The following is a 72089-nucleotide window of genomic DNA, read 5'->3' as shown; positions in this document are numbered from 1 at the left end:
CTTCCTCTTCCCAAGTAATACAAAATTCGATCAATTGAAAAAAAAAAAATTAGATGTATATTTTGCTTGTTGTAAATTAGATGTACCAGTGAGGATTTCACATTACTCGTATTCAACGTTTTCAAACTTTGGCCACCAATTTTAAAGTGTTAATAATTAAGATTTTAACTTAACATGCGCAATTATTTTGTAAATCTAATTGCTACTCCGCAGATAATTTATTATATATTTTTCTTTTAAAAAAATAAAGATAATTTAATACTCCGCTTCATATTCTCTTTGTTTAAATTTAATGTACCTATTTATATCTATTATGGTCACCCCTTATCTGCACATTAATATACTTTATTATTTATATCTTTTAATCGACTCTCTAGCTCTCTTTTACTTTATCCATTTATTTAGTAAAGTTAAGTTACTTACCAATTATCTTACTCAACTTGTCATACTTTATGTAATTTTTTCTTACAATCACTAACCTATCTTAAAAATAAGAGCCTACAAATCCTACAAGTACAATATTATGGACAACAAGGGCAATAAAAGACGAGGAAGTACAAAAAAACATTTGTTAACACATTGTTTGCTAACTTCAATAACAAGCAAAACAAACTGGCGATTGATCACAAAATTAAGGAGATTACTTCAGATTAAATGCATTTAGATAATTATCTGGAATAATATAATTGATGACATGCTGCTAGTAACGTAAACAAGAAACTAATGTAACAAAATAGTCGAATGAACACTCCATCCGTAAGTGACGTATATAAGGAAATATATAATAATCGAAATTTATACTCCGTAATTATTTGCAAATGTGGCAACATTTTCTTATTTCCACATATTCTGCTACATCATGTTTATCCAAAAAAACATTATTAGTTCGCTTGTTATGTTAGATTTTTCAATGCAATAACGTAAGAAGTTCCAATATATGAAAAAGAAAGATGTTGAAACTATGTATTGAATACTTTCCATATTATGCAATAATAATTGCATAATTTTTTTAATGTCAAAATTTTAAAATTTTTACCATATTTTTTGACAACTATATAAAAGAAAGTATGGTCAACTGAGATTTTGGTAGGAGCATGTATTTTTTTTTTTTTTAAAAAAAAAAATTTAAAAAATCAGCTTATTATACTCTATACTACGTATGATTTTAGCTATGTAAAATTACAATTATGTGTGGTGAAAGTAGCGCATTTGATGAGGCTATGAAAATACATATGGTGTAATTAATTTAGTAAAGTAAGAAGTATCTAAAAAAAACTGAAAAATGTTTCGTATATGCTTCCTCCATTTTTTTTTTCAATTGAAAGGCCCCTCCCACCTATGATTGACGAGTTATTTGACAGAAAAAGTAAGACAGAGTTTGGTTTTTTGGGGGTAATAGTGGAAAAAGTTTATAGATAAGTGACTCTTATTGTCACTGTACAACATTGAATTTTGCACTATTCATATATTTTACTTTAAATTCACTAGTTTTGATGGTTAGGTCAAAGTAAGAAAACACGGTAATAAACAATATAATTTTATTACATTCAATCATCTTAATTAATTTGTACTTACATAATTTATATATATCGTTGTTAAAGAAATTATTTGAAGTAAAAGTTTGAAAAGATGGTCACTAGCTATTAAAAGATCGATAATTCTTAAATTAAAACATCTTTTATGAGATTAGTTTACACAATAATTGGTTTACGCAGTTTATACATATTTTCTTGATATTTTTGTAAAGTTGACTAAGATAAAGAGAGAAACGGAGTATTTGTGATTGATTATCAGATTATAACTAGTTATTATTATAGATATTTTCTTAAATGCACGCAGCATATAACTTGGTGTGTAAGTATAGCGGAAGGCTTTTCAATGGCTACAATAAAATTGTAGTCATTGTAATTGGTTTTAATCTTGATCCTTTAATTTTTATGGATCAATCTTGTCCATTTATCCAAATTTCTTTTTTTTTTTTTTTTTATATTTAAAAAAAAAAAAAAAAATCTGCTTTCATATATACTTATGCATAAAAAAGCGGTTTCCTTAGGATGCTAGTCGCCATACCTGCAAAAACCAAACCAATTCAAAAATAAGAAATGTTCAGCAGATCATAGTATCATACATGTGTTATGTGCAATGTGTTTGCATGTGGTGTTGTGTGATTAGAGTATTAGATCATCCTGGCAAAAACAGAGAAATGTACTCCGTAAAAGCAATTGAAACTTTGAAAGCAGTGCGATAGGTTTTTTAATTTGCAAGTTACAAATCTTACAATAATCATCTTAAAATATAGATAAACAAATTATATATTGTAGATAAGCTATTTCATAAAAAAAAAAAAAAAAATCGATCCATCTTAAATAGATGTTTTAGTGTTAAAGTGGAGAATTTACTGATTTTATATGTTTTTTTTTTATATCTTAAAAGTCAACTACATGAACGGATAAGATGAGTCTTGGTAATTGAAGGGTTGAGATTTACTTAATTATAATGGCCACCATTTTATTGTAGCTATTGCAAAACTGTCCAAGTATAGCATTTTATATATTAATCGTATATGATTGTATAGCTGAATATTTTATAGTTCAATGATAAATATAGTCGGAGATATTTTAATTTAAGGCAAATAAAAGGGGAAGGTTCGATTAAATGTAACAGAAAGTTTAGATTAGAATGAAAATTTAGGAAACTTAACGCCGGCTAGACTTAGGAAACCAATCAATAATATTTAGGAAACTTATCAATATAATGTCGGCTACACTAAATTAAATGGACATATTCTTAAATACAGTAGATATTTTTTTCCTCTATATATATACATATAATTCTATTATTACATCATTTAATCGATCTCATATTTCCTAAACCCACAAACTTCTCTAAAATTTCTCCCACCACTTCAACAATGACCGTAGTTCCGTTTCATGTTTCTTGGATACCGAAACCACAAGATGAATTCAACTTCCAAATTGACAACTCGAATACTCCTTTCACTCATCCATGGCTGCCTAAATATGGATCCCAACCCATTCACCTGGCTACGCGTTACAATCCCCTTGACTTCGCTTTTTGTCCTCCCTTACCATCACAAATTACTAAGCCTATTTCGATTGAAACTACCCCTTTTAAACTAGTCGAGAATGTAGCCGATTTGGATTACTTGGCGACCAAGCTATTTGAGGTTCAAGAATTTGCCGTGGACTTAGAGCATAATTCCTACCGTTCTTTTCAAGGTATTACTTGTCTTATGCAAATTTCAACTCGTGATGAGGATTTTGTTGTTGATACCCTTAAACTTCGAGATGAAATTGGAAGTTACCTAAGAAAAGTTTTTCAAGATACATTTAAGAGGAAAATCATGCATGGTGCATGTAATGATATTAAGTGGCTTCAAAGAGATTTTAACATTTACGTGTGCAATTTATTCGATACAATGCAAGCCTCTAGGGTAATGGGTTTAGAAAGAAACTCTCTTGAATTCCTTTTGAAGAAGTATTGTGGTATAACGGCTAACAAAGAATATCAAACATCAGATTGGAGAATTCGACCTCTTCCTCGTGACATGATCAAGTACGCAAGAGAAGACACCCATTATCTACTTTACATTCATGATGTAATGAAGACTATGATATTATCTAAGTACGGTCAAGATTCCTTGGCCGACGTTTGTAGGTTAAGTCATGATATTAGTGTTCGATTGTATGATAAAGAAGTGTTCGATAAGAACGTTTCGTGCTTGTATTTGTACGGATTATCGGAAGCGAAATTGAATGGTAAACAACTTGCAGTCGCATATGCTTTGTATGAGTGGCGTGATAATGTTGCAAGGAAAGAAGATGAGACTACTGGCTATGTTTTGCCTAATAAGGTACTTTTAGAAGTTGCTCAGAAAATGCCTAAAAATGAGGAAGATTTGATGAGAATTGTGAAACACAAACATGACTTTATGGATTTTGATTTTATTGTTAAGTTGATTGGAGTTGCCGTTGATGTTGAAGCTTGCACTCCTAAGTTCAAGGATTTGTCTCTACAATTAAGGCAAAGGATACCCATCTCGGAAATTACAAGAAAAGTTCAATTGTCGGGAAGATATGAGAGCCGCCCAAGAAAATTAATCATGTGTTCTGTTCCTAAGTGTTTGCCTATCGTTTTTAGCCCGGTTTATACACATTGTGCTCCTAGGGTTCCAATTTATATGTAAATAAAGATTTAAAGTTGCAATTAGTGGTATTGAATTTTATAGTCTTACGACTTTTGTTTGATGCACATTTTTAAATTCTAATGAAGTGCAATCAAGCTGGTAAAATCATATTATTTTTAGTTTTATTATTGATCTCTTGTTCGAATGAAGTATTATTGGTTGAGTAGTTCGATTAAATTAAACAAGTGATTAGCTAGCCTAAGTTTAAGTTTAACAAATTAATTTCGTCAGAAAAAAACTTTAACTAATAATGACGCCAATTAGTATATACTGTAATAATTTCTGCCCAATTAGAGCATGAGAATTGTACTAAAACGACTCGACGAGTCAATGAGCCAATGACTAAATGACTGAAATCATCAAACCTTCATTATTACACTATGCACACAATTAAAGAATTGAAAAAAATAACTGATCTTATCATTGAGGTACACAATTTATGAGTTAAAATACTACTCCGTACTTAATAGATTTATATCTACTTTTCCTAAACCATAATATAAATTGACATGTCTTCCAAATAAATTTGCAAAAGTAGGATACCATATTAAATTTCCCTTGTTGTATTTATAATTAAAGATGTAGGAGGATGATTTTCGTACCAACCAAAGTAGGATGTGATTTTCATTTAAATCACATAATAGGCCCTATAATTGAATATTGACTAATACAATATTGATTAGAGGTTTGTGTCTTAATTATTGGTAATCGCGTTGGATAAATAAATGGCTCTAACCTTTGAATGATGAACTTTTCAAGTAACATGCTACATGGCCTACCCTTGACATAATGTATTGCTCATTTAGTTGTGTTTGTGCACATACATACCTTGTTTTCGAATTGGTTTGGCATGTATAGTGCTTTGCTTTTACATTACTACATAGCTCAAACACTCTTTGCACCTCTCTTTTTCAACTGATCATATTACCCAATATAATTAGTCAGGAGAGGTCACCCCCTTTGATAGTTTGGGATACATGTAACTTTGTAATTTAAGTGGGCTATGACACTCTTTGGCCAATAATTATTAAAAGACATCGACTATATATATATGAATGAGTATTGTTGGGATGGATTGGCCCATGTAATCTCATATGACATGACAACGTGCCTCATCATAATCAAGAAGATCAATTTACACGGATTAACGATCAAGTGATATGTTATGACAGACGTATACGAAGTCCATGCATGGCCCAATTTACAAGTGTTGTGCCATTTTAATAGGTCCCCTTAACAATTTTCGTTTTCATAATAAATTAGTTATAATTGGGCCGACTCATTGTGTATGTGTTGAGTTCATGTGAAAATTTGAAAATTTCTATTCCACCATTGTGAGACTTTGTTCCTATCATCAAGCTATATTGATTATAGTGGAGTTCTAAACTACATAAACCACCTTCTATTCTACCTATGTGAGAGTGAGACTCATTTTCCATCGTTAAATAGCACACCTATTATGAATACTACTCTAACAACGACATTATGCCAAGTACACGTGAATGACCAGTCCTACATATTCAATGTGGTGTTAATTTTTGGGCCCCTAATGAGATCAAGGACCTACTTATCCAATGCAATCACTAAATTCTCGCAAATAAAGTTGCAAAGACACATAAATCTCTGACCAAATTTAGAAATAACCACAAAGTCCAGAATCTCATTGCAATCATCATCTGATTTTGTGTCTTTACATTTACTCTATATTGACTCTAATAACAAATAGCTTTGGTCAACTTTTGGCAAAGTATAACATCGTATGATAAGAAATGTGTTTTTTTTTTCCTTCTTTTTTTAAATAATAATAATGATGGAGAAGAAATTCCCCTATATATCTTAACATGTTTTTGTTTAGAATTTGTAATGCAAATGAAATCTAACTCTTATTAATGTGTAAGGGGAAAAAAAAAAAAACATTCGTGAAATTTTATTTAATTTTTCTCAATTTGTAAGCTCAAAACATCAGCTTTTAACCCCTACTTATTACTTCACCTCAAAACAATGATATTTCATAAGAGTAATTTAAATAAAATATAAATAATTTAAATTTAACAAAAATAAAATTTAATCAGTAAAAATCAGTAACTTCAAGAACTAATATAATAGTGAATCATTTTATATTTGTTTTAGTTTGATAAATCTAATTTAAGTTTAGCAAATATATGGTGTTGAGCCCATGAGAAAACCCATACGTGACAACTGGTGTGTGAAATATATGTTTGCTAGTTGATGAGTCAGCACGCACTACAACAACTTGAGTGCCACGTCAGCAAGTTTGTTAGAGCTATTAGTTGTTAGTGCTCGAGTTAGTTGAGCTGATGATGTAATAAATGCAGAGTATTATATAAACTCTAGCATATTCTTTTATTACATAATTTTCTGATTTCTGAAAATACTTCTCTCTCATCTTTCTCCTTTCCTCTCTGAAATGTACGAAGCTTGCTCACATATTTCAATGGAGTTTAGATGATTCTTCCTTCTCTATTTCTTAATCTTTTCTGCTTCATAACATGGTATCAGAGCGGGTATTTGGGCAGATTGTTGTGCGAAAAGTGATGATGTTTTGAGCTGCGATTTTTTGTGAGTTTTCTTTCTGAATCTGAAAATTTTGATGTGATTCTTTTTTGGTGCGAATTTGTTCGATTAGTTGCTTGAATATTGCAATTTCTTGAACAAATTTTTGTGATCTGTGAATCTGTTTCATCTGGGTATTTGTTGGAATTTTTTGGTGCGATTTGATTTTGTCTGGGTTAGTTTGATTTCTTGGATTGTTTCGAATTCTTGGAGTTTTCTTTGTTGATTTGAAATGGCTGGTTCAGATAGAGTTGTTGTCTCACATTAGTTGAGTGTATAAGTGAGAGTTTGTATTGGAATATGTATCCCACATATAAGAAATAAGAAAGTTGTGTTCACTTTATAAGGCTAAGAGGCTACTCCTCTCATTGTCATATGGTTTTGAGGTAGAACCTCTTTGATCGTATAAAGTGGACAATTGTGACAGGTGTGACCCAGGTCCGTTTATCATACGGTGAAAGAATATGACCTTGAGAACAATTTATACAACAATAATATGTATAATGTACTCCATATTTAACAATAGCAATCAATGCCTGGTTATATCGAATTTGTGGGAAAAGGCAAAATCGAGAGTTGAAAGTTAATTATCACCCATTTGTGTGACTTGACAAAATTCGAAAATGGAGTTTTTTTGAGAGTTTGTCAAACTTCATAATTTTCCCAACCTTTTGTTTTTACTTCGAAATATTATTATTGAAATTCTATCTCCGCCAAATTGGGACAAATAACAACACATACAAAGTTTGGAACTACTACAAATATCCCAACTGAGTCACGGTATTTCACGTGTCTAACACGAGGGAAATCAAAAGAATTAATCGACAAACAATTTTTGTCCCAAACTGGAGATTATTTATATTAAATTATTTTAGTAAAATGTAACACCATACGAAATAGATACGTGTTACTTCCTAGCTTCTTCTTTTGTGCTCTCGACATTTGCTCTCGACATTTGGTTGGTAGTCTTTGGAATAGGCCTTGCGTCACTTTCAATCTTAAAGGTGTTTTATAAATATCGGTTGCCATTTGGTTGGTTAATTTGGTATTGATGTCATTTTCAAGTGCCAATGTGGTATATACTATAGTACTCTTCTAAAGTCGTTGCTAACTTTTAGATGAATTATCAAGAGATTCTTAGATTTATGGTTATCCAATCAAAGTTACACCGATTATTTTATAATTAAATTAAATTTTGAAATTACAAATAATGATCAATTATATACATATGACTAGACCTGGTTATTGAGCGGGTCTGATCATGATCAGTGCAGGTTAGATTAAAGAGGATATATTTTATAGGGTTAATATCGGGTCGGGTCAATGTGAATCAATAATAGGTCAATAATGGGCAAGCTTATAAAAAAAAAAATAAAATAAGTATTAGACAAAGTCATTATTAAATATATATATATATATATATATATATATATATATATATATATATATATATATATACATATGTTTTTATTTTCAGGTTATCTATTTTCTTTATCTATTAAATTGAAAAATATTTTAGCCCAATACTAACCCTACCCAGTAAGGGCCTTGGATGTCCATTAAAATCCCTTTAAACTTAGCCCTAATTAATCCTATTATCATTGAACTACCCTATCCAATAACTAGGTCTACTCACGAGTCATGAGGGTTCACACAAATTGAAGTTGCACGGGGTATTACGAACGAACCAAATCCCCATCACGGCTAGTTATTAAACTCACTTATGATGTTTGTTCCCTATGAAAAATCATTGTGAAAATCTAAGAGTGGAGCTGAGGATGGTTAGTCAGTTAGTCCCTCCACACACCCCCCCCCCCCGAGTGATGGGGGTTCAATCCTCATCCCCCTCTTGTGATAGGAGCGAGGGGGCTTCTCGTATATCTTACCGTATTAAAAATAATAATATTATAATAAATTGTTGTTATTTATGTTTGATTTTGTGTTTGTTTAGTTTACATGAGTATTAACTTTATTTAGGAAGTTAAAAGAAATTTCACTTTATCCTTTTCAACCTTTTTCATATCAACCAAACAACTACTCATATACAAATAAAGTATGCATTTTTAGGAACTTAACTTTCCTCCCTCTACTTGCTTGCGCCCAAACACGCACTTCAGCTCAAGAGAGGAAATCACTGTCCTTCATCGCTATTAATACCTCTTATTCAACGAGCACATATTAGATTAAACACACAAGAACACATTAAGTAGTTCTTGTCTTATTTGTTAAGATTAAGGTCAATGTGTACGATAGATCATATGTTCAAATCCCTCCTCACCTTCCTTTTAATTTGTATTTCCCTTATGCTCATTTATTTAAAAAAAATTATTGCAATATGTAAGCTAGCACATACTATGTACCTCTCTATTTTTGAAAGTTCTTGACACTTTGGCATATATGTCCAAGTTAGTAAAAACATTGACATGAATTCCCGCCATTATTGCATATTTCAAAACATAGTCATGTGCTATGGCGGGTATCTTGTTAGTTTCATCTCTATATATATTTTTCAACCATCAATTTTTTATACTTTATCACATACGAAATTGAAGATATTAGTTGTTAAATATTAGATTGGAGTCCTAAAGAACTTTTAAGAACGAATATATTATAATGTTGTCTCCAAAAAAAAATGGAGTAGTTTTTATGTCATAATCATATAGATACTTACAACATTCAAAATATTGACTTAATGTTTGTCTACACAAATCTTTATAAATTGTACTACATATTAGTTGTTACAGTTGTTACACTTCTATTTTAAGAAATGTCGCACTATCAATTACTTCGAATTAAATCTTTATTCCCTTTATTACAGAATACACCTTGAAAATATATTTCCCTTGCTGTAAATAAAAGCTGCATTGTCCTAGTAGTATTCACTGCAAAACTTTTTAAAGTTTTAGAAGTCTAATTTTTTTTTTTTAATATGATACATGTAGTTTTTAATCAGTACGTAATTTACTACGTGGTTAGAGTTAACAAAATGATCAAAGTTAGTACAAGAATAATAAAAAATAAATACTACGTAAAAGATTTGCAAGTTTCTAAACAGTGGACTTAGCTATTCAATTTGACTAGGGGTGTTCGTTAACGAGCAAAGCCAAGCCAAGCCGAAACCGAGCCTAGGTAGGCGCAGCTCGAGCTTGAAGCTCGTCAACTCAGGCCCGACTCGAAGCTTAACAAGCCTAGAAAATTTGAGCTCGGCTCGAGCTCAAGACTCTAAAGGTGAGCTCAGCTTGATGCTTAATTAATCAAGGTTTATCAAGCCCAAAAATCTACAAAACCCTAATGGGTGCCCATAACCATTGTTTTAAAAACAATCAAATTTTGCTTTAATATTCGTACCAAAAAAAAAAAAAAAAGTTTTGCTTTAATAACTCCTATATTCTATCCCTTGATGTTGTCTTTCGATATGGGACTATTTCCTTCCTCTTTCTTTTAATGGCGGATCGACATTGTGTTAATTAAGTGAGGTCCCTTGACCCCACTTGAATATCAAAATTGATCAAAGATTTTCTTCTATTAAATTTGGGATTTATCCATTTTTTTTCTAATAACGTGACCATTAAACCTCGATAAAAGCTAATCAAATGAATTTTGAACCCACCTGATAAAAAATATTTGATCCGCCAATACTTTATTTTTTTTGTTGATTCTTCTTCTACATGAACAACAACAAATACCATGAAAAAAATCTCCGACATTTAGCAAGAACGTAATTAGAGTTTTGAAGATTAATTTTAGAGCCTAAGAAGTCCTAAATATTAAAGTTTATGTTAATAATGAATTCATTACCAAAAAATTAATATTATACAAAAAACTCGAGCTTGTTCACGAGCTTTCGAGCCAAGCCTATAATAGATTAGGCTTGGCTCGTTAAGATTTTGAGCTACACCCGAGTTATATTGAGCTTTAATCGAGCCAAATCTCAAGTAAATCATGAGCAAGCTCGGTTTGTTAACCCCCTAAATTGGACTAATTTAATGGCCTAGAATAGAATAACCCATTCACATCAAAGAAACAAACTTCTATATACAAAATGGTAAATTAATGCTCCATAGTAGATACACATGACCATTATATTGAAGGAATTATGTATTCAATAAGTACAATTACTAGATATATCAAGGATCATTATTATGGAGATAATAAGTTCGTTCTTTTGGGTCGTCATTGTTAGGTGCTAGATATGACAAATGATATTTGGGCTAGTTAAATAGTCCAGAGCCCAATAAAATGGATCCTATAAGGTCACACAACAAGGGTATTGGGTTAAATAAGTAAGAGGCCCATTAATGTGCCTCATGAGATCATGACATACCACATGGAGTGTAGGGATAGAGTAGTTTGATTAGGCTTAGAAGTTTGGGCTTGACGTGGACTCTTATTTAGAGATATGATGTATAAATAAGATCCATGCCTAGGGTTGACATAAGTTACAATTAACAATCAGTCAATTGTGAAATAAGGCAACCAATATTCCAAACCCTAATCCATCTCTCTCCTCACATACACGACTCTCTCTCCTCCCCTTCTCGTCCGTACGGCTGGCCACCCTAGGTGGTTCGTGGTGTTGGCTCGTGGTGGTTCGTGGTGTTGGTTTGTGTCTCTCTTCTCCGTTAAAGGTTGATTGAAGCGTTCAATCACGCTAACTAGCATTAGTGGAGGTTTAACTTGTGCCCGTGGACCAAGTAGAGGAATCACGCTTGGGGTTCTTTATCTCCCATTGTTCTTGCTCGATCGCATGTGGAATCACGCTTCAAAGGTATAATTACTTGTTCTTTATGTGTTATGCACTGAGATCTTGGGATTAGATGCTTTATGAATATGATTCATGTTTTTCCGCAATTAGTACCTATAAACTCCTACATATATAAGCATTTTATTCAAGCCTAATCTAACAAATTGTTAGATTGTGACTCAAAATCTAGTTGGGAAGACTTTGAATGCAATTATCTCTCAAACTACAAGTGATTTTTAGGTGATTCAAGTTGAAGGTGATAGCATGGTTCAAGAGCTTTCTAGCGATAGGTCATATACCCAATTCCGATAAGTAACGAGAAAGTTATGACCGTTTTACGAAGACCTGACGAAGTTGGAACGATGCTAATGAAGTGCTCGACATAGCATGTCCGTGCCTGGACGAGTTGGACAATTTTTTGGGTCCGTTTTATGATTAATTGTTTGAGAGATGATTTCCTAAAATTATATCTTTTCTATGACAGATATTTGAGTATACTTGGGGAACAATTTAGCATTTTTATTAAGGTTTTCTTGTGTTATAAAAGGACCCTTTAGTTGATCAATTAAATCATACCTTTTTGAGCCATTAGATTTAGGACTCCTTGTATTATTCTCTCATTCTTTCTCCATTATAATGAAGAAGCTCTCAAATCCCTCATTTGTGTATGTAGGTCTATTTTGACCGAACCACGTAAATCTTTGTGTTCTTTGTTTATCTTCTTTATTGCTTTTATTCTAATTTTTCATTGACTTGTTGCGCATTAATCAAACAAAGTTACACCCTTATTTCCTAACACAAACTATGACAATTTTTTTCCTTGGTCTCTTAATAATGATAAATACTTGTCTTAATAATAATAAGTACTCGGTACAAAATAAAACAAAAGATAAATAAAATATACTAGTGATAAAAATAAAATGACAACTACGCAAATTTATAGGGTTGTCCATTATTCGGATAAAAACCGAAATCCAATCCAATCCAAACCGAATTATCAATTCGGATCGGATCCAAACTTTAAATTGGATCGGATTGAATTTTTTGAAAATTCGAATTTTCGGATCGGATCGGGTCAGATTGACCTTGTTCGGATCCAAAAAATCGAAATAACCGAATTATGAAAGCGTTATTTTACAAAAAAAATATTGTTAATATTAATCATGTTAAACTATGTTTATGATTATAACAATATTAATCATGTAAACCTATGTTTTCAATACTTGTATAAATCATGTACTACTATACTTTCAAGAATTGAATTGTATTATTGCAATTTTATTTTAATAATTGTATTAGACCCAAAAAAATTTGCAACGTATTTTAATTCAGATTTTCGGATTGGATCCAAATAACCGAATTATAATTTAGATTGGATCAGATTGGATTTGGTAAGCAATTCGGAGCAGATTGAATTTGAAAATTAAAAACCAAAATTTATTTCGAATCGGATTAAATTCGGACTAAATTCAAACCGAAAATCGAATAAACCCCCTACAAATTTATGACACAAACCGTATGAATAGCGATAAGACGGGGAAAAAGAATGAGCAATCAATCTATTTCTACGGTGGTCCGGACAAGTGACATTTAGAGAAGTAATCCACTTTTCCTCCTTAGCTAGGTTCATGCACCTGTTCTCGTTTGCGCATCGAGCCACACCTCTAATATCATGACTCACACTATTTAGATAGGCTACCCTATTAGAATAATCCGGATATACTTTCTGTATTCGAATTATTATTGGATAAGATATGGAATAAGAAAAGCGAGACGAAATTAAAAGATCTATTTTCCTTCCTCATTTTATAAATCAAATTGCCTTATAATTGCATATAACGTTTAAATTATTGTTTTGAGTTAACCTATTAAGCATAAATGTTACTTCGCATGATAAAAATTGTTATTAAATAAATACTTGGTATGTAAATAAAAGTATCACCATATCAACTCTTTTTTTTTTTTTTTTTTTTTTTTTTTTTTTTTTTTTTATTTTGAAGAATCATATCAACTTTTTAATAAGTTTTATAAATTATAATCATTTAATTGTGTATATATTACTAAGTAATAGTCATACAAATGCATTGGAAATTACATATGTTAAATTTGACTATATAAATTATTTTGAAATATAATGATTCTTATATTTTCTAGTAACTACTCCGTACTTCACATATTGATAATATAGATATACCAGTATTTTGTAAACTAGTATCAACTCAATACAACTCTTAATAAAGTGATCATACACATATACGGATGGATCAAATTTCAAGAAATGAATATTAAACTAAAATGCTAAATGTGAACCTTAGCTTGTACTTGTACCTGATCCAACATAAGAGAAAGAAACACTTAAAGGGAGTAGTGGAGTACTTTCCATACAAATCCAATTTTCATGACCACATGCTTCAACAACTCAACATACTAACATAAACAAACTACAGAGTAACTACTATTCCACTACTAAATCCAAAACAGATTTCATCATCATTAAGAAAAAGAAATAAAATTATAAAACAATTGAAAGAGATAATAAAGGAAATACAATCCCATAGATAAAACCAAAAAAAACCATGGGCACCAAATTCCTATAGATTCCCATCATAATAAAGTTGCAATTCATTATAGTCCACAAATTTTATAATCCAATCAACTTTTTAATCATTTTGCAATAATTGTCCACTTCAACTCACTTTTTTAACATTTCAATAATAATATTCCCAAAAAATATTCCTCTTCTTAATTTATTTTTTGCAAACCACCCCAACTGCCTATATATACTTCCTATCCCCATTTGTTTATCTTACAATTCTAAAACTTCTAAACTCTCACATTTTTCACTCTTGTTACCTTTCACAAACCCATAACAATTATATTACTCCCTCTGTCTCAAATTAATTTCGTATTATGGCGGACTTCTTTGAATTTGAAGAGTCGGAGATTGTATTCTCCGAGGATTCCTCCTCCAATCAAGCTAACAATAACAATGATCGCCAATCCAACTCGAGATCGATCCGTGTTAGAACAAGCACGATCTCGAGGTGGAGGAAGGATGAACAATCCTCTGTTCCGGTAAACATTCCGGGAAGTCCTAACTCTTCTTCATCATCTTCTTCTCCTTCTTCCTCGCCTCGATACGGCGAGACGATAGATTTTGGTGGGTATTTTTTTGAAGATGACAATGAAATGGTTCCTCCTCATGTGATTGTTGATCGAAGAAGATCAAGTGGTTTTGATAGTTATGAGAAGAATGTTAGAGTGAAGAATATGATTCATGTTCGAAATTCTATCCTTAAATTTACTGGTTTTCTTGAATCTTAACAACTTTTTTTTAAAAAAAAAAAAATGGGGCAGTTATTTGGGAAAAAAAATTAAAAAAAAGTTATAATCTAGAATTTTATAAATAGGAATTTGTAAATATTTCATGGGTTTCCCTTTGTGGGTATTTTGTTCCCATGTACAAGAGTTGATGTATTGTAGTTTGTGAGAATATGTTCTCAGATTTTGTAACCAAAGTTGCAATTATATTTTTGCAATTTATAAAGTTTACTAATTAAAGGCTTCTTTTATTTTCTGTGAATCTGGTGAAATCTTGCTTTATAAAGTTAGCTTCTTTTTTTTTTTTTTTTTTTTTTTTTTTTTTTTTTTTGGTGCTAATGTCATAAGACAAGATAATTGCATAATCTCACTCATTTTTTGCTCATTTGTTAAGGCAAAGTCTGTTTCTTAAAGTTGTTTGGAGTATATACTTTCAATCTGTTTTTATTTAGATTGGCAAATTATACGAAGTATTTACTACACAACGAATTGGTTTTGCAATTACTACTGTTACAAATTAAGAAAAATTTGTAAATTACCACCCTAATAGTAGATCTGTTTTGAAATTACCACCCGTTAATTTTTATTTTATTTTATTTTACCACTCCTTAAATTAAAAAAATTACTCAGACTTCCACTTTTTCAAATTTTCAGTGGGTTTCCCGTCTGTAGGCCTGCCTCCATTTCCATTTTCCGCTGCATCACCGCAAAACCCCTCTTCTCCATTTTCCTGCTTCACTTTCTCTTTCCTCCTTCTTACCTGAAACCACCATGGGAGGCAAAGGAAGGAGCCGCACTCAACGGAAACACTTCAAGCGAAGGGGAAAGAGGAAGGAACCCTTATTTCATAACAACCCCTAATTTAATTGAAGTAGTTAATTTCAGAAAACCCCCAATAAAATTAAAATAGGAATCCTAAAATAAGAAAACCCCCAATCAATTGAAACATGAACCCTAATTTCAAAAAATCCCCAATTCTACCTATTTACCCCAATTATAGTGGAATTTGCTGAAGAAAATGTGAATTGAAGTTGGAAGAGCTGTTTTAAAGAGAAAAATCGAGGGAAAATCAGTCAAAAGGGTCAAAATAGCGGTTAGTAGCCGTTAAGTAGGCCCCACGGACGGAAAACCCATCGAAATTTTGAAAAAGGTGGAAATCTGAGTAATTTTTTAATTTAAGGGGTGGTAAAATTTAAAAAAAAAAAAAAAAAAAAAGAAATTAACGGGTGGTAATTTTAAAACAAGTCTACTATTTGTGTGGTAATTTACAAATTTTTCAATAATTAATTATGATATGCAAAAAATTTGTAATCCCATGCCAAAACTCAATTGAATTTGTTGCCACTTGCCAAGTTGCCGGAATAACTTCTTATAAGAAGTCTTGATAAAAGGTTTTTCGAACTTTTGTGTCACATCTTTGAAAAAAATTGCACATAAACAAATACGAGCTGTTAACACCTGAACCAATTACACTTTCTGTCAATATTTTATGCTTGCTACATGGTCCACACTTGACAATTCAATCCTTGAGAGTTCGAACACAAACGGTGATTATATACTTCGTAAGTTCGTATCGTATGAATGTACGGGATATTTATTTAGGTAGAAAAACAATTTGTAGGAGATAGTTATTGGGTTTTTTGTTAAAAAAAATTAAAATAAAATAAAATAAAATGCAGAGAAATTGAGAACTGAGAGTTTAGAGAGGATGTGGTTGAATAGAAGTTGCAATTTGACATATTTTGATAGTTTAAAACAAATTCAATGAGCTTTTTGATAACAATCAATCAAATAATCAATCAAAGCCTTAATTCCATAAGTGGGTTCGGCTAACATGAACCAAAATGATTATTCCGTATAGTGATCGACATAAATCTTTTTCCTCCATCCCTTACAATCCAATGTTTCATCATCATACAAATCCATATACTACATATCCTTCATAACTCCTTCCAATCAAGTAATTTTAGGTCTCCATCTCCCTCGTTTGACCCCTCCATAGTCCCACTCTTCCACTTTTCGAACTGATGCATTCTCAGGTCTCCGTCTTACATGCCCAAATCAACGCAAGCAATTTTCCCTTAGTTTATCTACAATGTCTACCACACCAACCTCATTTCTGATTTTATCTCTTAGAGTGTTCCCACACATTCACCTTAACATGTGCATTTCCGTAACTTCCATCTTTTTTAATGTGATCTATCTTAGAAGCCCAACATTCTGTACCATAGAGCAATACGGGTCTTATGGCAGTCCTGTAGAATTTTCCCTTCAAGTATAAGGGAATGCTTCAGTCAGATAACATTCCTGTGGTTGCTCTCCATTTAAGTCTCCCCGACTTAGTCTTGTGTGCCACATCTTGATCAATGACGATAATGTTTTTTATTTTTTAATCTTATTGTTTAATCTTATAAATCTTAAAGAGGCCAAATGAAAATACATATGTGAATAATGTAATTTTGTAGGAGTACAACATAAAGAAAAAATCGAAAAACACAACGAAAGTTTTTCTTTTTGTTTTTTTTGACACAGACAACGAAAGTATTTGAAAGCGTCGTACAAGTATATAACTAATAATCTACATACAAAAACAATTGTTTATGATTGGTTATTAAACGGCCGTAAAAGGTCTAAATTCTTGTAATCTTGAATCTACTTCACTAGTTGAATATTTTCGATTTGCATACTCCAACTTAAGGGGTAAGTATGCTTAGCTTATGGGCTGTAGATTAAGCCCAAGTTTTGTTAAAATAGGCTGTATATAAACAAAACGATACAACAATACAAAATAACGAAAATCAATTATTGCCATAGGAAATGGAGAGGTATAATTGTACCAGTAAGCTATTATTACATTGTCTCTATATATATTTTTAATCAAATTATGATATAATTTTTGTATCATTTTTAAGAGCATACTTGAATTGAGAATAATACATATATTAAAGGGTAATAAAGAGTCAGATGAAATAAATAAATATGAAATATGGATTAACCAAAAATGAAGTAGTGATGATATGATTCCAAGGAAAAATAGATAGTGATGATATGATAAATTAATAATAAAGGAAGAAGGGGAAACTATTAACTCCCCATTTTGGGGGTTATTGTAATCCTAATGTGGAGGTGGGTAACTATGTTACTCCTAATCGATCTCTCTCTATTTTTTTTTTCTTTTTTTTTCTTCATATATTGCTACGATTAAAGCGTGATGGGCTGTTATCAGGTATGGATCATACCTATGGACGAAAACAGTGTATAGTCAGCAATAATAGTTTAATAAAAACTTTCCTCTTTCCCTTTTCTCTCCATCGAAAATCTCACTGGAATAATAATATTATAAAATAAAAAATAATTGTATAAAATCAATAATTACAATATAAAATCAATAATAACAGTGTAAACAGAAGCATATAAGAATTTGATTATGGACTATACTAGGTATGTGCCTATAATTACTCCGACTAACATCTTTCTTTTATCAATACCTCACCCTATTTGACATCATTTTCATTTGCATTCATTTTTGTTGGTTCGAGATTTTTTATATCATTTTGGTTGGCAACTACTATTCAATTTTACCAATTAATATTGACTATTATTTTGCCAATATATATGTAGGCATGAAATAATTGTGAATGTGCCACATTTGATTTTATTGAGTCAAAAGTTTCACATAATGATTATTGCAAGGTCAATTGAAATTAATTAATTTGAGTGATCAAACAGATTATGCAATTCTAAATACGTAGTAGGATTTCAAAAAAGGGAAAAAAAAAAAAAAATCCTGAATACGTAGTATTATAATTAAGTTTAAGTACATTTTGATTTAAAGGTTAAAACACAATAAAACTAATGAGGTCAATATACAGCTTTATGGGCATTACAGTCATAGCAGCTAATTGTGATATTTTTCATGTTTTTTTGTAATGTTGCTAGCCAATGATTATCTGTAAGGATTGGGCATTAAAAACGGATTGCATGACAAATTTATAAATGGCTTAATGGGCCAATACAAAGGCAAGTAGAAGAGAAATCAAATTGCAACTCTACAATGTTTAAAACTTAAAACACTCTCTTTCTTTCTTTCTTTCCAAAAAAAAAAAAAAAAAAAAAAAAAAAAAACAAAAACTCTCATTCCTTAAAAAAATTAAGGGTTTAAACAATCTCAACCAGTTCATTAACATGTCACTGTATTTAATCAAATCAATTCATGAGCCAAATCAAGTACAAGAGGGATCCAAATCAACTAATGAAGTCAATAAATTAATTCGTGGTCAATCAAAGTAGTTCGGATTGAAATAAATATTAGAGATTGTAGCCCAATGTTCATATCAATAATACTTTGATACTTATCTTATGTATGTGATTCTATTATTTGCAAATTTAAAATATGTGTTCACCATCATAAGTTGAACGATCTTAGAATCCACTTAAAGATCTTCATGACTAGTTCATGACTTCATGTTATTTATAATAAATGTATATATTAATAGTAAAATTACTTTTTTCATATATTGAATAATTTATTCTGTCCTTTTCATATATTCAATGATGAAATATTCTCCAAATTACCAAATACATATTTTTTTCCTTTAGGATATTCAATTTAAAGTAAATTACTACCAAAACTTTCGTTTTATTTATAATGATTATCAAGATTTTGTGATAGGCTTACTAGTTACTAATAAGTCGGCTGGTAGGTCTGTTAAAGAAAGTCAATGATAATATACGCAATTGCAAGTCAAAGAGTAGAGTTTTCTAAATTTAAAACTAATTTAGTTGATTTGATACGATTCACTTGAGACTAAAATATGACGTATAATTACAACAAAATACTCTAAATTAAAGTCATTAAGCTGACAAGTATGCTTATGAAACTGACAGTTGATTTAACTAACTTCCAATGATCAGGTGATCACAACTAATTGATAACTCAATTTAGTAAATTTGACATTCTTTATGTTGCGCCACCTGTTCATATAGATAAGAACAAAGTTATGTTTAAATGAATCTACACCATATTTTGGATATTAGTATTAATTTGTATTTTTTTTTTTTTTTTTTTTTTTTTTGAAATTTTGATAATGGGTGATTGATATTGTAGTGTAATTATTGACACTTCATATTAATTTTGATATCATTATTATGATGAATTGATTTAGGGGTGTGTTGGATGAAATTGGTGCATTTGGACTTGCAAGATTATTGGTGCTTAATAATACGGAGTAGTTTTTATGAAATTAAGGTGAATATTGGTGATTGTTAGGGTATGTTCGACAACAACTTATGATAAAGAGATAAATAAGCCTTTAAACTTTTAAAGTGTGTAGTGTTTTAATTCGATAAGTTTTGTAGTATGTAACTAAATTAATCATTACATTACTATTAAAAAGATTTATAGTTAATTAAAATGTTAATTGAACTAGCTAGCTACCTAAATATGTTAACATCACGTATGTATAGCAATTAGAAAATGATGAATAAAGGAAGTATTTCATATACAAATACTTAATCTCATAGATATAAACCTTGCATATAGTGACAACACATGAACGCAACTAATTTGTCTAATTGTCATCATAAAAATAATAATTCTAAAAGAAAAAAAGAACCAAAAAAAAAAAAAAAAAAAAAAAAAAAAAAAAAAAAAGACAAGAGCACAAGACAACTATTATGGAGGTCAACTATTTGAATTAGACATGTTAGAAAGCAACGAAATGGCATTAAATTACAGGCAAGGCCACGTGTGTGACTTAAATTAGCAGGAGACTACAAAGTTAAGTTTTAGAAGCTTGTTGGGATTTCTAGAGTTTCAACTCATTCTTGTATCACTTGCTACGTGGATCAAAGTAAAGTCACTTACCTAAACACATTAACCACATCATATTAATATTATTTATCGTCTAATCGACACATTATTACTACGGAGTACATCCTTTCTCTTCAATCAACGTTTTTTGACTTTTCATACTTGATAATGTAAAATTTTTACAACTTATTATATAAACTAATGAATGTTCGAAACTATGTATTGATAATGATTTTTCTTATATTTTAATTTCATGATACAAACTCAACAGAGTTTTATCCTAAAATCAGTTTCATTAGTGAAAGATAGAGTAGTCAAACAATCTTATACACGTAATAATTCTTATATATGGAGTATTAGTCATTCTCCTTCTGTCTTTTCAGTTCAAGAAAATTAACCCCAATTCACATATTATTGTAGATGCATGTTTTCCCAACAATAATTTAACATTCCGAAGTGATAGAAAATTCATCATGCGGGTGAAGTTAGGATTAGGGCCTGTTCTCTTTAGCTTATTTTCAGTTCAGTTCACTTCAGCTCCAATAAGTTCAGTTCAGGTTCAATAAATTCAGTTCAGCTCAGTTCAGTCAATTAGAACAGGTCATAAGGATAAGTACGTGAGCTTATAAGAGGGTGATTTAAAGGATTAGTACCTATCCAATAGGCAATAGTTAAAAGATTTGATACGGCAAGTACAAATAAGCTTAGCAGTCTTGATAAGAAATTGAATATTTAATATTACGTGGTATAAGTTTACACTCTCTTGAAGATTTTCGATGATTTAAAGAGACTCAAAATTTTGAGAAAAATATTGTCAAAGGCCACGTTTCACCAACCTACCACCTATTTGGCCGTGTGCGGTGTGCTCAACGGAATATTTTAAAGCTCTAAGAAGTTCAAATGAAATGATCTGAAATCATAGAGAAAATTCAACCAAATTGGATGATCATTTGTAATTAATTATTCCGTCCCTTTCAAAATAATTTTTTTAGGGGTTCAATTAAACCACAAGAATAATACAGTTTACAAGAAGATAAAGAAATTTGAACATGTAATCTATTGACTATTGTATACATACAAATGCAACCTCAATTTTGACTTAGCTCTCATTTTATTTAAATACGCCCCAATTAAATGATCTAAATTAACATACACTTTTTTTTTATGTGCATTAATTGTTAAGAGTCTAGATTTTATTTTCAATGTCACGTTATTTTATCTTGTTAATAGTTTGTTTTCCGAATGTTATTTCATTAATGTCACGTTATTTTATTCATGTCATGTTCATAATATATAAATTGTGAGATTGTTTCATAGAATTGATTGGAAAATAATCATGTGATTTTTTTTTCCCGAATATAAAGAGAGGTAAAAGTCAAAGACAACTCATCACCTCTAATAATAATGAGATTCTAGATTTTTTGTGCAAAGAGGAAATATGTATAAATATCATGATATGTTTTATAAGGATATAATTGTCCAAAATCATGACAAAATAGGAAAGACTCATAAATGAACACCATATTTTGAGATATATAAAAAGGAATATTGGCACTTCTATAGTTCTATGTGGAACGGAAGAAGTGCCTTATACTGTAGTAAAAAATAAATAAATAAAAATAAAATTAAAAAAACTAACTTCACCAACCTAGCTAATTTCTCAACATTTTCTTAGAATAATGAGTGTGCATATACTATGTATTAACCTTTTCTTGAAAAAGACTTTAATTGTTGTATCAAGGATGATTTATACCGAGTACGCCTCTAGACTCTAGTAAAGCATAATAAGCATAAGAATTACTGGATTCCAATTATACACTATTTTTCCTTATTCAATTGTTGAGAGATAGGAAGTATAACATTCGATTAAATTAATGCAAAACAAGGTTCAATGAATAAGTTTAAGAAAGCAGCAAAAACACAATGGTTTTTGTGGTTTGATCGTCCTCACATGGATGGTCCCTGTTGACTTATCTCGGCGAGTTTGTTAGAGTTAGTTACAAAATTTCTTGGAAGCTTCCTCTGCAAGCTTCTTATATTTTGCTAATTATAAATACTTGTAATAAATCTAAATTGTAAATTGAATGCACATAATAATAATCTTCTCCAAATTTCTCCTAAAATTCTCTCTCTACTTCAATTTTGTACATGGTATCAGAGTGACGATCTCTAGTTTTCTGATCGATTTTTCAATCGATTTTTTGATATGATGCTTCCGCTTGATTTCTGATTCTTCTTCTCTAAATTTCTCTTTAATCTCTTTTCTGTTCTTTCTCCTGAATTTTTGGTCTCAATTTTGACCTAATTCTTTGATTTTTCGATTGATTTCTCTGTTCTATCTTCGATTCATTAATGGCGGGCTCAGATAGTTCTCAGCCTTTAAATTTTTCTGGAATCAACTTCAATGATCCTTACTACCTCAGTAATGGCAATCATCCTGGTATGCAGCTTGGGAATCTTAACTGGTTCAAACTTCCTTAATTGGGGAAGAACTGTTAAGATGGCGTTAATTGCCAGAAATAAGTTTCAATTTATTGATGGATCACTTCCTATGCCTGCTACTACTTCAGCTGATTATCAGAAGTGGACTCGCAATGACTATATGGTGATGTCGTGGATTCTTAATTCCATGGACAAGGTTCTTGCTAAATCTTTTATGTTTGTGAACTCTTCTTCTCAATTATGGATTGAATTGAATGAGCGATTTGGTCATACTACTACTCCTCGCATTTTCGAGTTGCATCGAACTTTAACTACAATTCAGCAGAATAATTCTTCGATTGCCGAGTATTTTGGCCAATTGAGGCTATTTGGGATCAATTACAGATGCTTGAAGGTTTTCCTGATTGTTCATGTGGTGCTATGAAGTCTTGTACATGTGGAATTCTCAAGAAAATTTTTGACCAGATTGGTGGAATAAGGACAAGCCTGAATCTGCTAATGCTTCTGCAAGTAATGTGGTTACAAATAATAATTCTGCTGGACTTCTTGGCAAAGCTCCTGCAGGACATGCTTTTGTTACTGGTTGTAATACCTCGTATTTTCTAATTAATTAATTAGGAATTATTTTTATAAAAAGGGTATTTTAGTAAATTTATTATTTGGAGCCAAAATAATATTTGAATTTTGGCGTCAAAAGTATTTTGAAAACTAATCATTATTTGGATAAGATTTATTATCCATTTATCTTATTTTAAAAATCGGATTATTTACATATTTCGGATATTTTAATTAAAGAAAAATAATATTTTATTTATTATTTAATATGGCCAAAAATTCCCAATAATGAGTTAAGGAATTTCGAATTTTCCATGTATGGAAAATCTGATTTCTCTTGGTTATTTATTGGTAAATAATTGGTATTTAATTAATTAATTATTTAATTATTTATTCTATATTATTTATACAATTATTTTATTCATTAAAAACCGAGCAAAATCTTCCTAAATATATCTAGAGGAATCCGAAAATTTGAGCTATGGTAAGCTCAATATTTTCGGCCCCTCTTGAATTATTTTGGGGGAATTTATTTGGTAAAACTGTATTTTAAATTATCTCCCAAAATCTCTTATTTTCCTTAATTCTATTTCTCCATCTTTTTAAAATCTAATCATCATATTTTCTTGCCATTCATTCTTCTTAATTATTCCCCAAGTAATTCCAATTTCCTTATTATTTTTCATGACATACATACATTCCATATTCAAGTATACACAATCACCCTAATATCCAAACTTTCCAAAATTCTTTTACTCACTTCTCCAAGTAATCCCTTAAACCCTACTTACCATAATTCTTCCTACATTTTCCTACCATAATTCATGCTTACACTAGCCTATAAATACCCCTTCAATTCATGATCAAACCTCACACAAATTCTCATAATTCTCTCTCAAATTCTCTAATTAATTTTCTTACTCTTTTCTTTTTCCTCCTTGTGCACCACCACCTCCACCGTGCACCACCACCTTCCGGCCGCCCACTGCCGCCGCCCTCCACCTCCGGCACCACCTGCTGCCGCCGACAGCCCCTTTGCCGCCACCTCTTCCCTTCTCTTCTCCTTGGTTTCTTATCTTTTCTTTTATTCAATTAATTATAATTGTTATGGGGGGGAAATTTATAAAAAAAATTATTATGACATGTTTTAATTATATAAAATCAGATTTTTAATAATGTTTATGATAAATTAATTTAAAAGGTTCATGTACATATAGTTGGGAGGTTTTTAATTTAATTATTGTGATTATTTGTTAACCTTATATTAATTAAGGTTATATTTATTTGTAGGGTGTATTCGATCAAGATTCTTGAGGTTCCGTTTGTGTGTTTTGATAAGCGAGGATCAAGGTACGTTAGGTGGTTAGATACCTTGAAAAAGATTGATTTGATTGAGCATGTTTGAATGCTTTTCTTGTGATGATTGAGTTAAATTGAATTGAATTATGATTATGAAATAAAAGTATGTTTAAATAAATTGGTTTTAATAAATAAATTGGAGTATTGATTTTATATCATGTTTTATATACTACTCATGTTTAAAAGGGATTTATTTTGAAAGCATGTTGAATTTAATAAAAAGGAGTTTTGGAATTATTATTAAAATTTGGAAGTATTGGATTTAAAGAGGATTTATTAAATTATTATTATTAAAGCTTTATAAGCATGTTAATAATCCCACTATGCGGATTTGGTTTATTTGATAAGACTTTGGACTTTGTATGACCGAGTCTTTCCTCAAGAATAGCCTTGTAACATAAGGAGACTAGCTTGGGGGGTGTGCACACTTGGGAGAGGAATTGGAATTGGTTTGAGTAATTGGAATTGGTTTTGAATAATTGGATTTGGTTTTAAAATAAATGGAATTGGTTATATTGGACATTAATATTAGTTATTGAAATTGGTTTTGGAAATCTTGAGTTGGAATTATTGATTTATTGGAATGGATGGAATTGATTTCAAAAGCATGTTTATGAATAAATTGAGTTTAATTATCTTACACTTATTGTACTTAGCATATTTTGCTAATTCGTATTTCTTATTTTGTTTTGGTTCACCCTGTTTACCTTAATGGTAAGCAGTGTTGACTAATTTCAGGTGAATTCATAAATGAGCATTTGGAGTCGCGAGAATGGTTTACCTAGATTAGGATATGTTGGTTCTTGTATTTATTTTTGAATACTCATGACAATGGTTACTATTTTTGGTCTATTATTAAATAAAGAAGAATTTTGAAGTTTCCGCTGCAAAGTATTGGTTTATTTTAGTAGGTTTGAGTAGCCTTGCATAATCACGCGGCGGTAATACGCCTAAGTCTATCTCTACGGTATAATTATACGTATTATACTGGTATTTCCGTAGAGGGAGATTTGGGGGTGTTACACTAGTGATCAGAATGTTGATCCTGTTCTTGCATCTGCTGTTTATAATCAGGTTCTTCAGATGATGCAAATGAATCATGCTCGTGCACCTTAAGATAATCCATTGGATGGATCAGTGAATTTTGCTGGTATATTTTCTTTTTCTCATTCCAATCTATCTATTCAACATTTTGATAATGCTTGTTGGATAGTGGACACTGGTGCATCTGATCACATGGCTTCTAATTTGGCAATGTTTACCACACTTAAACAACTTAAAAATCCAATCAAAGTGTCTTTACCTGATGGAACTGTTAATTTAGTCAAACACATTGGTTCAGTCTGTCTTACTGACTTTGTCATTCTCCAAAATTTGTTTTACATTCCAAATTTTAAACACAATCTTTTGTCAGTTGGCAAGCTTCTTGATCACAGTCATCTTGTTACCATTTTTGAACAAGATTCTTGTCAATTTCAGGACCCTGCATCTAAAAGAGTTACTGCTAAGGGTACAAGACAGTCAGGCTTATATACATTTTCAAGTACAACTAGGTTTGTCAATAGTTTTCCTCCTGTTTTAGCTATTGATTCTTTGAATAATGTTTCTGGTTATGTTAATAACTCAATTACTGCTTCTGTAGAACCTAGTATTAACTTGTTTCATGCTAGGCTAGGTCACATTTCTCTATGTCATTTAAGGAATTTGTCAGTTCCATCTATTGGTAAATTCAATGACACTTGTGATTTTAGTTGTGAATCTTGTGTGCTTGATAAACATCATAAATTGCCATTTCTGGTTTCTTTTTTCTATGCTTGGGCTCTATTTGATTTGGTGCATATTGATCTATGGGGAAAGTATAGCAGACCTTCTCTGTCTGGTGCAACTTAATTTTTGACAATCTTGGATGATCATACTAGGATGACCTGAACTCATTTGTTGTCATCTAAAACTCAATTTTACGCTATCTTAGCTGGGTTCTTGAAATATGTGAATACTCAGTTTGGTTTAAAGGTGAAATTGATCAGAACTGACAATGGAACTGAAGCTATTTAGGATGCTTGTTCAACTCTATTTTCTGATCATGGTATTGTTCATCAAAAGAGTATACCAGGAAATCCTCAACAAAATGGTAGGGTTGAGAGGAAGCATAGATACCTTTTAAAGACTGCTAGAATTTTAAGGATTCATGCTCGATGACCTTTTAAGCTTTGGGGTGATTGTTTGGTAGCTGCTACTTATTTGATCAATATGATTCCTAATTCTGTCTTGCAATGGAAGACCCCTTTTGAGTTATTGATGGGAAAGAAACCAGATTATAGCAGTTTGAGGGTTTTTGGGTGTTTATGCTACCCTACTTTGAAGACTGGTGATAAGTTTGCTCCTAGGTCATCTAGGTGTGTATTCATTGGTTATTCCTTTGGACATAAAGGGTACAAGCTTTATGATCTTTCTTCTCATAAAGTGATTCTCAGCAGGGATGTTTTCTTTGTTGAGAGTTCTTTTCCTTTCAAGGATACTACCCAATCAGCTCAGAATTCTTGTCCTGTTCCTGCATCTATTCTTTCCTTGGTTAATCCAGCCTTGGATGCTTCTATTCTTGCTTTCCCTCTCCATGATTCTTCTTTTAGTTCTTCTTCACCTTTATTACCATCATCACCTCCTTCTATTCATCCTGATTTGGCTATTGCAAATTCCAATTGTGATTCTTCATCTTCCAGTATTCATATTGTAGACACCTAATTGTGTCTCCCCAAATCAAACCCAGTGATGAGTACCTTTAGCGTCACTTGATTATCGAACGAAGTGAAAGTGTGAAAAGTCTTGTGATGCGGTTGTTTTAATAAAATAACTCTTCTTTCTGTTTTTAAAAATGAACTTTATTTATGAGAATGTCCAGGCTAATTTAGTTTGGTCCATGATAAGGGTCCAATAATGGTGTCGTTGGATTGGGTTCGAAAAGAAATTTCCAACGATATATTATAAGCCCAATTCCAATGAATAATGAGGAAGTTATGGCTAAAATACTAAATTGGGCCTGAAATGGTTTTATGGCCTAATGATCTAGTGGAGGGTCCATTAATTAATATTTCCAAATTTATTAGGATTGATTTTAATCTTCTAGAATAATCTAGGAGGTTATTTTGAGTTCTAATGGGATTAAGAATAATAATTATATCTTTTATGAAATAAGAATTCTATTTGGATTAAAACAAGTGTTTTTAAAGAGATTTAAATCTGATTTTTAAAGATAAGTACGGACGTTATTAATCGAATTTAATTAGATTAAGGATTCCGTACAAGTTTTTAGAAAACGCATGAATCAGCGCAGAACGACAAAATTGGCGTTGAACGACAAGCCTATCGCACAGCGACAGGTCTGTCGCATCGCGCTGGACTCTGTCATTCTGCGACAGAGGCAGTTTTACTCCTAATAGGATTCGGTCTTTTTTTGATTGTTTTTGGGTTATTTTCTCTATAAATAGGGTCGTATTTTCCCGTTTTATTCATCAACAATCATCAACTGTCGTCTTTCTAATTCTCTTCTCTTTCTACAAGCTAATAGCTTATTCTTTCTCCCTCTTTCTAAGCCTTACCTTTTCAAATAAAATTCCGCATTCACGAGTTCTAGACACACCTAGCCAAGTTCGAAGTTGTCTTCGCCCTAAACGTGAAAAGTTGATAATTTCTGAGGGTTTGGTCCTAAATCCCTATTTCAATTATTTGAATTAATTTTTTGATTTAATACTTTCCTTGAAGTTACTAACGTGTGTGTTTTGTTATTAGAAAGAGATACGAGGCAACCAAGTAAGTTGTTTAATTGCTATATTTCTATAGAAAACATGCTTAGATTATATTAATTCCTAGTATCATGTTAGGATACTTTTATTGCTTTCTAGTATCATGTCTAGGTTGCTTCTTATTTTCTTCTATCATGTTAGTATCATGTTAGGGATAAAGCTTTGATCTTTATTGTTTAGTGACATGCTAGGATATTTTATTAATCTTGTTAGTATCATGCCTAGGATCTTGCTATTATTATTATGCTTTATTGAGATTGAGATTTTGATGATGATGATTTTTTATTATATTGCTTGATATATTATTATGTTATTGCTTGATCACGCCCTCTCTTGCAGGTTTAAAGGGAATTTGTACTTGTAATCACACTTAATAAGATAATTAATAATCTTGTTTAGGCTAATATGATTATAACTCAAGTGATCGCCAATAATAGATTTTTTTTTGCATTAATGTTCAACCAACATAGATTAAACAGGTTTAGGGTTAATATATTGATTGTATGTTAGTCAGAAAGCGCACATGAATATGAGAAGAACAAAGTAGAGGCCTATTTTTAGGGCAGGTTCAATCTCTTTTAGGTTGGATTTGTACCTTCATCCCCGAATATCCAGTCATGGTTCCAGACCACCATGGAGTTAGCGATCTCATGGATCGTGAAGGGGTGTAACCTTCACCCTGTGAACGGTTTACAAGTTCCTAAAACTTGTTGGCGAATCCTCTGCTCTAGCTTCCTTCCCTTTGGACGCCACCATGCTTAAGTGTATGATCACAATGGGGCTCAAGTGTGGGATGCTTGAAATATTCCCTACACATACTGATGCACAGCATATTGCGCCCGAAGTCAGATTTTCAACTAGACTTGCTCAATTAACAGCAAAGTACAAAGATTTTGTCATGACCAAACCAGTTCATAGAACTGTTTCTGATTCAAATTCAGTTTCTTCTGCTTTCAATGTTTATACTGAACCTTCCCTTGCTAATTTTTCTAGTACAAATTTGCATAGTCTTTCCTTAGTTCTCTCTGCCTATAAGCCATCCACATATAATCAGGCAAACAACATCCTGAGTGGATTGAAGCTATGGAAAAGGAGCTTGAGGCTCTTGATAGGAATGGAACTTGGGAGCTAACATCTCTACCTCCTGATAAAAAGGCCATTGGTTATAAATGGGTTTATAAAACCAAATTTAAACCAAATGGTGAGGTAGAAAGATGCAAAGGAAGGGTGGTGACAAGAGGTGATAAATAGGTGTCTGGAAAATACTATAAGCATACTTTCAGCCCAGTTGCCAAACTTACTACTATCAGAGCTATTTTGGCTCTTGCTGTAGTGAGAAAATGGGAGATTCAACAAATGGATATTAACAATGCATTCCTGCATGGCTTCTTAGAAGAAGAAGTCTATATGACACCACCACCCGGGTACACAAAGGCTAAACCTGGGGAAGTGTGTAAGCTAAAAAGGTCCATTTATGGACTTAAGCAGGCATCAAGGTGCTGGAATCAGGATTTGACCAAGTTTTTGATTGGTTTGAGTTTCACTCAGTCCAAAAAGACTATTCAATGTTTACATTGGATAGAAATGGTTCTTTCACAATTCTTGTAGCATATTTTGATGATTTATTAGTCACTGGTAATGATCCTAATGTGATTACAGACTTGAAGACAGCACTGCATTCTGCTTTCACAATAAAGGACTTAGGGTGTCTGAAGTATTTTTTGGGGATTGAGGTATCAAGGTCAGAATCTGGTATCTTATTGAATCAAAGAAAGTAAATTTTAGATCTTTGAAAAGATCAAAATATGATGAATTGCAAACCAGCTCTTTTCCCTTTTCCAAAAGGATAGAAATTGAGCAATTTTGAAGGTGATTTGCTGGATGACCCTGAGATTTACAGGAGATTGATTGGTAAGTTGTTGTATCTCAACATGACTAGGCCAGATATTTCTTATGTGGTGCAGCAACTTAGTCAGTTCTTGGCTGCTCCTCGAGCTCCACATTTCACTGCAGCAATGAATGTGCTAAGATACTTAAAGGGCACAGTTAATTTAGGGCTCTTCTATTCTGCTAATTCTACTCTACAATTATCTGCTTATAGTGATGCAGATTGGAGAGCTTGTGATAATTCAGGCAGATCTTTGACAGGTTACCGTGTTTTCCTTGGGAGTTCATTAATTTCATGGAAGACTAAAAAGCAAAAGGTGGTTTCTAAAAGCTCTACAGGGGAAGAGTATAGGAGCATGAGCCATACTACTGATGAAATCATTTGTCTTGAAAGGCTATTTGCTGAGTTACATGTTGATATTCCAACTCCTATCACTCTTCATTGTGATAATATTTCAACATATTGCTAAAAATCCTTGTTTCCATGAGCACACAAAACATTTGAGAAGGAAACATCAGAAGCTTGATGTTCATTATGTTCGAGAAAATGTGCAGTCTGGTCTTTTGCAGCTCAAGCATGTGTCTTTTGTGCTACAACTTGCGGATATAATGACTAAGCCTTTGGGTTCAAATCAACATCGAACTTTGGCATCCAAGATTGGGTTGGTTCATAACATTCCTTCTCAAGAATGGCCTGGTAATTCTCCCAGTCATTCTTGAGGGGGGGGGGGGGGGGTGTTGACTTATCTCGCGGTGAGTTTGTTAGAGTTAGTTACAGAATTTCTTGGAAGCTTCCTCTACAAGCTTCTTGCATATTGCTGATTATCAATACTTGTAATAACTCTAAATTGTAAATTGAATGCACATAATAATAATCTTCTCCAAATTTCTCCCAAAATTCTCTTTCTACTTCAATTTTGTACTCAAACTGTGGGTCTGACTCTAATATCATATTAAATACGGATTTGGGCCACTGTGGTGTCGTTTGAAGTGCGCCTACATAAGCATGTTGTGAATATGCTTGGCACTCATAGGAAGTGGGAATTGACATATGCGATTAGGGACAACGATTAGGGACAAGGAAAGTAGGGAACCGCCAACAAGTTTTTGAGGAACTTGTAAACCGTTCACGGATCATAAAAAGCAACCAAGATAAAGGGACAACGATAGGCAGCAACGATTGACCCGTGAAGGTTACACCCCATTCATAATCCATGAGATTACTAACTCCATATGGTTCGGAACCACGAAAGGAGGATCGGGGATGATGGTACGAAGTGAGTCATGGAGTCATATTCGTCCGTATTGGCCTCTACTCGATTCTTATAGTGAAAAGTGATTCCTGCAATCTCAAAGGCATGCAAACAAAGATTCAATTTGCTCCAAACTATTATTATGGTAAATTGGTTGAATATTAATGCACACACATAATTCTAAAATATTTGTGATCACTTAATTAAATAATAAGATTAAAAAAGGAATCTAAACCGGTCGTCCAAATTATCTTATTAGGCGTGATTTTCAATTACATATTCCCTTTAAACATGCAATATGGTGATAAATATAATAGAATTAACATTAATATTGGAAGCAATTTAACCATGATCCAACAATTAATATATGACAAACATAATAAAAATTGTTAGAAAAATAATAGAAATAAAAGGAACATGATTCTTTACTTTGATTTTGTTTGCTTGCAACTATAAAATAGTAAACGTGTTAGTAACTTCAAGGAAATAAATAAAACAATAATTAAAATTAAATTTAATAGAGTTGATTTGGGGCCAAACCCTCAAACAGTTCTACCTTTCACATCTTGATTTAAGGATGGAACCTCAGGTAAAGTACGGACTCCTTGGAGTGCTTACGGGAAGTATTGTGAAAGAATAAGGTAGGCTAGTGTTTAGGCTAGAACATAGAAGAGAGAATAGAGATTATTTGATGCCCCGAACTGCAGAAATAAGGGTCGTATTTATAGGGAAAATGAGTAGAGGGAACACACGGAACCCTAAAAAGATAAACTCTAATTTAGGGCACCGTGACACGGCAATGGCTGCCGCGACACGGCAATGACTGCCGTGACACGGTATAATGTACCGTGACGCGGGACACTATTTGCCCTAAAACATGTTCAGTTGGATAAAGCGCGTGCAGGTATACGCGGAGAAAACACGGAAAACTCCTGTGACACGGCACATGTACTGTGACACGGCAGAAAACGCCGCGACGCGGCAATTTCCACCGTGGCGCGGCACGTGGCACCGTGACACGTTGTACATTTTTCCATATTTGCGTCCAAATTCATTTTTAACCTAATTACGCTCAGCATTTTTAAGTGTCGTTTCACAATTTCTGGCTATTTAGGTTTATTATTCATTAATTGGGCTAAATTAATAAATAATATGAAATGAATTAAAAAGGTTTGGGCCAAAATACAAATTGGATTATGCTTTGACTAAACATTAGGACTGATCTGTTGACTATTTTGTGAACTGAGTTCGATTGAACATGGACTTTAAGCACTCCCGGGATTAAATACTCAACCCGACCAATAATGACGGTGAAAGGTTGTTTATTATCGGATTTGATTTCGGGGAGACATTTCTAGGTGTCTACAACCACACTTGTAATTAAGAGAGTTTACTTTATAAGATCATAGGAAATTTCATCCCAAAATCATATGACAAATCATATGACAACACGAGAAATACCTCTAGCCTTACATATATTGTTTGAAAAGTTTATACTTTAACAAATATACCACTTCTCTTGTAAAATGGATTCCAAGAAAAGTTTATATTGTTTGAAAAGTTTATATTGTTTATACTTTAACATATATTATTTGAAAATTTTATATTGTTTGAAAAGTTTTTCCAATTCCAAATTCTCAGTTGCTTACTTCCTAGAAATGAGATTCCAAGTCAAGGAATAAAAAACGGATAATACTAATTTCCAAAAATGTAAAATGGAATCATATCATTCCAAAAGAAATTGTTTAAGCAACTGTAGAGCTAGCTTCCAAGTAGATAATAAAGCCGTGGTGCTAAAGAAAAAGGTGGTTGTGAAGGTTTATAATCCAACAATGCCGTAGACAAATTCAATCGAATAAAATATCAATATAAATAGATTAATTATAATCATTATAAAGTGCTTAATACGCTTTCTATTATTCCCTACATTTTCATTCAACATCCAAATATCTATATATATTCCCTACATTTTTATTCACCTACAAAAATCCAAAGACATACTCATTTTATTTTCTTTCTCATCAAAAACAAAAAATCTTTTATTTCAAATTTAATCCTCATTTTCATAACTTTTATTTAGGAAAAAAAAAAAAAAAAACCTCATTGCTTTACTCTTTCTACAACAAAGGTGTCATTTAACAAGAAACCCAAAAACTCAAAAAAATGGACTTCTTTGATGAATTTGAAGAATCAGAGGTGATGTTCTCAGAGTACTCATCATCGGATGAAAGTGTAGAAACAAGCGACGAGACCGAAAGCGGCGATGATCGAAGATGGAAGCATTATTACAATCAATCAAACCATCCAAGGATGATGTTGAAAAGCATAAAGTGTCATAAGAAAAAACCAAGGATAAGCTCTTCTATGCCGGTCAATATACCGGCAATGAGCTCTTTTCGGTTCGGTATCGAACCATTCGATGAGGATGACAAGGACAATGATGAAGATGATCTAATGAGGATATTGCCTCCACATTTGATTGTGGAAAGAAGGGACAATGAAGAAATGGCAAGGTCATTTAGTCCTTTAAAAGGGAAAAATTTGTGTGAAGCTAGGAACAACATCCTCAGAATGACTGGATTTCTTGAGAGATGATAGTTTAATTTTTGTTTTCTTACAAAAAATGATGATTTTGGATGTGTTTGATTAATTTGATAGGATGGAAAAAAAATGAGAGGAAAAAAAATGTGTGAAGGATAAGAGGAAAAAAAAAGATTTAAAAAATCAGATTTCTTCTTGCAAGAGTTAATCATATTTTTAAAATATACTCCCTATTCCGTATATTATTTGATTGGGAGTTTTAGATAGACGGAAAGAAATGTTAATTACATTGAGTTGTATCTTCATGGGTTTTCTCATTTGGGTTTTTGCCCGTGAAGTTTGTGAACAAACTAATGTAAATTTGATACTTTTGTATAATGTATAGTTTTAATGTAATAATACATAAATGTTGCGCCCTTAAGATCGAGAAGGGTCCCAATCTACCATATTAGTAAGGTTCCCTAAAAAAAAGAAAAGTTAGGTAACTTTTTTTATTACATCCAAATCCAAGTTTGAATTATATATTGGTACATGTGAATTGATGAGTGGTACATTGTTTCATGTGAAGTGAGTTCAATTAGAACCATTTTTTTTTTTTTAATCGTTTCTTGTGTTTAATATAGTAATTGGCATTATATTAATCACTCCTCTTTATCAATAAAATTATTTCAAAGCTAATTGAGCAAAAAAAATAAAATTTTCAGTTATAATAGAATGTATTTCAATTGCCATTCATTTTCATCTATCTATCCTTACCTCCACATCCGGATTTGAACTTCAATGACATCTTTACAATAACAAAGCAATTCAAATTGAAACTCACTGTCATTAAGATATAACTATCTCTGTATTTGGATTAAATAGTTAGATTATTCGGACTCACGCTTCATTATATAAAGATACACCCTTTAAAAGCCTTTTTTTTACTGAATAATGAGAAAAATAAGTAAATAAAAACAAGTTATAACACTATATTATGTTGTAAACTTGTAAAGTTGTAATACTTCATATAGTGTTAGAGTTCACCTACCAAACAAGAAAGTCAACATCAAATGCCTTCAGTATTGTTCCTGTTATTTAGCAAGGGCCTGAAATTAAGAAATGAACTCAACTTGCTTCAGCCTTTTTTTTATTGGTTGTTCTATTATTTTATTCAAAGGGATTAAACAAGTATTGTAGTCTTATAGAGACTATATTAGATTCCGTTATGTGATATCTTTGATAAGGTGATGCAGACCAATTACCCAAGTCAAATTAAAATTTTAAATTACTTTTGCTTTTATCTTCTGTTCATCTCCCCTCAATAAAATACAAAATAATTCATAAAAACAAAAAACTGTGGAAGGTTCACTCAAGTCTCAAGGGTTACCGAACTTACTTTATATTGTGTAATTCTTATAGATTTTTTTTTTTTTTTTTTTTTTTTTGAAGGGAGTGTAATTTTTAAAGGTAATTTAGCATATGTCAAAAAAAAAAAAAAAAAAAAAAAAAGTCTCAAGGGAGAAATTTAGGATGGTAGAAATAACTGTTAAGAGATTATATATTTTATATTTTATATTTAAAAATAATTAATGATGGTCAATTTGTTTGGGCAATTAAGCAAATATTTAGATTCATTCTGTTAGGACTTTCATACAACAATTTTATTTTATTGAAGAGATTGTTTGGGAAAAAGGGTAGAACTAAATTATAAATAAAATAAAATAAAATAAAATAAAAAATAAAAAAATAAAATAAAAAAAATTGAAGGGAGTGTAACTCTTAAAGTATAATTTAGGCATTTAGGGCCTGTTCATATTTACTGAACTGAGCTGAACTGATTGGAGCTGAACTGAACTGAACTGAACTGATTGGAACTGAACTGAACTGAACTGAACTGAATTGAGCTGAAATGAATATTTTATGTGAGAGGGAAATTAAGAGCTGAAATGAATATTTTATGTGAGAGGGAAATTAAGAGCTGAACTGAACTGAACTGATTGGAACTGAACTGAACTGAACTGAACTGATTGGAACTGAACTGAACTGAACTGATTGGAGCTGAACTGAACTGAACTGATTGGAGCTGAACTAAACTGAAATTAAGTAAATGTGAACAGGCCCTTAGCTTCAAAATATGTACTTGATGCACAAGTGTTTTTGTTTTTTTTTTGGCAATATTTTGCAATGCAATTTTAATTTTAAATATCATATACTTCGTTCTAACAATTGGATATAAGGACATATTTAACTATATAATTAAAGGTAATTATAATTGTGCTGATTTGAGTTCAATCTCTTTATAGTTAATAACAATGACAATTTTGGTCAAACCTTTGTGGGGAATTTTTTTTTTTGGGTAATTATCATTGGTATATTCCTGGTTTTGACTTTTGTTAATGGTACACCCTCTCTAATTATATTTATCAGCGATATACCTGTACTTTGGACTAATTAACTGTTGTGACTAATCCGTTAAGTAAACGTAAAATAACCTTTAATCTATATATCATTGGTAAACCTCGGCTGGTATTGACTTTTCATATTGATACACCCTTAATTTTTTGTCTTCTCAATGGTATATCTAATCTATTGATTTGCGAGTAAAAAATTGTTCGATTATAAGGTTTTGGGGTCATTTTAGGTTTTAATGTTCCCAATTATTGATATCGAAATTAGCAAAAAAAAAAAAAAAAAAAAAAAAAAAAAAAAAAAAACAAATGTCTCGTATGCATATCAAGAATTGTCTCAATTTGTGCATCATTATTTTTTACGTGCTAATAATTATTCAGTTAAGATTTTAGGGGTCAATTTTGCCCCTTATGGAGGGATCGGAGTACAATTTATATACCTTTTTCTTGTATCTTTTCCATTCCCTATAAAATGAAATTCCAAGTCAAGGAATGAAAAAAGAAGATAATACTTATTTCTAAAAATGTAAATTGTAAAATGGAATCATACCATTCCTAAAGAAATTGTATAAGCAACTATAGAGCTTGCAAGTAGAAACCAAAGCCGTGGAGCTTAAGAAAAAGGTGGTTTGTGAAGGTTTGTAATCCAACAAAGCCGTAGACAAATTCTTTTTTTTTTTTTTTTTTGGACGAGAGAGACAAATTCAATTGAATAAAATATCATTAAAATTAAGAATAATAAAATAATAAATCAACAAAAAGTGCTTTGTACGCTTTCAATTATGTAATATTCCATTATTCCCTACGTTTTCCTTCAATATCCATATATCTATATATATACATGTGCAGTGGTTTCTTCATCCTAAAAATTAAGATACAACTAATCTTATTTTCTTTCTCATCTAAAACAAAAAAAAATCTTTTCAAATTTAATCCTCATTTCTATTACTGTTGTTTAGGGGGGGAAAAAAAAAAAAAAAAAAAAACCCTCATTTTCTTTCTGCAACAAAGGTGTCATTTTACGAGAAAACCCAAAAACTCAAAAAATGGACTTCTTTGATGAATTTGAAGAATCAGAGGTGATGTTCTCAGAGTACTCATCATCGGATGAAAGTGTCGAAACAAGCGACGAAAACGAGAGCGATGATCGGAGATTAAAGCATTTTAGACAAATGAGTCAAGCGAACCATCCAAGGATGATGATGAAGAGCATGAAAAGTCATAAGAAAAAACCAAGGGTAAGCTCTTCTATGCCGGTCAATATACCGGCAATGAGCTCTTTTCGGTTTGGTATCGAACCGTTCGATGACGACGAGGACAATGATGACGATGATGATCTAATGAAGAGATTGCCTCCACATTTGATTGTGGAAAGAAGAGATAATGAAGAAATGGCAAGGTCATTTAGTCCTTTGAAAGGCAAAAATTTGTGTGAAGCTAGGAACAACATCCTCAGAATGACTGGTTTTCTTGAGAGATGATAGTTTGATTTTTGTTTTCTTACAAAACAAAAACGAAAAAAAAAATGATTTTTGGTGTGTTTAATTAGATAGGATGAAATGAGAGGAAAAAAAATGTGTGAAGGAGAAAAGGGAAAAAAAAATTACTCCGTAAATCAGATTTTTTTTTTTTTTTTTTTTTTTAAAAAAAAAAAAAGTTTTCTTACTATTTTTTTGGAAAACGCTATACATAGTCCTTAGGGGTATATATAAGCATTAAAAATAATCTTTAAAACTGTTTAAATTTAGAAAATCATGACAAATTCACACTAATTACACTGATCTACGCGTGTTTTTGTTATAAATTCCTAATTTTATACAATTTTCAAGAGTGTTTTTAATACTTATATATAATCCTAAGGGCTATGTATAGGATTACCATTTTTTTAAAATATACTTCATATTTCGTATATTATTTGGTTAGGAGTTTTAGATGGAGGGAAAGATAGTTATTTACATTGACTTGTATTTTCATGGGTTTTCTCATTTGCTTTTTTGCCCGTGAATTTAGTTGTATTTTCATGGGTTTTTTCATTTGAGTTTTTGCCCGTGAAATTATTAAACAAGTGAATGTAAATTTGATACTTTTGTATAATGTATAATTATTGATGTAATAATAGTACATGCTACGCCCTTGAGGGTAGAGTCGTCTAAACTTTTATACTCAATAAATATTCTTAGCTTCAATATGCACTGTAATCTATTACAAGTTCATATTTTGTGATTCCATTTGATATTTTGATTCTTTACCAATTCAAATCTATACACAAACTAATATCCAAGTCAAAGTATGTACGTAGTATACTAGTACATTGTTTCAAGTGAAAGGCCCAATCTTATTTTTTTTCTCCCCCTTGTGATATTTTGTTGATACTACATTTGTGATTTCTCTATACAAATATTTGCCCACACCTATATTTAACACTGATCTTTTTATTATCAATAAAATAATTTAAAAGCTAATTGTGCTAAAACGAACTAATCAAATTGAAGTAACTATTTCAATTGCCACACATTACCATCAAACATCTAAGGGGTCATTTGGTTGGGGGTATATATTAAAGGAATGAGAATCAACTACCCTCATTCCTTTTATTGTCGTTTGTTAGGCCTTTTTTCCCATTTCCTTTACCCTCTTCATTCCCCCAAATCCCTCTAAGTTGATTCCCCACCCCCCTAGGTATTTCCATTCCCATTCCTTAGCAACCACCACACCACCACCCTCCTACCTACCCACACCACCAGAAAACTAGCCACTGCACCACCGTCCCTTCCCCACCTTTCGCTGCCCCTCCCCCAACCCTCGCCGCCCCTCCCCTCCCCCGAAACCCTTCCCCCACCCCTGTAAAAACCTAAAAAAAACCGTCCTCCCTCCCCATGAAACACCTAACCGAACACCCCTAGGCGCAAGATTCCCCATCACCGAACCACCTAGCCACCATACCGCAACCCCTCGATGCCCCACTGTATCTCGAAACTACTCTCCTTCCCCACTGAAAACCCTAAAAATTCAACTTTTAGGGAGAGGGGCGGCCATTGCTGAGCTTTCTCGAGGCTAGGGTTTCATGGGTACGGAGAGGGGCGGCGATGGGTTGCGGTGGGGTGACTGGGTGGTTGGGATATTCACAGTGACCAGAGAAAAAGGGGAAAGAAGAAGTGAATTGGTAGTTTTTGTGGTGGTTGTATGGTGGTTTATTTGTAGTGGTTGTGATTTTATTGTTGTATAAAACAAACAACATTGCAAAACAAAGGGAATTGCATTCTATTCTTTTCCATTCCCTTTGTTTAAGTCATTCCCTTTTCCTTTTATGAACCAAACGGCCCCTAAATTTCTCCTACAATTCCATATTTGATCTCTAATATCATGGCTTCCTTATAAGACCAGACAATGCCATTCGAGTATTCGAGCTCAAGCTTAACTAATTACACTTCCATTCAAACTTAAGCCACGACTTGAGCTATTTCGATTAGTTGAATAAGTAAGTTTACAGTTAAGCTTCTTGAGTCGATATTTATCGTATTCAACTCATGAAAATTTCAAATCGAAATCAAATAGTTCACAAACAAAATACAGTATTCTTTTGTAGTGAATGAATCTTAATGGAACTGAAATAAATTCAAGTTAACCAAATTGAAAATTTGTACTAAAAAGTTGAAATAATAGTAAGGAAAATTTGCAAATTGCGGCCATTTAAAGTTCATATTTTGCAAATTGCAGCCATTTAAAAAAAATTGCAAATTGCAGCCCAAAAGTTCGTATAAATTGTAAATTGCAGCCCGATTCAATTTTTTCATCGGTTTACATGTCGAAAAATCTTCGGTTAAGGTTTTAGGGGTCATTTTAGTTCTTAGGGGACCGAATTGAGCTCGGAATTAGCACAAAAATAACGTAAGTGTCTCATTTTTACAGTTTTCCACAAATCGATACATTTTTGTTACGCAAAACGAGGCACTTGTGTTATTTTTTTTGCTAATTCCGAGCTCAATTCGGGTCTCTGAGAACTAAAATGGCCCCTAAAACCTTAATCGAAGATTTTTCGACTTGTAAACCGATGAAAAAGTTGAATCGGGCTGTAGTTTACAATTTATACGAACTTTTGGGTTGCAATTTGCAATTTTGTTTTTAAATGGCTGCAATTTGCAATTTTGTTTTTAAATGGCTGCAATTTGCAAAATACGAACTTTAAATGGCTGCAATTTGCAAATTTTCCTAATAGTAATGAAAAAAGTAAAAGACAAAGCTAACAAACGTCCCGAGAGTGTTAAATAAGATAACTAAAACTAAAAACATTCATTTGAAATAAACAATTTTTATTAACGCCCCAAGATTCAAACTAAAATAATGTTTCATTTCACCCATCAATCCAAAAAGTCAACATCAAATGCCTCGAGTTAGTCGAGTATATGTTCCTGTTATTCAGCATGGGCTTGAAATTAAGAAATAATTTCAATTTGCATCAGCTCTTTCTATTGGTTGTTCTATTTCTTATTTATAGGGATTAAACAAATGTAAAGACTATTAGATTCTGTTAATTGAAATTTTTTGATAAGCTGATGCAGACCAATAACACAAGTCAAATTAACATTTTAAATAGTTTGCACTTCATCTTCTTATCATCTCCTATCAATATAGTAATTTTTTAAAAAAATATAAAGCACATAAAATGAAAATAAAAGAAAAATGAATGTTTTAGTTCACCTAAGTCTCAAGGAAGGAAGATTAAAGATTATTAAAATAATTGAGAATAAAAGATAATTAAGGATCCAAAGGTCAATTTGTTTGAGCAATTAAGCAAATATTAGGATTGATTCTGTTAGAACTTTTCTACAACAAATTTCATTTCTTTATTGAAGAGATTGTTTGAGAAAAAGATAGAACTAGTCATGATACAATTAGAAATCATTACAAGTATTATTCTCATAAATTTATGCATAATTTATTATTATACAATTATACTTTTTTTTCGATAATATATTATACAATTGTACTTGATGCACAAGGTCTTTATATATATATATATATATATATATATATATATATATATATATATATATATTTATTTATTTATTTGAAGAAAGGTCTTTACAATACTTTAAAACACAGTAGTAATTTAAAAATTGTGTACTCCAAATTAAACATTGGATATACTCCTCCTTTCATGAAAATTCGGCTCACTTACTATTCATGTGGTCAAAATAAAATAACTTTGACCACATATTTTGATTTATACAATAGATTTAAATTAGCATGAGAGATCTTAATTATTAGATTCCACTGATTATAAATTTTTCAAATATCATCTTTTTATAATTTTCACTTATACATAGCCGAAGATATTCATGGTCAAAAATGTTCATTGGACACCGCGCAAATGTAAAGTGAGCCGAAATTTCAGGAATGGAGGGAGAATAAAAGAACATATTATTATATAATTATGAACTATTCATGATACAATTATAAATTATTACAACTATTATTCACATAAATTTATGCATAACTTACTATTATACAATTAAACTTATCTTGATGCACAAGGTCTTTACAATACTTTACAACACAACAGTAATTTAAAAAATGTGTACCCCACATTAAGCATTGGATATGTAAAAGAACATATTATTATATAATTATCTATTAGGGTTGAGATTTGACCTGAGTTCAGTCTCTTAATAATATAGGTAGTAGAAAATTTTGGCAAAACCCTTAAGAGAAGAGTTTTCACATTATTTTATTTATTTATTTATTTATTAATTTTTTTTATACCTCTCTTAAAAAGCTATGTAGAATATTTCTTACACAAAGATAAATGTATAGCTATTTAGCAGTCAATTATTAAAATCCAAAATTAATATGAATTGCCTTATTACTCCGTTGTAAGGAAAAAAAAATATATTACACCACCCAAAACAAAGTTATGGACGTACTTTCAAAAATTGTTAGGGTAACGTACTATAAGCTTAAATTACATTCAATGCTCATCCTAAGATCATGTCAAGGGGTCGGTACATATGTTTTGCTATTGCCTAGTAGATTCACATTGGAATGATTACATTAGTTCAATAAAAGTTGTAGTGAATTTTGAAACTAGGGCATTTCAATTACATGCCATGTTGGTATCTCAATAGCACAACATAAAACACGAGCTAAACATCTAAATTAGGTTTGTTCACCTCATGGTTGAACTATTTTTTCAGGCATTTGATAATCAATCTTATGACGGATTTCTGAAGATTAAGAATGGAATAATTTTCAAACTATAATCGTTAGAAATAAATGAAAGTTTTACTTTAAATAATGTGAAAAATTAATTTTTTTTTTTTTTTTGATAATATGGTATTCCTAAACCCGTGTACACATACACATACACACAAAATAAATAAAATACTACTAGTAGTACGTAAAATAAATTAAGAATTAGATTTGTCAAATACGTTCCCTTGGAAGCGACAATTCCAAAACTTTCTTAAAGTACAGCACATCAAAATTAAAAGCCCACGTATATAATTTAACAAAGCATCTAATAAATCCAAAATTATATCCAATTATAAAAAGTATTAGCCACGTGTTAAGAATATGGTTACGTGCTGGTAATGAAGACTTCTCTTAGCAATTCCAACTCTAATTAAGTTAATCATAATCACTCTGATTAAGGCTAACGTAATTAGCTTGTAATTCCAGCTCGGATGTACACGTTCACTTTGGTCATATAATGCTGTTAAAAAATGAAATAAATTAATTAATGCATTAAATTAAATAATACTGTTAGACGTAAAAAGGATTTGATTGGCAGCTTTTAGGTTGGATTATTCATCTTTACGTGTAACTCTATACAAAATGACAAAATGACAAATTTTAATTAAGACTTTTTGTCAAGCAAGATCTATAATTTATATATTGATTTTATCTCTTTATTTATGGTAAAATTTATACTATAGTTTATATATGCTTACTAAATTACTTACACTTCATTCCTAATTGGGTGATAGCTTCAACTTTACTTAAACTATTTTATATTAAGTGGTGGGAGTTATCTTTAGTTTTCTAAGATGCTAATTGGTTATTATTTCATGATGCTTATCACAATGTGTTAATGGTTAATTGGTGATAAGTTTGGATTAATGGACGTCTATATTTGACGATTTTGAGTAGTTAGTTGTTGATTGACACAATAACAAATTTAGACTAAAAGATGTGTATATGGATACATTTTAATTTAGAGATAGATAAGCATACCGAGAGAAACATTACTAATTAGAGGGTTCGTTTATCACTTCATCTAATTACAACATTTGGATAACATTATTCTATTGAACAAGTAAATGTTATAAAATTGTTAATTGCAAGTATATAATGACCAAAACCAGTGGGTTATGGGATAAAATTCCACTAGAGGCACTTAGGGGTGGGGATTTCATTACTCTTTCCACCACTTGCAAAGTGCATGTCTTGTCCGCTAACCCAGGCGTGTGAGAGGTTCTGACCCAGTAAGGCACTAGGGCCCTTACCGTTCTCCTTACTAACAAAAAAAAAAGTATATAATGACCAAATAATTTACCTATACTTTATCCTTATCTTTCATTGTAAGATCAAATTTTTGACCCAAAATTGATAATAAGAATTTAATATGACCTGAATTTAGCTTGTATCAATTATCCTCAATTTTGAATCAAACAAGTTACCGCCTAAATTAAAGTTACTCCAAATCAAGAATCACTAGAATTTAATTGAAATTAACACTCACCCAATATTTAACTTAAAATGAATGTCTTTGCATTTATTTATTTCTAACTTAAGCACAAAGACATAAGTAAGAAATAATGCCTTTTTTCCAAATAAAATATAAAATTAGAGTACAGTCCATAGAAATTTGAAATTTTATTGCGTATCAAAAACAGAAAATACAGTCTATAGAAATTACATCCCAATCCCCAAATTCTCTCCTAATGAAGGAATCATCAAGCATATACGAGTATCACTATTTATTCCTTATGAGTTATGACATTATTAAATTAGAATTTCTCTCCTATAAAATCCATTGAAATATGTTATTTCCTTAAAATAAAATAAAATAATTGACCAAGATTAGGTTCCAACAAAGTCGTGGGCTGAAAGAAAACACAAGAGCAAGTTTCGGAACCCAAACACCATACACAATATCAATGTCGCCATTACGTTTCATTTTGTCCAATTTATATTCCCTTTTAAGGGTCCATTTTCCTATTTGATACCCTTCACCTCCTAATTCCTATATATACCCATTTACTTTACACCTTTTACTACCAATTCATGCATACTCTTCATTTTTCTTGCTCATCATAACAAACTCATCTTCTAATCTCTTCAAACCATTATTCAATTTTTCTCGAGTTTTGTAAATAGTCGTAAAAGGCAGTGGTGTAGACAGGATTTGATTTAAGGGTTCTGCATAGCTACAAGACTCGCCAAACACTTGAAGAAAACCTTTCTTTTGATTTTCCTTCTTTACTAAGCTTCATGGATTTTGTTGAGTTTCAAGAGTCCGATGTGATGTTTTCGGACTACTCATCGGATCAAAGCATGGAATGCAACAATGAAAATGAAGAAAATGTTGAGTGGACTCGCAAGCATAACAATATACAATCAAATGGGTCGTCGAAAATGGTGTTGAAAAGGAGGAAGAGTCTTAAGAAGAAGACACAGAAGGTTAGCTCCTCTCTGCCCATTCATATACCGGGAAGCGGGAACCAGCAGTACTCTTTCCGGTATGAAAGCGACGAGGCAAGTTCGGATTTAGATGATGAAGATCAAATGATGAGGTTACCTCCACATTTGATTGTTGAGAGAAGACGGGCTAATAAAGATATAGCAAGGTCATTTCCTCTCAAAGAAAGGAATTTGTATTACGTTAGAAACTGCATTATTATGATGAATGACGAGCTATCTTAAGTGATGAAATGGTATTGTTTTACCATTAGAATGATAGTTTTTTGAGATAATTCTCATTCTTATTTGCAGAGGATTCAGAACAAATTAAAGTTTCTGTCTTTATTTATTTTTTTTTTTTAGGTGATTTTTGATTTAAGGGAAAGAGATCAAGTCTGTTGTACATACAAGTACACTGAGCTTTATGGGTTTTCCTTGTGGGTTTTTGCCTGTAAAGTAGTTGTACTATAGAATAAGAAAATTAATAGAAATATGAAAATTTTCATGTAGCATGTCTTATTTAACACAACAAATATGCTACTTTTGTTTAATATATCTTATCTATACGTTAAATATAGTACGTTATATTAAACTCGACTCGTATACATCCTACCTTTGAGCTTTTTATTTTTGGGTGCAAAACTTGCACCCATCATTAATGGTAGCTCTTATTCTTGTAAGCAGCAAGGGAGACACGAGGGCGCCCTGTCCCTCCTCGGAAGGGTGTACTGTGAATGAGTAGTGTCTTGACACCCATATAAAGGTGTAAATACAATTTAATTTCATTGAAAAGAATGGAGGTGTATCAACAATGAAGACAGAGTATATACAAAATTATGCAGCCAGAGGCCTAAAATAAGGATGTACCGTCATAATGAATCAAAAGCTATCGGAATCTACAATTAGAAAAAAAAGACGGTAGTACAGTACTGCAACTCACTAACCCCCAAATGTGCAAAATTGAGGCAGATTCTTTGTATGGTTACAAGGTAGTTGTTGTTGTCGTTTTGCTGTGACAAATTAACAAAAATAAAAGCATTAAGATCAATTGACAATCCAAATATTGATACTATGCATTTGATTGACTACAAAAGGGTTGCAGAATGGTTACCTGCCTCCATTGTGAGGCACTGAAAATAAGTGTAATGTCCATAAACCAATCAAGGATCATCGACAAACTGTCCAATTTTCAGAGCCTCTGAGATGATGCTCTCTTAACCTTGATTTTCGTACTCTTGGGTATGTATGAGAAGTTTCCAATGTCAATGGCAGCAGGTGTCCTGTAAATATAATATGATAATTAATGCAAGTTGATGAAAATAGGATGAACAAGGACACAAGGTATTCAAAGTTAAAGCTACATTTTCAATTAAACAAAAAAAGTATGTTACCTTACCTGCTAGGATAAGTGTTTTTAACATCTCTCAATGGAGCACGGAGTCCACTGGCACGAGAACCAGATGAGCCAAATTTAAATGATGATACTACAGACACGAATTTTTCAATTGATTTCCCAGATATATCAGAGTAATGTCCCAAATGGGAAATTTTGCACCCAAATTTTTCATCTTCGGGCTCCACATCTGTTGCTTTATCACCATCAGCAGAAAGGTCAGTACCTAGTCCAGAAGACACTTCGGTTTAAGATGTATGATGCATCCCACTAATCCAAAGAATTGGAAATGCTAGATGAAAATCGAGCATTGAGCATCAGATCCATAACAAATTATCATTGATCACACATCACATTGCATAGGAGCACACTATGATGACAAAATTTACATGCTCATGTAAATGTAACAATAATGAATAGTCTCATGACCCGAGAAATAGTCATAGCCCAAAATGATGTAATTTTAGGAAGCCTTAGAAAATTGTTAACAAGGATATTCTTTCCAAAAGTCTTACTGACTTTCAAACCTAAATATGCAAGAGTATTGACTAAAACCTAAGCTAATTCAAGAACACAGTGAAGAGGTGGAATGCCCACAAATGTATAATGAACAAATTGCCAGCTGCAAAATTCGTCTCACATATAGTGGCATGGCATTAGGGAATTTTGCAAATCACTTAAAAAGGAATGTTTAAACAGGAAGTAGTATATTATATCTTGTTCACGTATGCATATCACCTTATTTACTTTTCCAGCATTTAAAACTGTATCTAGGAGTCCAGGACAAAAGGTGTTTAGGCATGGATCTCCTGACCTTTGAGATCACATCAATCAATTTATATTACAGACTAAAAAGGAATATGATATAAATAAATTTGTAGGTCAAGCTACTAACTTTCCACATGGAACTGCCACCTCTGTAGTATACTCTCTATTTCACGTTCAGAAAGCACCATGGGGAAAAAGATGTAAACTCACGAATTAAAAGAAACCCATGTTACAAAGATCCAGCAAAAGCAAAGTATAGAGAGCAATTACGAATTATTTCAAGGAAAGTTCAGTAGCTAATTTTGAAACCCATGCCAAAGTCAACATGAAACCCATGCCCTCTGATTTACTAACCAGTAAAAGAAAAATCATCTTCTAATCAAGATGACACAATAGTGATAACAGTCTACACTCACACATCAACCTCTCAATCTCTTTAAGGCTTGCATCAGTGCATCCTCCTATGTACGCGCTTTATCTCATCACATAATGGAAACCAACAAATTCCCTTTCACATACTCCCTTTGTTCTTTTATGTTCAGCTCAGTTACTAAAAATACGCTACTTAAGAAAATATTGAAGAATGTGAGTGGGTGTAAGAAAAAAATAAGAGAGATTGTAAAAAATGTAGGTTTGTGTAAGAAAAAAGGTAAATAAAGTAAGAGAGAGAGATTATGTACAGGTGTAAGTATTTTGAGGTCCGTTTAAGGGGTAAGGAGGTAAAAAGGTATGCCAAAAATAGAATTAAGTAAAGTGAATAGTACAAAAAAGAACAAAGGGAGTATTTCACTACATCTCTCCTCGTAACAGGAACTTGGTGGTGTAAGAGATTCTCTCAAAAAATGCCTCTCCCTAGTTATAACCACACAATACTCTTAAAAAAAGGATTAACCAAGCTCCACAACTTGACCCGCGAGAATGCTTATTCTACTAATATATATATATATATATATATATATATATATATATATATATATATATATATATATAATATATATATGTATATATGTATGTATGTATCTTAAATTCTATCACAGCTTCCATCTCTACTAGACTCTCCCTCCATCAGCCCGTCCCATATTAAATCAAAACGTTCAAGGTCCAATTTTGTAAGCTTTGACCGCATTTTATTTGATATACATACAAAATATCAGAAAGTATTGTGTTAGAATTATTAAAAATTTGTGTGTCTTCCAAATACTAGCAACTAATGTTCAAAAGTGTGTCTTGCAGACTGTGGAGAGGCTAATGTTTTATAACATATAACAAGGAGTTGTAAACCTAAAATTTGATGGCAGTTATCCTATGCAATCTATAATTGTCAATTATCATTAATCAATCAAATTGTCTGATAGGATGATAAGAAAGCAACACTCAGCAGTGTCAGGAAAGCTACTGTTACAAGCAAAAATAAGCATACCTTTTGCTTCCTCGTATCTATCTGTCCGAGCATGCTTGTTCTCTACGTATTCCTGAAAGATCACAGGTCAGTATTAATTATGAAAAACAAAATATGGTTATAGATGCACCGCAGCTAAAAAGCAAATAGGAATATCGAAACCTAAAAACTCACCTTGGGGTTAAGACTAGAAGAAGCTTTTCTTTTAATATACAAGTCTTCATCATAGTTATTACCAGCTGCAGCCATTTCTGATAAACACTCTTCACTAGTGTCATCATCAATAGAAGAATTGTCTTTGACTAAGCACTTATCATTTACAAAACTTCCAGTGGTTTTGGACTTAGGCTTAAAGTAGGAACTTTTAATGACAACCTTTTTACCAGACCCCAATAATTCATCCTCATCTGGCTTATCTACAAAATAAGAACGCCTCAAAGTAACCCTGTTAGTTTTACAATTTGGATCACGCTCACATATTGAATTATGCTGAAAAGAAGAGCTCTTGACGGGGGCTTCCTGCTTCTGCAGGTTTTCCTTTTCTGAGACTGTTCCGAGACCATGTTCATCAACATGCCCCCTACGCAATACTAAGCAAGGTTTATGAATTGAACGATGGGATTGTACCAAAGGATTTTGCCCCAGACTTCCTACAGAAGTTATACAGTCAATGGCATACATATGGGTTTTCAAAATTGCAACAGAAACTTGTGGTACAAATGCTGTTCAAAAACTAAAAGAAAGCTAAACCTCTTACCATCAACTGGAGAGTCATTATCTTCAATCTCTTTTTGGGAAAACGCATTCTCCATCTGCAGAGTATTTTAGGAAAATAAATAAATAACCATGCCAGAATTTGCCACATGAATCATAACAATATAACATCGTATAAAAGGGGACAGCAGAAAGAAGTTTTCTATGAACTTACAGAATTATGAGAAGACACGTCAGCTCCCTGAACCACCTGATCAAGCAAGGATTCAGATGGTGAATCATCTGCTTTACAAGCTTTGTTGGATCCAAAAACTTGTTTCATCAGAGTAGGGGAGTCATTTCCTGAATCTGAATCTTTTGGTGAGACCCGAGGGATTTTGAACTTCCTCTTTGCTTCTAGTGATGCAAAACCTAAACAAGTTAAGGAACATAACATCGAACATTATGCAGAAAAATCCAATCCAAATAAAAAGAAACCTGACGCTCAAAATTCTCAGTTTGTTTGAAGACCTAATTCATTGAGGATCTCTGGAAAGAAAATTGATTCTGAGCTTAATTATTATTCTTTTAGTTAATTCTGGGAGTGCCTAGCCACTCGAAGGGCTTAAACTATATCTATAATTTCTGTAGATGTCCAGTGTCTTCTTCTCACATCAATTCTGCACCAGCTTAAAGTCTATTACAATTAGATATATTTACATATTTTTTGTTACTATTTGAAGAAAAATAACATAATCTATAAACGGATTTGTAGAACAGTAGAACAGTAGAAAATATATGAAAAAAATGGGGAAGATAAATGCAAGGATACAGAAGTAGTTAGTCATAACATTCTTCTGTACAGGCAAATCCAGCTTCTTCTTGTTGCTTTCAGGTCTAAAATCTTTGAGTTGAGAAGATGTATGCAACACTGAATTCTCATGACCATTCTCATCCTGTAAGGAAAAAAAATGGACAATGAGGGTTCGGAAAAGATAATGGACAGCGCATAAATCTGCTACTGTGTCTAGTCTCTAATCTTATCTCATGAGCTGAAAGCTACTCCTAACCTTGTGCAGTTACCCCAAGTGTGCATAGTTTCACAGAATTCTAGCCTCTAAAGTCTTAATATAATGTCAGACCACTACAGTGGCCAATGCAATGAAGTTGATTGCTATGCACTTCTAAGTTATAATATTAGACATTACCATAGCTAAAAAGCAGAGTTATATATACATGCTTCTGCATTCTAACAATCCAGCTTTAACCATGTGTGTGGTTGTTTGTGCTGTTCATCCTGAACACATCGCTAGTCCTACAAGTTAAATATGCTTGTCCTATATAGATTGTCAATTGTGGCCTTATTTTTAAAGAGCATCATTAAATTACATTATAAAGCCCTCCTGTGCCTGACTTATGCTCCACAAAATCTTGGTTATCAAAGAAAGGCAGCAACGTACATAACATCCCAAACTATCTTATTTGATCAATCCCCAGTTAAAAGCAATTCCTAGAAAAGCTATTGTTTCAATTTAAACAAATACAATTAATGCTCATTGAAAAGGAAGACATATACAGTTTGATAATGTTTACAAAGGATCCAGTACCTGAAACGGTAGTTTAGTTATCGGATCAAGATCACCTTTTGCTATGGCTTTTACTACTTGCTGAGGCATCAATGTAAGAACTGGTTAAGGTTAATCACATGTACTTCTGAAATTTATATAAAAATAGTATGAATTTGCAATAAGAAGACTATGCAAGGATATGGGCCTAAAAAATCAGTATCTCCATCAATACTGTCTGTGATATTTGTTAGGTTCACAATATCCTCTTTGTTTGGATCATAAACTCTTTGATGCCGAAAAGTCCACACTGCTTTCTTGAAAGACTCCTCATAGAGAGGAGTAACAGCAACCGAGCTGTACCTCAAGTGTTTAATTACCTAGAATATTAAGAAACGTAATTGCTTAAATTATAACTCAAAATCCCATTAGATAAACTTTCAGGGTCTTTGCTTTAGCTTTGTGGATGGTAAAATGATGACTGACAAACAATACTATCATGCAAAACATGTCAGTTTTAAGATTCAACAGAGTATTATATACCAAGTAAACATGTGTACAACTGCTAACTGAAATTTCACCTTTTCATACGTTTTGAATTTGCTAATTAGGGAATAAGCTTTTTTCAGGCCCATGCCAGGAAGTGATGGCAAATAGTCACAGCCACTGAGGATACACATCTCTTGTATCATGTCATTAGTAAATCCCACAAAATTTAGATCCTTGTTGTATTGTAGCTTGTGATACTGAAATTCAACGCCTTGGCCATATTTGTCCATCTTGTAAATGATCTGCAGTTGAACAAAATAAGATAAGTGCATTGGCGAAAAATTAAAAATAATTAGGATCCTTAAAGTTGCTTCTCCTTCAAATAAAAAAGAGAACTTTCAAGTAACCTAACCTTGTGGCTTTGTGGGTGTACAAAGTACAGGGAAAACCACAACAATTTTGTTTCTTAGCATAGTTATAAAGGATGTGTCCATTTGTGTGAACATTATAAGTTTATAGAAACCAGTCTTGTAATTGTGCATATGTGACAAACTCACAAATTTAGTTAAACAAGGATTTATGTAAGACAAATAGACAATTGTCCCTCCACATAATACCTAAACTCGAAGGATACAATAGCGCTAAATATAAAAAGATTGTCCCATCAGGAAGTGAAAACTGTTTAATTAGGCATGGGAAATGCTGAGTAGAAGATAACAGAGGCCTTAGTAATACATTGCCTATTACGGAGTACAATATCAGCTTTACATAACCCTTCACACTATCTTAAAAACACTTTTATGACAAATTTCCAGTCAAGATGAAGGTGCAGTAAATTACACCTAAGAAACTCATATTGCTACTTACTCTTGGGCAACCAAATGCAATGAGGTCTGAGTCCTCTGTTATCACGGCATCAACCTGCTTAGTAATTGCCAAGAATGTCATTTGCGCATCTGCTTCATAAGGGGCCACTATATAGCAAACACTTTCCTGCTTCAAAACCTTGCAAGCAAAAATTCCTGTGAACTTTCATTTTGTTTGTAGAGATACACAACTCAAATATTTAACAGTTTACTAAAAGGAACTGCAACCAGAGCCATCAGAGTTGAAGACAGTGCAGTACCTGAATTAATTCATGAGCAATTGCTGGGGATATATCAACAGCCTTTTGGTAACATTCATAGGCAGCAGCTGAATTTCCACTTGACTCGTGTTCAATAGCGCGCTCTAGATTTTCTTTCCTAGAGCTGCATTTTAGCAAAAATTAAGTTAAGATTTTATCATTATTCTAGAGGTAAGGGATTCACAGCAAGAAAGTTCATGTTCAATAGACAGACAGACTATGTATTAGACTATTAGTTACTCAAAGTGACCTGTCGCATATGTGTTACTTTCTCCATGAAAAAAATGATGTCATTTTAACAATGTCATTAGACAAATCCTCTGTTCTCTTAACCCCGTCAAGCTTTCTGCAATAGTACACGACCATAAGTGGCTTTCAAAGGGATTCCTCCTATATGTGGCAAGTGGTAATAAGTTAAAAGGCACTGAGGCAGCCTAAGGAGATTACTGTATAATTGTATATTGTATTACAGCCTTGATACAGTAGTCTTTGGATGGCCAAGCAAGCCTGATAGGCTTAGAAAGAAATGAATGCAAATGATAGATGTTAAAAGTTAATGCCTTCACTCAGTATACAGCATCCAGTTAAAAAAAAAAAAGAAAAAAAAATTAAAAAAAAAAGGTAATTTTTTGCTGATAGGCTTAGGCTTCACATACTTGACATTCAAATTAACAGAGATCTTAAATTAATTCGTTGGTTTCACTCAACTAGAGTAATTTTCAATATAAGGGAACTCATGTTAGGTTTCACTCGCCAAAACTAAAAGTTTTAATATGTATTTCAGTCATGCAGATCAAGAGAGATAAATTTCAAAGCAATCTTGCCAGGAAAAAGACGCAAACTTCATATATCAAACTCTCTTCCAAAGAAAATCGTTCATAGTATACGGTCCCATAGCCTTTGATTTTCACAACTAGGAGCTGATTTAACAACCCTAACACAAATTATAAGAGACTCATAAGCACTTAATCCCCTGATACTGTAAAGTAGAAAAATCACAGAGCTTACAGATATAAATCCAAACTCATAATGATTTGGTAAAACCGCCTAACCAGTGTAAGTTGATAGAACAGAATACACATGATTATTTTCAAAAGAAATACGCATATGGATACAAGCATACAGCTTTTTTCTACACCATGGATACAACATGTTTCCTGATTAAATTTGGCACTTTACAACTACAACCAATGTAACACCAATCCTAGATGCAGCAGCTAAATCCCATGCAGTTTCCAATTTACATCTCCCACATTTTGTGATGCATGAATCACTGAGTTCCAAAGCAATAGATGTGTGCTTTGCCACAGAAGCCCATGTAAAAAGCCAATAAATTGCGAAGTGTTAGGTAATTTATGCCCATGGTAGAAAAATAGTTGCTTGAATTCCACCCAAACCCCTACCATGATCCGGAACATGCGTTGGTACATGTTACACCTAACAGTGGTACAATTTTGGACTGATTTAACAAAACTGTGTAGCAAATCAAGCTCCCATATCAGTTTCACAGACCTAGAATCTACCACATGCAGGTGACACTACATCAAAATGCTACTGACAACACGGAATTTGCGAGGTTAGAGTGAATCTTATATTCACTGTAAAATGTTCCCCGCATTTAACCAAAGCAGTGCACTATATCGTCACAGCATTTGTATCGGCGATTCAAGGGCCTACAACTCAACCTGTCAAGGCTGTCATACACCTTACTCTTAGCTGTAGCCAAAGCGATTTGATGTTACCATGATCAAGTATCACATTATTTCATCAGGTCCAAATTGATTATGATCAACCAACATAAGAATCAAACACAAAACAAAAACAAGCTGCCACTTATTCATACAAGAAAGCCGCAAAAGTATTTAGAGGTGCCCACAAGAACAATGAATACTATGTAACATATCCCATATTTCCATGAGCTGTTTTAATATACGAATTAAGCCAAATCCAAAATAATATAAAAATTAATCGAAAAATTATTCATTGGTGATCAGATGCTCCCACTTCAGTACTTCACAACAGATAAGAAACGGAAGCACATAAGATTTTGTCCATTTTAGACAAAGTTAATAGAGTCATTATTGAGAAACTTTCAGCTTCAGATTACAATGCACTAAATTAGATCCATCACTGAGCTTTACAACAGTAAGATCAATCAATAGTCTTTCCAATCAAAGGTCTGTGCTTTACAACAGCAAGGATATTGCTAACAAAACCTCCCTAAATGTATATAGGGAAGGAAATTTTGTTGTTAGTCTGCCATAAGTGGAAGTCGTGGTAGAGGCACTAAACTTATGGTATGCAATCCTTAATAATGAATATTATTTCCAAGGAGCAGCTGAGAATTAGAAACCTAGGTGTATGGCATGCACGATTACATCAAATATCATGCTCAAGTGTAGCTTAAAGATTAATAGCATGATATGTATGAGATGATGGAAACAGCATATTTCTTGCAATGAATTGATGCATACCGTGCACGTTTATTTTCCTGCTCACCCTTCATTGGCAAATCACCTCCATCAAAAACAAGAATGGGTTTGACACCATAATGACGCAACAAATTTACTCGGTGCATACAATAATCAATGTGCCTGACAAAGCAAAACCATTAGTATGTATATGATATCAAAGCTGAGGAGCAATAATTAGACTAGCTACTAAAAAATGCTTCATAGTTCATATAGTAAAGTTTCTTTATCTTTTGATAATCTCTTTATTTCCTGATCTTATATTAATTATGTATAAAGCTTGACAATTTGTCTCTCCAGTTTTAAAAGAAATCCTAACAAATAAGAATATCAATTCCAGTCTACATGGACCAGTGTATTACTAGCACTTTATAAGCATTTTTTAACAGCTAAAAGAAATCTACTCAGCTATCAACATTGAGATGGAGACCGATGGATCGAAGATGAAGGTGTTCCGTTCATGTCAAAATTGATGACATTGTAATAACTGTAAACTTTATTCTGACATCCACTGTCTTTTCTCACCCCAGAACAGCAAAACTACAATTTTATAAAAGTAATTCCACTCCACCTCTTGTGTGGACTCTGTGGAGGTTTGGAGATATGACATTAGAGTAGACAGGAAGTCACTAGATCAAATCCCCTATGCCAGCAATTTACTCAGGCATACACATGCATGCCAAATTGAAAATCCAAAATTTCAACTTTTTAACTTAATTGTGCTCTAGCTGTCAATAATAAAAAAATAAAAAAAAATAAAAAAAAATAAAAAAAAAAAAGAAAAAAACAACACAGTGATCAGGATTTTAGTTACCTCAATAGCTGGGAAATGGGAACTGATACCATTAACATTAAAAGTTGAAGCTTAACCCCATATACCCAATTGAAATAATATCACCATAGTCAGATGCTAGGTCAAAAATCATCAAAAATAAAAACATTATTCCTACGATTCTTCAAATGGGTATTTCCAAAATGGTAAATCATACAAGGATATATCTCCACTTAAACAATAAAATCAACCTAATAGAATCCCAAAAATTAATACCAATTCATTCACTTCAATTGGGATTTATTCCCCTCAAACACAACCTTAATTATTAGCTAGGAAATTAATATAAAAAACAACAACAACAAAAATTAATAAAAATAAAAAAAAATAAAAATAAAAAAAAGCTTAACCCCAAAAGGCCCAAATACCCAACTCACATAAATCAGAAAACCATCCAAACAAATCTTAAATTAAACTCATTTTTAACAAAATTCTCCAATTGGGTATTTCCAAAACTGCTAAAAAAATTCAAGATCTTATTTCCAATCAAACAAATAAATAAAAAATTAAAAAAAAAATAAATAAAAAAAAAAAAAACCCAAAATCAAACATGATAAGCAAAACTTAAGGGAGATGAAATTGACCTCGAAGTAGGAATACCCTTGCAAAGCTGCGTACTACAAGATAAGGCACCTTTGTGTAGCCAAGAATAGGTATCAATGGCAACCCAACAACCCTGTAATTCCTTAATGTGTAATGGCGACATTATCGATTTTAGTTGCGGCAATAGCCCTTGTATCCCCATTTTTTAAGGGCACAAAGATAACTGAACTAATTCGATGAAAATTGAAAGAAATTTGGGAGAGAGAAATTGAAGGGGTTTTTAGGTTAAGAAGAAGAAAGGTTTCAGATGAGAAAGGCGCCTATGAACTCTGTTGTTGGCGGGAATGTACAGTACTTTTGGACTTTTGGTGTTAGAATTTGTGTTAGAAAATTGCACCTTTATTGGGGCTACGGAGTAATTTGGTGATTCTTAAATCATGCTCGGTTTTTAAAATTAATATTGGGAATTTGTCTGCCGTATTACTTCTTATGTCCCTACTTCATACAAGTATATTATTGCGTATAGAACTGGAGATATGTACAATTAATACACATCTTAGAGATTGTGAGAAGTCAAATAGGCAAAAAAAACAAAAATTACAGACGAAAGGAGTAATAACTAATTAGAGGAGTATGGTAGTATTTTTGTATGTAGATTTTAGCATAGTTAAACCTAACATAAAAAATAAATAAATGAAAAAACTGATCATGATTTTAAAATAATGAATAGAGATGTGTTTATTATTCCATAGAGTAAGGGATATATATATATATATAATTATACATGTACAATACCTAGGATTTTTTTTAAATAACTTTGTCAGATCACAAGAAAATGTGATTGATATCAACACAAATTTCAAGAGGATTTTATATATTTTAATCCGTGGGAAATGGTATCGTCCCTTAGGGGTAAGTCATACGGATTTTGGCAATTTTCGTCATTTCAGCAATATTCATCGACTTTTAATTGTATGTTTTAAAAGACTTTGCACCATACGAAACATCATCATTAACTTCCCCCATTCTATCAATAGTCCCATCGCATGTTTAAATGTAAATTGGTTAGTTGGTAAGTCTTATTTGCGTTCGCTCGTTGTATAATAGCTTAAAAGTAAATGTCGTTAATGACCTTAGTTGATGTTGCATAATAGTAACTTATGTTACTTAACTTTTCTTTCATTTGTTGTAAACTCGGTTAATTAATGTAATTTTAGCCGTTTTCAAAAAAAAATTTCTTACAAACAATTTATACAAGCTTTGGTGTGTGAAAATAACATTTGCAAAATAGAAAGATAAAGGAAAACTAATACCAATCTATCTATCCATCTATATTTAATACTAAAATAACAACCGCTGACATCATTTTTTTTTTAAATTATACACGTGTCAACTTCTCCTTAAATTTTTCCCGCCTAAACTTTTTTTTTCTCTTCCAATTTTCTTTATTTATTTTATTTTTTATTTATTTTGGAAAAGCTAAATATTGATTGCAAAATACTTTTATCTTAAGTTACATATAGCTAATCTTAAGGAAAACAAATATTAACCCTATATACATGTGATTACTCCGTCTAATTACAAATTCCACTGAATTTTGTTGTAAACATGAATTTTTTTTTTCATTATACATAGTATTATTTTAATTTTTGTAGTTTGGTGTTGATTAATATAAAGGTTTTACATATTTTGAGTGATAATATGACTTGAAAATGCATATATACAACTTTTTATTATATTCGTGCATCGCACGGGAGCTAATCTAGTGCTTATTAAAATAGGTTTACTTTAAACCCATATAAAACCCGCCGTGTCCCATAATTGCACAATCGTATAAAGACCCACACCATTTATTATTAGACGGATCTAACCCATACAAAATTTTACCTACACCTTTGTATAGGTAGCACTACTTACACCCCATTTTCTTCCATAATGATGTCCCCTTATATTTTTTCAGTTTCAAATCACATATAAAATGTTCATTTTTGTATATATGTAAATATTTGTTCATTTTGTATCTATAAACGTTCAATCTTGCTAATACGACCTACTATATTCAAATTATTTTATTTTTGTTGTTAGACATTTTTTTTATTGATTTGCGTTATTATTTTGTTGAGTCTAGACTTTGTTTGAAAAAATATCTGTCAATATAGAAAAAAAAGTAATTCAATTAGATTATAACATCATTTCAAATTAACGTATACTCATTTTTCGTCAAAAAAAAAACATATACACATTTTTGAGAAGCATTCAAGGAAATATCCGTTAACTATTCAAATGTACATATATTTTGTTTACAAATAATAATAATAAAAAAAAACTATAAATAAAAATTAGTAAAAGTGAAAATCTTAAACTTAAAGAATGTACTTGTACATATCATACAAGCATCACATTGTCCCTAAACTTTTGCTCTATTTGACTTTTCGCGGTCTCCAAAATACATTTTACTACGGTTTTATTTTCATTTTTATACGTGTAAAAAATATAAAAAATAAATATTAATAAAATATACATATAAATCCAACGAAATCCCATATAACTATATTATTTCTTGTAAATTAAGAGCATCTTTGGTATGGGCTTTTTATAGGGCTAGAAATGGAATCGGGTTATCGTTTCCGTTAGAAGATGTTTGGTTAAAGAGTTAAGTAATAGAAACCGTTTCCCTCCTCTAACCCATTCCATTACTTTGTTTCCACTGTAAAACTTGGGGAAACAAATCCCCTTTCTTTCCTCTATCTATTCTCTCCCCTGTCATACAACAGATCACCCCACAAAATCCTCAACTTTGATCGATCGAAGCCACAATTTCGCTGATGAACCCTAAACTTTCGTACTTCAAATTTCCAGAAATCCACAATCTCAAGGTTTGATCTCTCACTTTTTTGATTAAGAACCCTAGATGTTGAGTTTGTGTTGAATTTATATAAAATTTGTTTGATTGATTGTGTTTTGATTTTTCTACTGTATATCGAAAGATTGCTATTTAGGGGGTATTTTCGATCCATGCTCTTAATTTGATTTGCTATCCATATTTTTTGTTTGTGTTGATTGTTATTTTCGATTTATGGTGTTAATTTCTAGGGTTTTCTGTCCTAATTTTTCAGTTTTATTTTTCTCAATTGAATCAGTTGCTTTTTGTTTCATGACATTATTGCTAACATGATATCAATTTCGATTTTATGCTTAAATTAGATGGTATATATAGCTATTATTTTATGTAATTGTTGTATATTTTGTGTTTTCCCCCAAATTTCGATTTATGCTTGAATTAGATGGTATAATTTGCTGTTATTATTTGGCTTCTTTTATCAGGATTGATGAAATAATACTTACTGATTTTTTTGTTCAGCAAATTTTGATTTTATGCTATTATTATTTGGCTTCTTTTCCCCCAAATTTTGATTTTATGCTTACTAGTAATACAAACTGATGTCTTGTTCTGCAAATCAGAGCTTTGTTCAGCAAAAGTCAATGGTAAATAATTAAAATAAAAAAGTATCTATAAAATAATTACAATGAATTTCAAATGTTATTGTGTGTTGCTACTATTTTGAGGCAGATTGTTAATGTTGCTTGATTCTACAAGTAGATAAGTCGGTGTTCGACGGATGGGTAAAGGTATGAACTGCAATTTTTGTTCTGTTCTCATGCTGCTTTTTTTTTTCCTGTGGTATCTGCATCTGTATTATCTTCTTCTGTGGTATCTGCTTCTGTAGTATCTGCTTCTGTTCTGATGCTTTGTTCTGTTATACTTTTATTTATGCTAGAGTTATACTGAACTGCAATAGTACTTGTAACCATACATATACAACATATCCTGTTATATAACATTTTAATCTGGCTGGCTATATGACATGGCTATATGTTTTAAAAAGATAGTTTAGATCAGAATTTCTAGCAGAATTGAAGGTCTAGTAATTTGGCTACATTGAAGTAGAGTTTTTGAAGGATAAGAGATATCTTTGGCTGCCAAGGTAGAATGCTTTGATGCTGATAATTGTTATGTACTTTCATATGCTTTTCTTAATAAAAAATAAAAAAATAATTTACAAGGACTTTTGCAAGTCAGCAAGTTAGATATTCTGATACTCAGTCATGTTATTGTGTTTTGGTTGAGTATCATATTTCGTTTTTGCATTCATATATATTTTGATGATGATGGCAATTAAAAAAACATGGTTTGGTGATGAAGGGGAATATATAAGTGCATCTTTGACCATTGGAAGAATCCTTAAACTGATGCAGTTGTCCAACATCTTGTATGATTTATTATAAGAATTGACAAGTGATCTTTCCTTATATGAATATCTAAGTCTAATATCAACCAATATATGAAGGAGATGATTGTCAATGTGAAATCACATAAGCGACAGTAATAATCTTATTTCTATTCCATGAAGTGCTGAAGTGCTGCAAACTGTATGTGTTGTGTACGAAGAATATGATCAGCATTCTTCAGTAATGAAACTAGCCTACTTTCATATGTTATTTGTGTCCTGTTAATTCTATGTCTATGTCAAATTGCTTTGAGTGGTCTTCAAATAATTGTGTTTTGAGGCTTTTAAGCATTTGCTAGTGTTTCCTTCTTTTGTTTATTTATTTATTTTAAGGTTATTGGGTGCACACTACTTGATTAATTAGGCTGAGTATGCGGTTTCTAAAATGCTGTCAGAACGCCTGAATGATGCTATTGATAGTATAATATGAGACAATAGCTCTCAAATTGGTAAATTTGAAACAAGCTGGATTTTGGAAAAGTAGGACTTAAGATACATTCTCTGTTTTCTCTGCGGGAATTTCCTTCTCCAGGGATTGATGATCATGATTCTAAACATCATGATAAATTCCAAATATAGGGATGCCCTCAATTTGAGAAATTTCAAATTTATCTTGATCAATGTGAAGTAAGAGTCGCGTTTTCTTATGGCATTCTATGATGTTTTGCTGTGTCACATTTTGATTGAATTATCATCACCACCATCATTATAATGTACTCATATGTAAAATCAATTACTTCCTTTTTCTAAGTTATTTAGTCACATACCAGTATATAATGTACTCATATGCACAATGCAGCTTTTAAACCTTGATGGATGCCGAATGGTGAGCAGAAAACCGAATCTGTCCTCTGCTTCTGCTATTCCCCTGCTGTCCTCTATTGTGTAGGAATGATGATGATGATTTGGTGGCCTCCCTCCATGATGTATCTAACAATTTTGGGAAGATATTTGAAAATATCAATGTTAATCTTGGGACTATGGCTAGTGCATGGTCTAAAGCGGAAGAAAGAGAGCAAATAATGGATGAAAAAGTGAACAAGGTTTTGGATGAGGTGATGAAGTGAGATGGAATTTCTCCATCCGAAGGTTTGGAGGTTGCTACAATTCTCATGGCGGAAGAACATAAGCTTCGCATCTTCTATCAATCCCCAACTAATATGAAGAAACAATATGCAATTGATCTTCTTAAGAAGAAATAGAAAGTTTTGTCCTAAGTTGTTATTGGAGTTAATGTTTCAATGGTTTTTGAATGCTTTTTTTTAAATTTTTTTTTTAATTTTTTTTTATTTTTTTTTGAGAATACTAGAATTTCAATGCTTTTGTAATCAACAATTTATGTGACTTTGCCTATATCTAGCATATGATATATTATGGTAATCGGTTCAAAATATATATATATATATATATATATATATATATATATATATATATATATATATGTATATTATGGTAATTAGTGTTGCTCTACATTGTATGATGTTTAGCAAAAGTTAGCCAAAATAACAAAAAATAGTAGGAAAGGTATTTGTTTCCAAGTTATTTATGCCAAACAAGAAGAAAGGGATTGGTTATCATTGTTTACGTTTCCTTAGTAATACCAAACAAGTAGTAAGGGTAACACTATATATTACCCTTTCCCCTCCTAATTTGTTTCCATTCCCTTACATTTACTAATTTGATACCAAACACTCCCTAAAAGTATTTTACAGATTATTTCAATTGGCCAAAAATTTAGGAACAGAAGCGGTATATTTAAAAATTTACTTCGTATATATGTAATTGCCCGTAAAAAAAAAAAAATTAAAAAAATCTAACCCATCTAACTTAGGCGGTTCATGACTTCATGGCCTTTTGTTAGGACTCTAACCCTGCTCTCTCTCAGTTCTCCACTTTCTCCATTGAAGCGCAGTTTAAGTTCTCCGTTGAATCGCAGTTCACTTTCTGATATTTGTTTCCCCATTGAAGCAGCTTTTGATGTAAGTTGTTTGTTTTTCTTTTCATCATATCACTTTCGCAATCTAGGGTTTATCTGTGATCTTATCTAATTTAATTGTCCGTGCGTTGAGTTTAGGGTTCCAAAATCTGAACTTTTGTTTCTAAATTCTGTGATTATAATATCATAACCAGCGATTATTTTACCAGAAAAGGAAATTATGAAAGTAACTTGATTATTGAATCAAATATCCCTAAAATTATGGTTTTTTTTTTTTTTTTTTTTTTTTTCCGTCAAAAAAATTATGAATTTTTCGAGATATCAAATTTGGTTGCTAATGTATTGCACAACCCTTTAATGTTAGGATTGAACTTTGAATTTAAAACGGATATTTTTTATGCGGGGAAATTTTTATGTCAATTTTCGAGTTATTTTGTTTGTTCAATTTCTGCAATTTGTAATTTGTGAGAAGAATTTTGTACGAGTATATGAGTCTAAATGATGTTTTCCGTTGTTTTAAGACGGACCATCAATCATGGTGGTCAAAGTGTTCTCAGGTGTTGCTGAACCTGATATGACGAGCAAGAAACAGCGATTAAAAGTTCTTGTTAAGAAGCCTACGAATGGTATTTTTCCTAAAATACCTAAAGTTAACTGCTTGAAGGAGCCGCGGATTGTTGATGATGCGAGTGAAGTCGGTACTGATGTCGAAAATTACATGTTGGGAAATAACTTTCGTGAGCTTGGAGTATGTCCATTGTCAAAACAAGTGCCTAAAGTGGACCGTGGGTTTAAGAAATCGTCGGGAACTTTCAATCGGACAAAGGTTAACTCTACTCTTGGATTGAAACGAGGATCAGAGGAAGTGATCAAAGGTCCTGTATCAAAGAGGTTGAAGTTGGACCGGTCTGCGACGATACTTTGTCAGGCTATTCTTAAAAAGCTGATGCAGAATCCGCTGAGTGCCCCGTTTGAAGTCCCTGTAGATCCTGTTATGTGGAATATTGACGACTACTTTGACATCATCAAAAAGCCAATGGATCTTGGGACCATTAAACAGAAATTGCTGCAGCATAGATATGATTGCGCTGAAGAGTTTGAGGCTGATGTGAGGCTGACGTTTTCTAATGCAATGTTATACAATCCTCCTGGCCATTATATTCATCAGCGTGCGAGTTCTCTCATCAGGGTGTTTGATCGTCTTTGGGAACCTGTAAAAATAAAATTGCATGGGGAGCACATAGATATAAGGCAAAGGTCTTCTCATCTGCATAAGAGTGCCTGCCCTTTGTCTTCATCAAAGTTCAATTGTGACGTTGCAACAGGAAAAATGATTCCTTATGATGAATTTACTGCTGTAAAGGTGAGCTACTTTCATTTTCTTCTGTGGTCTGAAGAATTTAATTGAACTTATTTATAATAATGGTTACTTTGTTTAATGTATATACTATATTCATGTATAGATGAAAATTTTGGTGGTGGGTTTTAACAGTTTTGAATGTGCAGGATAAACATACTTCAACATTGCAAAGGGGTAGCGTTGGTCAAGATTCTGCAAGTATGAGTATTATGGATTTAGAACGTGGGTATGCAAGTGCTCCTTCTACAAGTGGCTCTTTTGGTGCTACTGCTCCTTCTACAAGTGGCTCTTTTGGTGCTACTGCCAAAGGTCAGTGTTTAAAATCCTAATAATATCTAAATGTAATTACGGCTGCATGGAGTTTGTCAGCATACTCATTTTGTTGTTGTATAGGCTTGGAAACTATATCAGATGTTGAACTCTCTCCATCAAGAGCCCTACATATTGCAAAATTGAAGAGTCGGTATGCAGAAACCATAATGAAGGCCCAAAATCACACATTGTTGGAACCGGTAATTGCCAAATCTTAATTTCTAATCACTTGGAATGTTAAGTCTTTTTTTGATTTCTGTTGTTATTGGCAAGCTCAGAAATACATTCCATTTGCAAATTTACTCATGCACTTTTCAAACGGTTAGGGTGCTGAAGCTGATACAACAAATCGGCAGAAAGAAAAGGAAATAATGCAGAGGCGGCAACATGAAGGTGAATATGCATTCATTACTATCTTATGTGCAGTTGAATACATGAATCTGACTTTTAGTTTTAACTTAAGCCTTCAACTGCAACTAAACATGCTATTCATGTCACAGAGACATCTAACATGGATGCAAAAATAAGAGCTGCCAAATCAGCTGCGCAATCAAGAGAAGAATCTAAACTCAAAAGGCAAAGACAAGAAGCGAGGGAGGCAGCCCGAATGGCCATTAGAAAGGTCAGTTGAACTTTCATAACCTTCAGAAGTTATATGGTTGTAGGTTTTGAGAATTTTGTTGTTAAATTCAACCCTTTACTCTTATGCAGATTGAACAATCTGTTAATGTTGATAACAACCTTCAAGTTATGAGGGATCTTGAGGTTTTGTTTGGGACCTCTTTGGTAGTGATGTGTCCTGATCGTACATCTCGTACTATGTGGAACTATGAAGGCACTAATAACCTTAGGAGACCAATGGAACAGTTGGGTTTATATATCAAAGAAGAGTACAGTATCAATTATGATTTTGACGATGCTTTTTTAGAAGAAGAATGGGAAGAAGGGGAGTTTGTTCTTTGAATTATTAGAGATATATGTATGGACAGACAATGTAGATAACTTTCAACTTTGAGGCTTGAGGGTTGGTTATAAGTGAAACCTTCCTAGAATGTGCTCTTATCCCATCTCTCTCCCTCATAGTTTTGTAAATGATTCTTTTATGGTTATGGCTATGGTTATCATTGTGGTTTTAGTGGTGTACTCTGTTTCAGCTCTATTGTTTATGACTTAGTATATGAATTAGTTGCTGGCAGCATATAAATAGCCTACTTTTTTGTATAGTGGGAACTAATACTAATACTAACTTTGTAGGTTAATTGTTCATTGATTGCTAACTATGGAAATATATTAGTATAAATTTTTGTTGTTGCAGTTTTGTGCATTTTATATCTATTCTAGTACTAGTATTTTATTTTATTTTTTTCTCTTTTTTTGAGGTTTTTTTCCATCTTTTTTCTACATCTGTTGGTAGTACTTTCTGTTAAAGGCTGAAACTTTTATTAAATTAAAATATTTGTCCATATTTTCTTTAATCGTGCTATTATTATAAAAAATACGATTATAAATTTCGCACTGAGAGAGAAATAATGTGGATCTTTGAGAGCATGAAATTTAGTAGTTTTGTACATGGAACATTGTATCTATATTGTAACTGCCCTTGTAACTATTTTTTTACAAGCTCTCTTATAATCGGGAGAGTTATATAAGAGAGAAATTCTCATTCCTCGAGGATTTTTTGAACTGGACCAGATTTACCTATATTTCTATAAACCGGAGAGCCTTTATAATTGATTTCTCATTTCTCGAGTACTTTATTTATCTATAATTTTTTTACCTGTCTTATTTACCTATGATTTAACATTGTCTTAATCTTAACATTATGGTGATTGCTTGCTATGCTAATCGATTCCAGGAAGGAGCAAAGAGCAAAATAAATGAAATGATTTGACAGTATATTGGAAAAAATAACCAAGAATCATAGAGAGAACATACAAGCTAAGGGGCTTGACTAAAATGCTAACACCCATCTAATAAAATATAAGCATGTATCTTTAGATTTTGTAAGCTCAAGAGTACAATAAAGATTTTCATTAGCATCAAAAAAGAAACTCAGTAACAGCACTACATCAATAAGACTAGAATCAGCATTCCAGCTCCAAGCAGCTTTCTCCAGCCTTCCCATTACAGCACCTATACAACTCAACAAGTGTAACGATTCTTGGCACCGCTGTCGTGTTTCTTAGCATCATCCTGATACACATTAAGCCGTCATTTAAGCAGAACATATACAAGAGGAATACAGAAACTGTAAAAACAGAAATACAGCTTACATGAAATATGAATCCGATAGTCTCATTGCACAATCAAGGAACATTTTCCACTGTTTTCCAATGCTCAACTGTGGCAATAAAACAGAAGTTCAGATGATCCGAAAACAGATACAAAACGTCAAATTAACAGAGATCTTAAATTAATTGGTTGGTTTCACTCAACTAGAGTAATTTTCAATATAAGGGAACTCATGTTAGGTACCACTCGCCAAAATTAAGGGTTTTAATATGCATTTCAGTCATGCAGATCAAGAAAGATAAATTCCAAAGCAATCTTGCCAGGAAAGAAACGCAAACTTCATACGTCAAACTCTCTTCCAAAGAAAATCATTCATAGTATAGGGTCCTATAGCCTTTGATTTCACAACTAGGAGCTGAATTTACAACCCTAACACAAATTGTAAGACTCGTAAGCACTTAAGATCCCCTGATAATGTAAAGTAGAAAAATCACAGAGCTTACAGACATAAAGCCAAACTCATAATAATTTGGTAAAATCACCTGATCAGTGTAAGTTGATAGAACATAATACACATAATTATTCTCAAAAGAAATACACTAATGGATACAAGCATACAACTTTTTGTCTACACCATGGATACAGCTTGTTTCCTGGTTAAATTTGGTTCAAGTAATGTACCAATAATCCTAGATGCAGCAGCAAAATCCCAAGTAGTTTCCAATTCACATCTCCCACATTTTATGATGCTTGAATCACTGAGTTCCATTAGCTGTGTGCTTATCGCCACAGAAGCCTATGTTAAAAGCTAATTATTTGCGAAATGTTCGCTAATTAATGCTCATTGTAGAAAAATAGTTGCTTCAATTCCACCCAGTCCCCGACCATGATCCGGAACATACTTTGGTACATGTTACACTGAACAGTGGTATAATTTTGGACTGATTTAACAAAACTATGTAGCAAATCAAACTCCCATACCAGTTTCACACTACATCAAAATGCTACTAACAGCACGGAATTTGCGAGGTTAGAATGAATCCTTGATGCTCCCTGCATTTAACCAAAACACTGCACTATAATGTCACTGCATTTGTATCGGCGATTCAAGGCCCTACAACTGAACCAGTCAGACACCTTACTCTTAGCTGTAGCCAAAGCGATTTGATGTTACTATGATCAAGCACCACATTTATTCATCCGGTCCAAATTGATTTTGATCAACCAGCATAATAATCAAACACAAAACAAAAACAAGCTGCCACTTATTCATACTAGAAAGCCGCATAAGTATTTAGAGGTGCCCACAAGAATAATGAATACTAAATAACATATCCCATTCCATGAGCTGTTTTAATATGCGAATTAAGCCAAATCAAAAATACTATAAAAATTTAATCAAAAAAATATCCATTGGTGATCAGATGCTCCCACTTCAGTTCTTCACAACAGATAAAAAAAACAGAAGCACATAAGATTTTTCCCATTTTAGACAAAGTTAATCGAGTCATTAATGAGAGGCTTTCAGCTTCAGATTACAATGCACTAAATTAGATCCATCACTGAGCTTCACAACAGTAAGGTCAATCAATAGTCTTTCCAATCAAAGGTCTGTGCTTTATAACAGTAAGGATATGGCTAACAAAACCTCCCTAAATGTATATAGGTAAGGAAATCTTCTTGTTGTTAGTCTGCCGTAAGTGGAAGTGGTGCAAGAGGCACTAAAGTAATGGTATGCAATCCTTAACACTGAAATATTATTTCCAAGGATCGGCAGTGAATTAGAAACCTAGGTGTATGAAATGAACGATTGCAACAAACATCATTCTCAAGTATAGCTTAAAGATCTAAAGCATGATATGTAGATGAAAAAAGAACATATTCTTTTCAATGAATTGTTGCATACTGTGCACGTTTATTTTCCTGCTCACCCTTCATTGGCAAATCACCTCCATCAAAAACCAGAATAGGTTTAACACCATAATGACGCAACAAATTTACTCGGTGCATACAATAATCAATGTGCCTGACAAAGCAAAATCGTTAGTACATATGATATCAAAGCTGAGGAGCAGTAATTAGTCTAACAACTAAAAAGTTAATAGTTTATATGGTAAAGTTTTTCGGTCTATTGATAATCTCTTTATTTCCTGATGTTATGTTGACATATCAGTGCCATCTCCTCCCTTGACCCTGTTCTCAATTTCATACCAACTGCATTAATTATGTATACAAGTTGTCTCTCCAGTTTTAAAAGAAATCCTGACTTTGGCCTATCCTTCAACAAATAAGAATATCAATTCCAGTCATATATGGACTACTGTATTACTACTCGTAGCAGTGTAGCACTTTATAAGTATTTTTTGACAGCTAAAAGGAATCTACTTAGCTATGAACACTGTGATGGAGACTGATGGATCGAAGATGAAGGTGTTCCATTCATGTCAAAATTGATGACATAGTATACACATGGCTGTAAACTTTATTTTGTGATACATTGTCATTTCTCACCCCAGAACAGCAGAACTACAATTTTATAAAAATAATTCCACTCCACCTCTTGTGTGGACTTTGTGGAGGGTTTTGAGATATGACATTAAAATAGAGAGGAATACACATGCACATGCATGCCAAATTGAAAATCCAAAATTGCAACTTTCAACTTAATTGTGCTCTTGCTGTCAATAAAAAAAACAAGGAAAATTTGTCAAAAAAAAAAGCACCATTTTGCGAAAAAAAAAACCTTTTAAAAACTTTTTGGTTAAAAAAAACCACCACGTTCATTTTTTTTTTGCGAGAGTAAACTTATTTTCCTAATTACCGTCTAATTACCTTAATGAGACTCTAATTTCTAATCCACCAAATTACTAAATAATTAGATTTAAATCATTTAATTAATAAATATAAAAAACCACCACCACCTCCCCTTCCTCCTCCCGTGCCATCAACCCCCTCCCCCACCAGACCCGTTGTTCAGATCCCCCCCACCTCCGGTGACCTCCTCTACCACCAGACGACTCTCCTTTTCCCCCTAATCACCGCCCGACAACTACGTTCTTGATTTTGAAAAACCCTAGAAAATAGATTTAGGGGTTTTTAATTTTGTGCATCTTGCTTGCAATTGATGCTTGTTTTGGCTTTAATTATGTATGTATGTGATGCTAGGGTGATTTAGAAGCAAATTTCAATTGATTTGGACTTAATTTGAGCATCTTTGAGTAAATAAGAGCCAAAAATTCGAAAGGAGGTGGTGCTCATCAACGGGGATAAGGGGGAAAAGGAGAGTCAACCGGCGGTGGAAGTAGGTCGCGGGAGGTGGGGGGATCTCGGCGGCGGGTCTGGTGAGTGAGGGGGTTGCTTCTAAGGGAAGGGGAAAGGGAGGAAGAAGGGGAAAGGGTGGTTGGGGTGGTGGATTTTTTTTTTTTTTTTAATGTATTAATTAAATCTAAGTATTAAGTAATTGGATGGATTAAAGGTTAATTAGAAGAAACGGGAGGAAACTAGAATCTAATGAAGTTAATTAGAGGATAATTAAGGAAATGGGTTTTCTCTCGCAAAAAAAAAAAAAAATGAACGTGGTTTTTTTTTTTTTTTTTTTACTTTTTTGAAAGGTGGTGGTTTTTTTTTTTTTTTTTTTTTTTTTTTTTTTTTTTTTTTACTTTTTTGAAAGGTGGTGGTTTTTTTTTTTTTTTTTTTTTGTTTTTTTCACAAATTTTTCAAAATAACAACACAGTAATCTGGATTTCTGTTTCCCTCAATAGCTGGGAAATGTGAATTGATACCATTAACATTAAAAATTGAAGCTTAACCCCATATACCCAATTCAGATAATATCACCGTAATCATCCAAAATAAAAACATTATTCCTAACATTCTTCAATTTACACCATCATTTTGTTGTCCTGTTACAAAATTGGGTGAAACGCTTAAACATTATTCCAAAATGGTAAATAATACGGAGTACAAAGATATATCTCCCGTTAAACAATAAAATCAACCTATTAAAATCACAAAAATTAATACCAATTCATTCATTTCAATTGGGATTTTTTCCCCTCAAACCATCCTTAATTATTAGCTAGGAAATTAATATAAACAACATTAAAAAAAAATAGAATAAAGGTAAACCCCAATTACCCAACTCAAATAAATCAGAAAACCATGCAAACAAATAAAAAATTAAACCCATTTATAACAAAATTCTCCATATGGGTATTTTCGAACCTGCTAAAAAATCCAAGATTTCATCTCCAATCAAACAAATTAAAAAAAAAAAAAAAAACCCAAAATCAAACATGATAAGCAAAACTTAAGGGAGATGAAATTGACCTCGAAGTAGGAATACCCTTGCAAAGCTGCGTACTACAAGATAAGGCACCTTTGTGTAGCCAAGAATAGGTATCAATGGCAACCCAACAACCCTGTAATTCCTTAATGTGTAATGGCGACATTATCGATTTTAGTTGCGGCAATAGCCCTTGTATCCCCATTTTTTAAGGGCACAAAGATAACTGAACTAATTCGATGAAAATTGAAAGAAATTTGGGAGAGAGAAATTGAAGGGGTTTTTAGGTTAAGAAGAAGAAAGGTTTCAGATGAGAAAGGCGCCTATGAACTCTGTTGTTGGCGGGAATGTACAGTACTTTTGGACTTTTGGTGTTAGAATTTGTGTTAGAAAATTGCACCTTTATTGGGGCTACGGAGTAATTTGGTGATTCTTAAATCATGCTCGGTTTTTAAACATAGTCCACGTTAATTTTTAAACAACACTTTTTAGCAATAAAGTATTCCAATGGTAAGGTATAACATTTTTTAGTTTGTAAAAAATAAAATTTAAAAAATAAATAAATAATTATACACATGTTACAATGCGAGTGAAGTTTATTTGTCTCTTTTTTAATCAAGCATTTTGCCTTATTTGGGCTAAAATTGCTAGCATGTTGCTCAATTTTTTGTTCTCCAATGATAAGCATGTAGTTAGGAATTTTATTTATAATGCAAGCAAGTCCTTACAATTAAATCATTGGAGATGATCTTAATACTCGAAATTTGTTTGCGTAATAATGCGTATTACTCCTTCTGTCCCTATTTCATACAAGTATATTATTGCCCCA

At 32.2% G+C, this 72089-nt stretch overlaps 5 protein-coding genes, 2 long non-coding RNA genes and 1 pseudogene across 8 annotated transcripts; 7 read left to right on the top strand and 1 right to left on the bottom strand.

The window, feature by feature from the left end:
• The first annotated feature begins 2911 nt into the window (after nt 1–2911).
• Nucleotides 2912–4207, top strand: LOC145578061 (protein RRP6-like 2 pseudogene; annotated as a pseudogene).
• Nucleotides 4208–6588: 2381 nt separating this feature from the next.
• On the top strand, nt 6589–12223 carry LOC145580250 (uncharacterized). Of its 2 annotated transcripts, none has more exons than XR_014099352.1 (2): nt 6589–6787; nt 11766–12223. It is a non-coding gene; the product is annotated as an uncharacterized LOC145580250 (long non-coding RNA). The 2 variants fall into 2 exon arrangements; XR_014099351.1 differs by having other exon boundaries at nt 9863–12223.
• A 2212-nt stretch (nt 12224–14435) lies between these two features.
• LOC145578060 (protein S40-1-like) lies at nt 14436–14849 on the top strand. Its single transcript, XM_081635460.1, has one exon. The coding sequence runs from the start codon at nt 14436–14438 to the stop codon at nt 14847–14849; it is 414 nt and encodes a 137-aa protein (XP_081491586.1).
• Nucleotides 14850–34060: 19211 nt separating this feature from the next.
• On the top strand, nt 34061–34586 carry LOC145579245 (protein S40-3-like). Its single transcript, XM_081636490.1, has one exon. It carries the CDS (start codon nt 34118–34120, stop codon nt 34547–34549), a length of 432 nt encoding a protein of 143 aa, XP_081492616.1. The 5' UTR covers nt 34061–34117; the 3' UTR covers nt 34550–34586.
• Nucleotides 34587–37931: 3345 nt separating this feature from the next.
• On the top strand, nt 37932–38405 carry LOC145579244 (protein S40-3-like). Its single transcript, XM_081636489.1, has one exon. The coding sequence runs from the start codon at nt 37932–37934 to the stop codon at nt 38364–38366; it is 435 nt and encodes a 144-aa protein (XP_081492615.1). The 3' UTR covers nt 38367–38405.
• A 7974-nt stretch (nt 38406–46379) lies between these two features.
• On the bottom strand, nt 46380–57256 carry LOC145579243 (exonuclease 1-like). The gene is made up of 15 exons (XM_081636488.1): nt 56888–57256; nt 55475–55594; nt 53001–53124; nt 52742–52879; nt 51967–52176; nt 51590–51765; nt 51428–51500; nt 50653–50776; nt 50056–50252; nt 49885–49939; nt 49302–49777; nt 49149–49200; nt 46964–47186; nt 46679–46847; nt 46380–46577 (listed from the first exon to the last, which is right to left on the bottom strand). Exons 1-14 carry the CDS (start codon nt 57046–57048, stop codon nt 46757–46759), a joined length of 2220 nt encoding a protein of 739 aa, XP_081492614.1. The 5' UTR covers nt 57049–57256; the 3' UTR covers nt 46380–46577; nt 46679–46756.
• A 2292-nt stretch (nt 57257–59548) lies between these two features.
• On the top strand, nt 59549–62488 carry LOC145580249 (uncharacterized). Its single transcript, XR_014099350.1, has 2 exons — nt 59549–59722; nt 61935–62488. It is a non-coding gene; the product is annotated as an uncharacterized LOC145580249 (long non-coding RNA).
• A 466-nt stretch (nt 62489–62954) lies between these two features.
• On the top strand, nt 62955–65964 carry LOC145580248 (transcription factor GTE12-like). The gene is made up of 7 exons (XM_081637667.1): nt 62955–63114; nt 63593–64434; nt 64578–64740; nt 64825–64943; nt 65070–65136; nt 65244–65365; nt 65455–65964. The coding sequence occupies exons 2-7, from the start codon at nt 63607–63609 to the stop codon at nt 65704–65706; spliced, it is 1551 nt and encodes a 516-aa protein (XP_081493793.1). The 5' UTR covers nt 62955–63114; nt 63593–63606; the 3' UTR covers nt 65707–65964.
• Nucleotides 65965–72089: the final 6125 nt, after the last annotated feature.

The sequence above is a fragment of the Chenopodium album genome, chromosome 14 (assembly GCF_948465745.1).
Source record: "Chenopodium album chromosome 14, dcCheAlbu1.1, whole genome shotgun sequence".
Lineage (NCBI taxonomy): Eukaryota > Viridiplantae > Streptophyta > Magnoliopsida > Caryophyllales > Amaranthaceae > Chenopodium > Chenopodium album.
Note: the sequence above shows the minus strand (reverse complement) of the source record. Positions and strands in the feature narration are given on the sequence as shown.

Coding starts and splice junctions, on each gene's coding strand:
- LOC145578060 (XM_081635460.1), top strand. CDS start 14,436: ATGGCGGACTTCTTTGAATTTGAAGAGTCGGAGATTGTATTCTCCGAG.
- LOC145579245 (XM_081636490.1), top strand. CDS start 34,118: ATGGACTTCTTTGATGAATTTGAAGAATCAGAGGTGATGTTCTCAGAG.
- LOC145579244 (XM_081636489.1), top strand. CDS start 37,932: ATGGACTTCTTTGATGAATTTGAAGAATCAGAGGTGATGTTCTCAGAG.
- LOC145579243 (XM_081636488.1), bottom strand. CDS start 57,048: ATGGGGATACAAGGGCTATTGCCGCAACTAAAATCGATAATGTCGCCA. Junction 49,940..50,055: donor ACGTGTCTTCTCATAATTCT/GTAAGTTCATAG, acceptor AATACTCTGCAG/ATGGAGAATGCGTTTTCCCA. Junction 46,848..46,963: donor AAAAACACTTATCCTAGCAG/GTAAGGTAACAT, acceptor TTATATTTACAG/GACACCTGCTGCCATTGACA.
- LOC145580248 (XM_081637667.1), top strand. CDS start 63,607: ATGGTGGTCAAAGTGTTCTCAGGTGTTGCTGAACCTGATATGACGAGC. Junction 64,741..64,824: donor TTTTGGTGCTACTGCCAAAG/GTCAGTGTTTAA, acceptor GTTGTTGTATAG/GCTTGGAAACTATATCAGAT. Junction 65,366..65,454: donor CCCGAATGGCCATTAGAAAG/GTCAGTTGAACT, acceptor ACTCTTATGCAG/ATTGAACAATCTGTTAATGT.